Source organism: Tenrec ecaudatus, chromosome 17, assembly GCF_050624435.1.
Source record: "Tenrec ecaudatus isolate mTenEca1 chromosome 17, mTenEca1.hap1, whole genome shotgun sequence".
NCBI lineage: Eukaryota > Metazoa > Chordata > Mammalia > Afrosoricida > Tenrecidae > Tenrec > Tenrec ecaudatus.
Window position 1 is genome coordinate 81485942 of NC_134546.1, and position 68080 is coordinate 81554021.

The 68080-nt window shown below is 40.9% G+C and overlaps 4 pseudogenes; all 4 read left to right on the plus strand.

The window, feature by feature from the left end:
• The first annotated feature begins 28374 nt into the window (after positions 1 to 28374).
• Positions 28375 to 29406, plus strand: LOC142430789 (3-hydroxyisobutyrate dehydrogenase, mitochondrial-like; annotated as a pseudogene).
• Positions 29407 to 40389: 10983 nt separating this feature from the next.
• Positions 40390 to 41421, plus strand: LOC142430783 (3-hydroxyisobutyrate dehydrogenase, mitochondrial-like; annotated as a pseudogene).
• A 10983-nt stretch (positions 41422 to 52404) lies between these two features.
• Positions 52405 to 53436, plus strand: LOC142430784 (3-hydroxyisobutyrate dehydrogenase, mitochondrial-like; annotated as a pseudogene).
• A 10983-nt stretch (positions 53437 to 64419) lies between these two features.
• Positions 64420 to 65451, plus strand: LOC142430780 (3-hydroxyisobutyrate dehydrogenase, mitochondrial-like; annotated as a pseudogene).
• The last annotated feature ends 2629 nt before the right edge of the window (positions 65452 to 68080 follow it).

The window sequence follows — 68080 nt, forward strand, 5'->3', positions numbered from 1 at the left end:
AGGGAGAATGTAACTTCAGAAATCTCATTTGAAGCATGTTTTGCTCTTTAAAATGACCTGTGTTGATAACGATTTTGTATATTTAACCACACGTTTTAGGTCTTCATTAAACAGTTTAAATAACTGAAGAATTGATCCCTGATTTTCCCAAAAGTCTCATTCAAGAAAGTATGTTATTCCCTGAAGCCAGCATTATTAGAATTCCATCACAATATGTATTCAGTATTTATATTAAATGTGCCCACCCCTCCCTTATTTTTGTTATAAAACTTTGTCTTTGAAATACTTTGCCATTTACTAGGACCTATCTATATATTTTTCATATTAATTATTTCTAATATAATGATTGCAGAGGCAGCTTTTGTTAGAAATAATTTATCTTGCCTCATCAAAAGTGAACATTAGCTTATAGTCTGATGTAAGTAGACTACTTATTATACAGGATTATTTAGTAATTATTTTTAAATTCTTGTACTTGGCATTTTTCAGAAATGTTGGAATGACATTAGCTGTCATTCAATGAGACCTATACCTGCCAGGAATGATGGTGGCTTATTATTATTATTAAATTGATATCCTTCAGAGAACATTTTCAGTAGTAACGTGTAATTTTCCAGAATTAAGCCAATCTACTTTTTTTGAGCTAATAAATTCATATACTATTATCTCTGTATATTCCTTGGATTTAAATTATGATGAGGAAAATGTGTATTAACTTGCAGCTGAAAAGTGATAGAAAAGAAGATCTCAATCTTTTTTCTGAATATTGCCAGGAAATGGCCTCTTGGCTCGCTATTTTAAAGGTAAATCATACCATTCTGAGGAGGCCAGAGAAGAGAGAAGAACTTTTAATCTATTAAAAGAGGATAATTGAGTTTCAAATAGTTCACTGAGAAATGTATTTTAAAAGTAACATGTTTTCTTTTTTTCTCACAACTTTTGGAAGACTATGATCCTGAGGGAAGGAGAGGGGGAGGTGTATGTTGGGCAGAAATTATATTAACCATTGTGCATTTCAAGGAAGGTCAGCATTGCCATTGGGTGTTCTAATTGGAAAATTCTCCTCTAGAGATGACAGACTATTTCTTATGCTCCTCATTTTAAGTGGAGCTCCTCTTTGGGCTTGATATCTCTGCATAACATAGGCGATGCGTTCCGGGATCCTTTGTGTCCACTGTAGTTTGACAAAATGGCAAGCCATTCTTAGGCCTGGCACACTCTTGATAAATTTTTATGTAGAAAAATTATTTTTTATTTTATTTTCCCTCTTACCATACGTATAGATGTTTCAGATATAGCTCTAATATTGATTATATGGAGTTGGGTATTTCTCAACCTACTGACATTCACATGTGAAACAACTTCCAATTCTGTTTAAGACCATTGCCTCTATCCTTTTCTGGGGATTTTATTACATACCCGGTAGTCATTCAAGACTCTTGTCTACATTTTCTATTATATATTTTATAATGAATGTTGGATTTTGAGTGTGAACATGGCAAAAGTAATTTCTTTTTTGTATTCAAACTAGGACCAACAACTCCGTTTTTTCAATAGATTTTGACTACATGTTCTCTTAATAAACACTTTCATAATTAATAGTATGATAGAAAAAACATTTTCATCTGTTGAAATCTATGTGGTTCATTATGCATAAGCACAAATATAAATGTAAGACAGGTATAACAGTACTAAAAAAAGAAATGAAAATAATGCAGTCATCTTTATGAATGTCACAGAAAGCAGGTTCTTCCTTTATTTCCGGCTCGTAGTTCAGAAACTGTTGACAGAGGTTACTGCTTCTCAGCCCAGATTAGGTGGAGGATAGGATTGAGATGGAAAAACCCTTGCTTACAGTTAAACATTATACATGTCAATTAATAGTTTTTGTAAACTGTATTTCTCTATATATTTGTAAGTGATGAGGTAGCAAGCCCTGGTGACCCAAAGTTCAAGATCGTGGATGCTGTTTGAAAGGTGAGCAGGTACCACCCACCAGCTGGTCCCTTGCACAATTAAACTGATGATCTGTGTCCAAAAAGATTACAGTTTAGAGATCCCTATGGGGCAGTTCCAGTCTCTATAAAGGGTGATCTTTAGTCAAAATGGATGATACATTTACAAAACAACATGTCATTCTCAAATATGATGCAGTCTGGATTCTCCCTAAAAGATATTAAATAAATGTTTCTTCCTGGGGCTCCTAATATGAATTCTAGTTCTAGTCAACTGTTTTGGATAATGGCAATTTTCTCTTTATGCTACTACTTAGTGGTATCATAAATAATTTTCATTTTGTCTTTTAAACTTGGAAGATTTTCCTGAAGCCTCTGGCTTCACGTATTACTTTCATTATATTTTGAAATTAATTAATTACTATTTAGGTTTTATTTATTCACAGCTACACCTGATTTACTCTCTATTCGAATAGATCATCTCTCAAGTCTCCTCACTATTTTTTTAAAAACATTTTATTGTGGCACTTACAGTTCTTGTACCAACACATCAATTCTATCAAGAACATTTTTACATGTCACCATAATTATTTCGTAGACATTTATGTTCTTCTTTTTAAAAAATCAATTTGAGTTAGACCATAGCCATATTTGCTATATGTAATTTGTTTTGTTTTGATTTTTTTCTCCTCAGCGGAGCAGATTCTTCCCATTCTAAATTTTAATGCAGGATTGTGATGCTGGGAATCTAAATGGTGATGAAGTGGGAGAAGAGGTAGTTTTCTGTGAGTTCTTCTGATTGATGGTGAACCTCTTATAACACCTGGGCAGTAAGCCTCTGAACTTCATGCCTTTTGTGTAGTTTATAGTTTGGCCTGTCCATATTCCTTTCCTTCATTTCAGTATATCCTTTCTTTTTGTTTGAATATATTTAATACCTGTTCACTATACCCTCCCACTTAGATCTCATGGATAGGATATGGGGTGTGTGGTTGATAGGGGAAATATTTCACCTCCAGCTATAAAAAGTCAATGCAATTGACCCTTCTCTGGTGCTAAATATGTTGAGATGATAAAAAATCCCCCCCTCCAGTGTCTGAAACACAGGGCTTATTTTGAATGTTCACGTGAAAATCTGGAGGGGTTTTATAGGCAAAACCCACAGAATGCGGGGCTCCACTAATGACTGGCCCAACAGTTACTCACTGTCACAGTAAACAATATTCAGTCTCTAGAAATTTATAAATTTTTAATTTATGTTTTTGTTTTATTTTGTTTTTTTCAAATACATGTGTTTGGTAGCTTCTGATTCAGGTAAGCAGAACACAGCTGTTCCCATCTGAGTAGACCACCTCTAGCTTTCGGGTGGCATTTGATATGTCAATTCACTTCAGTTCTCTGATGGTGCATGCAAGGACTCCCAGCATCAGTGCACCCACAGCTCATGTTGCAGGATAAGGAGCAGGTGCCTGACTCAGAGAGGAGGAGACAGTCCAAGAGAGACAGAGCAGGGGTCCAGAGTGGAAATGGAGTGGCGGGTGTCCAGAGAGGGCCTAGAGCTTGTCTATGGGCAGAGAGTTGTGGTCATCTCCACATGACAAGACATTATAGAGGGATGAGTGGACAGATAGTATAGGGTGTTTCATCGCCCAGCATCGGGAAACTGATCTACATTTGATCAGCCCTTATGCTTTGTCTCTAGGTTCTTCGAGCTGAAACCTGAGAAACCAATTCCCTGGCCTTTAAATGAAGAACATCCAATGGTTACTGAGTTTCTTTGAGCCCTAAGCACTTGAATTGTTTTAGGAGCATTCAGGCAAGGAAGGATTTTTTTTTCTTCAGAAAAATATCTGAGTTTGTAGAGATATGCCCTAATCTTATGGGCTTTTGTTAATCTTTTTCACAACACTGATATCATGTTTTAAATTAAAGTTTACAACTTATGTTAATCTTGATAATATATCTTGAGTACATCTTGCAAAATTATTAAATTTATTTGGGGAATTCTATCAGACTTATGGTGATAAAGCAATAGTTCCTTCTATTTCAAAGATTGTATTGCTTGGTTTTGTATGTTTTCTGAATACTTTACATACTTTTATATTATTCAATTGGTTGCCTTTCAATTTTTCTTATGTTAAGTTTTGTGTGCTGGTTATTATGTGAGAAGAGGAAATAAGCAAACTTTATGCCTATTAAAATAATATTATGGTATACATTATTTTTAAATGAGTAAGAAAATAGAAGTTCATGGAAGATATAGCTGGCTATTTATGAAAACACACTCATTCCATAAGTACTAATAGTGAGGTTGATATAGTAAAATTAGTAAGACTCCCCCCACACCCACCCCAGTGAGTCAGTGAAAAATCACTATACCTCACCACAGACACAGATTGGTCAGTATTAGTCCATGAGAAGCTGGTTTAGTCAGATCTCATCTATGAAGTCAGTGAAATTATAGGGGTCTCGTATAAGTGGATACATCTTTATCAGTCATGACCAGCTGTCAAACCACATCATGATATCATGAGATACACCCCCCACTAGCCATCAGGATTCCAGATCACATTTGAGATGAGCAGTGGAGCTATCCTGGTGTGTGGCTCTGTCAAGTTCTCCAGGTTTCCTCTCATTTATACCTGATGTAGACCAGAAATGCATTCATGAATGTGAATTATATGTACGCACAAGTGCCCTATAGAGTTGAAAGCTGAAACCATCACCCTTGATACAGCAATAAACAAGGGCATTTCCACTGACACCAAAGTGCATACATCAGGAGTGACTATGGAGCTTTTCCTATTGGCCGTCGCCCTGGGAAAGATAAGACATGGATGAGGCTGGAAAGAAGACTGTGGCAGCTCCAGAGCCCTCACCCTCTGGTTTACCTTCTCACAGGTGTGCATGCCCAGGTGCAGTTAGTAAAGTCTGGGGCCGAGGTGCAGAAGCCAGGAGACTAGGTGAATGTGTCCTGCAGGACTTCCGGACACACCTTCACCAGCTATGATATGAATCAGGTGTGACAAGCACCAGGAAAAGGCCTTCAGTGGATGGGCTGGATCAACACCCACACTGGAAAGTTAATATATGTCTAGGGCTTCACACAGGGTTATGTCTTCTCCTTGGAAGGCCCAGTCAGCACAGCTTATCTACAGATTAGCAGCCTGAAGTCCAAGGACACTGCCTCCTGTGACTGTATGAGACACACGCTGTGAAAACTCACATCCTGAGAGTGTCAGGAAGCCTGAAGGGATGGCAGCTGTGCTTCAACCCTCTCTTTATTTACAGAGTATGCACCTAGAGATGAGAAACAAAGAAAATGACTTCCTGTGAAATTAGCCCCTCAAGGGAGGAGGATACAAAATCCCTCAGTGTGTAGACTTTCCTCATCTCTCTGTGTCAGTACTTCATCGCAGTTCTACAAACTATTCAGATTCCACAAAGTGTCATTTCACCATCTGCAGAGACAATGGCAAGAACACAGTTTGTCTGCAAATGGACATTATAAAGTGGAAGACAAGGTTGTCTATTAATCCATGAGAAAGACAGAGAGAGGAGGTCAGTGTGATCCCAGAAACAAACTCCCTGCAGGGAGAGATTTGGGCCACACGGGGCGCTTGGAACCCACAGACCACAGGCTACAACCCAAGAGCAGGTGCAGATGGGCAGTTTCAGGACTGGTTCCTGTTGTAGTCTGGGGATGCTTCTCCATCTCACTGTTTCACCCAAGGGATTTCCCCCATTTTTATGACTCCTGGTCTACCTTTGATATCTATGAAGCAAAAAGTTATAACAGGAGAAACTAGTGTCCCATGCAGAGAGGGTAGTCTGTCTTACATGGTAGAGAAATGACTCCACCTGAAATTCCAAACACTAGTGTTTGATGAACCCCAGGAAACTTCGGAAACGTTCCCAAACTCATTGAGTGCAGCTGGAGGTGCTGTGTGGTGCAAACAGTTAAGCACTGGAACACTAGCTGAATATTAGAGAACTGTTCTGTTGACCTGCTTCTGAAATACCACACTTACTGTAGAGATCTCAGTGCCTTACTGCATGTGAAACCCTGTTAGGGTTTCAGGTCGAAGTCAGTAGGGTCTGGTTTAGCATGAGGAACATGTCAGAGCAGAATGACATTCACCTGTGACTCTCTTTCCTCTCACACAGAAGTGTCCCGGCTGGAGCCAACTATGACCTGGCATCGCCTTTTCCCCCAGTGTGTGTTCTTTTCTAGTTCAGCACTGGTTCACAGTTCATGTGCTGAATGTAAACATGTTCATATATGAAGATCTGTATTTTTAAGTGTATGCTATTTTGAGTTCTCCCTGACACAAACAGCAAGATGAATTAAGTTTCTTTGTTTGTTTGCATTGTTGTAATTAGGTGCCATCGAGTGGGCTCTGTGCATCTGAACAAAGCACTGCCTGTCCCTGGGCCATCATCACCATCTGTGTTTGAGCCTGCTGCGGCAGCTACTGAGGGCCTTACATTTATCATGACCCATTTATCATCACCAATCATAATGCCATTCCCCAAGGACTGGCTCTCTTGATCTTAGGTCCAAAGTGCACTAGATGAAGTCCTGCCATGCTCACTTCTACAGAGAACTCTGGCAGCACTAGTTCCCACACAGGAATCTACTACATATTAAATGTCCATCCCCAATGCCATCATCCAAAAGTATCAAGGGTTCTTTCCTTTTTCTAATCTATGGTCACACATTTTCAGGTGTATGCCAGTTAAATTACTGTGGCTTCTGTCAGGTGTGCCTCATTCCTCAAGGTGACATCTTTATAATTAGCACTTTAAAGAGACCTTCCACAGTAGATTCCCCAAATGCAATATGCTATTTAATTGTGGGTACAAGTAAAATGAGGTCTTGAAAGACGTCACTCTTTAGACTATGTGTGTGCATTGATATGTGTGTGTGTGACTGTATGCATCACTTGAAATTCTTTTGTAGGAGATGTTTCTGTCCCTATTTACTTTATTCATTCAACCTTTTATTAATATGGAAAGAACTCAGGGATATTGTTTTTAAAGTTTACATCATAACCCAAATTTTTATTGTTTTGTTACTATTCAAAATTGTCCAACTTTTTTCTATCATATTGAGAACATTTTCATTTCATTTCTCATTATGTGTTTCCCTTTATGTATTTTCAATTGCACTGTACATGTATACCAATTTCAAATTCTTGAGCCATCTAGCCAAGGGAGTGGAATCTATGGAGTGAAAACTAGGTGCTGTGCGCACTTTATTTTGCTATTAGGTTTACAGTCTTTGTTCAACTTAGAGTTACTCATGTTAGCATGTTTTCCTCACCTTCAGAGAATTGTTTCAGACATTTTTAATAACCACTTTTATAGTCTAACCTCTCAAGATCCCTGACATTTAAAAAAATTTGCATACCAAAGGCTGTTTGCTTTGAGGAGTTTTAAATGCTTTTATATGTCAAAATGCCATATTTCCAGGGCACTAAAAATGAGAAAAAATTTTGATGTCAAATAGTTCCTCTGCCACAACTGTTGAACGCCGTCTTTTGGGAGATCAGAGGCGGTCATCTATCAGCGTCTTTCAGGGAAGATGAGCGATGTCTCACAAGGAAGGGCAGAGCAGATTGATCCTCTACCAGCGTCTTGCAAGGACGATCCTCTCATTTGTCGGTTCTGGAGTGGAGGGGGGAACTTTCCCCAGCAAGGGTACCCTGCTCAGTAGCTTGGCCTGTCTTCTCACTCAGCTGCTGCTTATAAGTCGGTATTATCAGCATGTTGACCCTAACCTAGGATTTGGCTGTGTTTTTTACACCACCTTAGTGAGTGTGTCCGTTCTTGGGTTAGGCATGCCGGGGTTCGACTCATCTCTCTTTCTGGCGCGCGCATGCGCGCACACACATACACATACACACACACCATCACCCTCTGTGCATGCCAGACACGCACACACGCCAGGTCTTTAAATAAAATTATTAAATATGAACTGCCTGATTTTAAACGTAAAATTTTTAAATTATATATTTGAGAAATGAAATCATTATCCAGAACTATTCAAAGGAGGAGGGGACGCTGTTTGCCAGAGAGGAGCCAGAGCGGCCCACCTGCGTGCGGTGCTCCCACGAGCAGGGTCAGGAGGAAGGTGCACACATTCGCCAGGAGGTCGCACCTCATTGTTTGACCTACACGGACTACTGGCCGGCTCACCTCCCGAGTGATTGGTAAACACGACACTGCACAAATAGGTGTGTATTTTGGATACACAAACACCCACACACACACAGAGCATGCCCTAACACGCATGCATCTTGAACAAAACAGATGGGAGATTAGGGCAGTGTTTTGAAGTAAAATTATGAAAGACAGATAAAGGTTGATCTGTTTCTTGAAACATTTTGAAACAATAAGATTAGAAAAAAGAAATGTACAAATGTATTTGACAGAATTGATGTATTATGGATTGTGATAAGAGTTGTATAAGCCCACAATAAATGATTTTTAAAAAAGAAAATGGAACCCAACCCATTACTACCCAAAAGTTTGCTGAAGAGGAGGAGGGAGAATTGTTGGACCCATCTGTGGGCTAGCTGATGGCAGACCTGGGTTCAGATCCCTGGGGAACCAAAGAGCATGAGCACATCAGAACATTTCCCACAGGTTGCCAGCATGAGACTGCTCATCAACCTCCCACTGGCGGTGAGGAAAACGATAAAGTCCCCACTCACTGCTGGTCTACCCAACTTGGCAGCCGCCAGTGGCCCTGTGTCTGGGTCGAGGCCAGCAGTGAGGGTGAGGGCTAAGAATCAAGCAAATGAACAGTCCGCACAAAAGTCGATATCAGTGGTCCAGGGTTGTAGACATTGTTTATCAGCATCTCGCAAGGAAGATCAGAGCAGGTCGTCTATCAGCATTTTGAAAGGAGATCAGAGTTGATCTTCTATCAGCATCTTGCAGGGAAGATCAGTGGCATCTTGCAAAGAAGATCAGAGCAGGTCAGACCAGGTCCTCTATCAGCGTCTTGCCTGGAAGATCAGTGGCATCTTGCAGGGAAGTCAGAGCAGGTGGTCTATCTGTATTCAAACGATCATCAATCTAAGTGAGGTGTCAACTAAGTCCACATGGAAGAAGCACATGTGTGATGCACAGATCATAACAAAATCAAAATATGATGAAGAGAAAAACAGCAAAGCTTAAATTGTGAAAAACACAAAAAAATTTATAGAAAAGTATGTAGGACAGTGGGGACCCCAAATCCATCTGCAAACCATCTAGTGAGAGTAATCCTCTGGCATATCCCCTTTAAACACAGGAAAGGGTCTAGAACAGCTTTACTATCAGCCAGAGATCATTGTAATCTTGATTATGGTAAATCAAACCATAGTACAATATGTTACTTGTTCAGGTGGCATCTCTTGACTCAACATGAATTTGCTCTAGGTTCAAATATTTCTCATTTTTTCCACTACAGTAATTTCTTCTCTGGCTTTTAAGGTTTTTTTTGCTTTTAAGATATTGTTGGTGGTATTTTCTTTCTTAATCTTTATCTTTATATTCGTATTATTTTCTTCTTGCCAGTTTGTTTTGGTTTCTGTTGGGTTTCCCAGATTGTGAAGCACAGGAGTAGATGCATAGATACAATGCAATGGTTTACTGGGGATGTGTGAAGGGGAGGCAGGGACAGTGAGGGAATTGGGGGAGCATACAGTAAGTGCAGGAGGGGGGAAGAAGCACTAGCAATGATTGTGATGATGTCTATGCAACTCATTTTAAAAGCAATTTAACTATACATAGAAGTGTGTGATATTTGAATACTGTATGAAGAATATTGCTACTAAAACAAACAAGCAGAAGGAAACCGAACCTGACCAATGATTACCGTGGTTGAAGGGGAAAGCACTGTTGCTTAGGAATCATTGAGTTTATGTTAATGGTTGTGGATTAATTTGGAAAAGGATATCAGTAATCTTTGTACAACATGAAATGTTTTAATTAATGGCACTGAATTTTACATGTAGAAATTGTGTAATTGGAGAGTGTTTTCCTGTGTATATTTTTGCTACAATTACAAAACTTAATTTCATGAATAATAATGAGCACAGGGAAGAAGAAAATGTTCTAAAATTGAAAGTGGTGATAAGTTCACAACTCTTCTTGACATGATTGAATTATTGAATTGTATGACGTACTAATAAAACTGTTAAAATACTTATCCCTGTAAATATCTGTCATATCTATCTATCTATCATCATCTATCATCTATCTATCACTATCAGTATGGAAGATACATAATTTCATGTCAGATTGAAAATATATAATGTGGTGAAATCTAGCCAGTCACTGAGGTCACAGACTGATGGTACCTCCTTGTGGGCATGGTTTTCTCATAAGGAGGAACATTGGAACCCCACGTCACCCCCAAATTTTGTATCTTCATCTTTATGCTGTAGAGACATTGGATCCACAAGAGTTTGCACCTAATATCATGTGATATTCCTGCATTCTGCATCATTGCATGTGGCTGCAAGAGTCTAAAGAGGAACGCATGGACTAGTATCGGACTCATGGACTTGAGTTGGATTGGGCTGGTATATTTTTTGTTAATATGTAATTACTTCTTCATATAAAGCTATTTCTTACATATAAGTGAGTGACTGGTTTGACTTCTCTGGACAACCATGCCAAACACAAGCAATCTGTGTCTGTTAATCTGTCAATCTACCGTCTATCTACCTATCACTTATGCCTTAACAGAAAAACAAATGTGCACCGTAATGTTAGAGATTAGGGGAATCAAGAACATTACAAAGATTATAAATGATAGGGAATTTTTACACTGCAACCAAATAGCTTCAACATTAAAAATAGTATCTAAAAACAATTAGTCTCCTGTCACTTTATTTATTGACTTTTAAGGACTTGGTTCATATTTTGTATATAAGGCCATTATCTCAGTTGTTTTCTACAAACGTACCCTTTCCATGATTTTTACTTTATATTTCTTAGAAGTGTCTTTCATAGAGCGCATAACCCAATGTCATTGAGTCTATTCTAACTCGCAGCCATGCTGTACTAGGTTTTGTGACTGTTAATCTTTATGAGAAGAGAACAGAAAGACTAGGTTAACTCAAACTGACTTTTTCAGTTAGCCGTACAATGACTATGACACACATATGACACCAATATGCTGACTGAAAGTGAAGAGATATTGAGCACTCACTGATGGATATCAATGATTACAGCCTTCAGTGTGGTTTATATTTCATTATAAAGAAACCTGAAAATGATTAGGGCAAAGAATGTACAGTTGTGCTTTATACGATTGATGTATATATATGTATGGATTGTGATAAGAGTTGTATGATCCCCTAATAAAATGTTTTAAAAAAAAAAGAAACCTGAAGTCCTCTCAAGTGGTTCAATTAAAAAATATCATGATAAAATGAAAAATTAGTGCAGTCAAGGAATTTATTTCACTTAAATCTATAATCAATATCAATGCAAGAAACATAACAAGGTATAATGAATTTGTAAAAAAAAATCTTTGAATTTTTAAGTGCAATTTTTGGGACTATGGTATGACTAACCCCAGCCATGGCATTCTCTATCACCTGATATAGATAAGAAATGTTGACAATGAATTTTAAAGACCAATGAAAACTTAACATATTTGAATTATGGTTTTGGCAAAGATTACTGAATATACCACAGATTTCAAGAACTAGCAAATCTGATTTGTACTCCTTAGAATTTCCATAGAAATAAAGATGAAGCAAATTTGCCTGGTTTACTTTTGTTTTAGAGAAAAAGGGTCTCTAATTTTTTTATAGAATTCATAGATCTGTGTATATAAAACTATCTGCATATCACTCTCTTACTCACAGCCCAGGAAGGTGAATTTAGGTCACATAGTTCAACAACTAATCTATTCCCTTATGTCATTGTTCCATCATTTTAAGTAGATTATAAATGTATATAGAGTTTATACACACAGGTACACACACTTAGTCTAATTTTTTGAAATCTTCTGGTACTTGGCATTTCTCAATAGTTTGGTACTTGGCATTCTCTCAATCAGCTTCTATTTCAGGTTGGTACTTCAGAGGACAGAAAAGCCAATTTGATAAACTATTTAGACACCAATTTGATAAACTATTTAGACACTGAAATTTGTGCATGTCATATAGTTTAAATGAAACATATATCATGTAAACAATATATATAATTTAAATTAACTGTCATTTTGTTCTTTGGCTTTCTTGAGGTGCACAGCAACTACATTGGGAGGACCCTCAGGAGAAACAGTGGTGCTCCAGGTGTGCTGAAACGAGATTTGGGCTTTAGTTATGGCTTAGCTCTCATCTTACAGCCTTGGGTAACAAGAGAGGTGACTGTATGAGAGTATCATCTTCACGCACTCATTAGATTCTCAAGGAAAAACTGCATGTGATCAGGGATCAGACCTTCTCCTCCACATAATGCCTTAATCACAGAGTCATTAAATAACAAAGTAGTTGTAATTTTAAGATGTAAAGAATTATGCATTTCTCTACAACAGTAGAAAAAGTGGAATAAATATGAGTGTCCTTTCATTGGGCCCACATTACTTTATAAATTCCAAAATGGAGAGTACTAAGGGCAACTGGATTGAATGACTGACCAAATATCACCCTGTAGCTTGGGGCAGTGGAAAAGAAACCCATGCTATTGAGTGTAAAGTCCAAGTTGTTGACTTCCACAGTTTAAGGAGAATTTTCCAGCTTATTAAGAATATTTGTTGCATGCTAAATAAGAGCATTCCATTCAGAGAGATACTATCAATAGATTTACACCTCAGATTTCATGTTCTCTGTTATGAACTTATCTGAGACAATCATGACCATCACATTTAGAGATGAAGGTGACCTGGACTAGTCAGCATATACACACAGTCTGGAATTTAATTTGGTCAGACATTTCCCAGCAGCAGGTGGCATGAGGTGGTACTTTGTTGAAAAGACCAGTATCAAGTGATGCCATTCCAGCCTATGTGTGAAAAAAGAACCAATCCCGCAATTTCTAAATGACACACACAAGCATGACTGTGTTTAAATATCTGGATATTGATCAAAGATATGGCTCTTTCTGACAAAGCAGTTACTTATGCCCCTTAACAGCAACTGGCTCAAAGAAGGCCAGGTGAATTTGGCTAAAATTTGGATAGTTGTGATATAATACAGACACTATAACCAAGCAGAAAACAAGTGAGGGAGGCCAACTCTAACTCTGGGACACTTTTGAGACCTAGGATAGGAAGGAGAGAAATGAAAAAGTGAACCACAGTGTGAAATTGGCTTTAAAATGCGGTGTTTTGAGTTGCTACTTCTTAATTGTCAAACTGAAAAATTTTCCACAATGCTCAATCTGTGAGTTTGGGTAAACAGAAATTAGAGTCCTGTGCCCAGAGCATAAATGAAGATACTGAATTTGAGGATGCTGACATTTCACCTGTACTAGGGTCACTTGGGTAAAGGGCATTAACAAAAGTGTTCATGGTCATTCTCCAAATGTTGCGGACCTGTTTCCTGTAGGAAGCACAGGCCTACATTTGAATCCAGAGTATCTGTTCAGTCTTCAGCAGGCGTCTTCCCATTGAAGATGTGACTCACTGGTTTTGGCTTTTATCTGCCCCTTCTGGTAAGTGTTGATTTCTCATTCACTGCTCTGGCAGACCTTTCCACTTTAAGTATCAACTAGACTGGCATAGTGTAATATTGGGTGTTCTCTAGTAAACAAGTAGAGTCTCTTCTCAGAGATATCTGAGAGGTTATTGAGTTAAGACCTTGCTTTGTCTTGTGAGTTACATCTGTAGTTCATTTTTATTTATCTATGAAAACTGAGACTGGATGTAGATCAGTGAGATAGTAAAAGTATATCGCACCAACCTGGCCCATAAACACCTGTGAAATTAATTGAAAGACGGAGAGATAAATGGCTCGGTGAGCCTCGACTTTCTTGTTCTTAGTCACTTGCTCTCTGATGGTCAGACCAGGGTGCAGCAGCCTTAGCCAGTTCCCTGATTCAGCTGTCAAGACTCACTTCCTGCAAGACATCCTTGAGGAGAAGCCACATAGACCTGCCCTGGTGCAGCCCTGGGTGCTGGAACAGCCATGTGGAAACCCCCACCAGCGCTGAGCTGCTTACACTCTCACTGATTCGGCTTTCCTCCTGCAGTAGGCATCATTGCATGTGTTTTCTGAGATCGAGGACTTCATACGTAGATCGTTGTCGGACATTTGGACTAATGTTGGACTTATAGGCTTAAACAGCACTGGGTTGGGATACTTTCTAAATGAACATGTACCCTTTATATAAAACTCTCTCATATATATCAGCTTCTGTGGATTTGCTTCTCTAGTCTATGCAGAGTAACACAGTCAGGAAGTGGTGTCAGATTTATGTTGCTTGTTGGAATGGTGGTGGTTTGTGATGACCACAAGCCAAAGAAAACCCCCAAGAACTTGGAGTAAGTATATTTAGAGATCGCTGAGTGTCAAGAAAGAAAATGGGTTTGGGAAAGTGTGAGGTAATGAAGATTCCCGGATCCTTTCAAGAACTAGATCCTGTTCACTCCAAAATGCACAAGATGTATTGGAGTCCAAGGCAAGAGAAGAGCGATGGGGGCCAGGATGGTAAGAACCTTGGACTTAGGAATAGTTGGCTTTCCTTTGATATTTACCATACACATCTTAAGAAAAGTTCTTAAAAGTCCACTCTTATTGCAGACTGAAAGGCTAATTACCTTATGGTTGTCGTAGAACAAAGAGTGGAGCCTGAACTCAATCCTTCTCTATTGATAAGTCCAGGGCTCCACCACACTGCACATTATTCTCCAGGCCCTAGGGTGGAATTCTCCTATCCAGCTGTGAAGGCATTCAGTTCTCTTGAAATAAAGTTGTCTAAATATGATGTTGCTGGATGTTCTGTGCCTGTTGACAGTTCCCGCAAAGTGAGGGTCTCAGTATCAGGTCCGGGTCTATAGTGGATGATAGTGACAGAAAGGCCAACTCTCTCTTTGTCAAGGTGTCTTGTCTGAGGTGCAGCTACAGGAATCAGTTCCAGGACCAGGGCAACCCTCCCAAAGCTCTCACTAATGGCACTCTCTCTTGTTACTCCACCACCAGTGGTTACTGCTGGCCCCAAATCCTCCATACATTGGTAATGGGAATGTGGTGGATGGGATTCAAACGATGTGATGATAATGCAAAAGATAACCCATCCTTCCAAAGTCAATTCCACATCACTAGAGACACATCTAAGAATCAGTTCTCCCTGCAGCTGAGCTCCATGACTGCTGAGGATACAGCCGCGTATTACTGTACAAGGAACACAGGGAGGGGAAGTCAGTGTGAACCCAGACACACACCTCCCTGCAGGGGAGACATTGGGCACCAGGGGGCACTAAGGCCCCACAGAGCACAGGATTCACATCAGGAGCAGGGGCAGATGGCTTCAGGGCTGTCTTCCTTTTGTAATCAGTGATTCTTCTACAGCCACAGCTTCCCTAGGGAATCTTTTCTCTATTTAAAAAAAGAATTCTGTGCCTACTGATATCTGTAAATTCAAAAGTTGTATATTAAAGAGAGAAAACATTCTATCTCACAGCAATACAAGGAAGGCTATCTGAAATGTAGGTTTTCCCCCTTCAGCCATGGTGTAGTCAATTTACCCTCCTCATTCTTTTTTTTTTTTTACCCTCCTCATTCTAAAGAAGAAATTAAAGTTTTTACTTAGTAGTGTTCTGGTAAGAAAACCACGTCAGTGCAAGTGAGAATCATGAAGTAATCATGAAAGTTAATTATTTATAAGGTATGGTTCAAGCAGTGTTAAGAGTGGGGGGGAAATGCCTAAATTTGTGTTAAGGAGATTCCCAAAGCAGTAAATTCTACTGTGCAAATTACAAAATTCCTAATGATATAAGCATTCATCCTCCCTGCAGATCAATAAAATTTGAGCCGTTCCATAATTATTCTATAACAATTCAATGCACAACAGAAGGAAGCATGCCTAGTCCCACACCCTCCTTAAAAGGAAAACAAAAACTACAGGAAGGAAGACTCTCAAAGAGATGAATTGACACATGACTGGAACAATGGGCTCAGATATAATTATTGTGAGGAGGCCAAGGGACCAGGCAGTACTTTCTTTTACTCTATGCAGATTCACAGTGAGTTAGAACTAACTCCATAGCACCTAACAATAACAAACATCACATGATCCTATCAAAATTTGCTAAATTTGAGCCCACTGTTGTAGCCAGAGTTTCAATCTGTCTCCTTGAGGACTTCAAAGAAGGATATGCTTTCTCCATGGACATTTCAGTCAGCCTGCAGTCTGTGGACACAGTCACTTATGACTATGTAGGAGACAGTTAAAATCCACCTCATGGGAATGTCAGAACCCCAGCAGGGTAAGGCAGCTGTGCTGGGAATGGACAGGGACAGGGCAAATTGTTTGCAGATTTTAATTTACTTACTGGTTATATTTTTGTGAAAAAGGAAACTTGCACTTCATGTGACATATTTCAGTTATGGGCTGTTAAACTAAGTCCACAAAAATGGAAGGGGATATGCTTCATGACTCAAGTCATACTATGAGGTCATAAATCTTCTATCATCGAATCACTCCCAACTCCTAGGAATCTGATATACTCTTTTCTGGAATGTAAACCTCCATGGGATAAATGACTTAAGTTTTCCCCAGTTGCTGGATTATAGACATCCTAACCACAATTACCTCCAGGGTTTCTATATGCTCATAGTAATTTAAAAAACAAACAAACAAACAAAAACAACCAGGTGTAGATTTAGTTTCCATGGAGATGATCCTGACTCAGGGTGACCCATTGTGTGCATAGTAGAACTGCTTTTTTATGTTTTAAAGGCTGAGAGCATTGGGGTTTAATTCACTAAGCCTGACTTCCATGACTTCCAAGTCACTGCTGGGAGAGTTTGAATCAATAACTATTGGGTTAGCAGTGCAGTGCTTATTCATTTGCTTCACTTGGAGATTCCATAGCGACCAATGTAATAAAATTAAAGGTACAAAAATACACCTATATATCTAATGTAAGTTGATTTTCTAAAAGAGTGATAATTCATCCAGAGAACGGTTTCTTCAACAAATGGTTGTGGAAGCATTTGACATTCACATGCAAAACAATGTGTCAGCATCCATGTTTTGGACTATGCAACAGCAAGAAGAAGAACAATTCAAAATGGGCTAAGAATGTAAATGAGAACAATGAAACCACACTGTTTGTAAAAGGAATATAGAGGTGTGGTCTCAAGACCCAGTTTTTAACCAGAAATGATCGTATATGGCAATGGAAGTATACAACATAAAGGTAATTGTGATCAAAGTTTACACTACCCCAAACCTCGATATGAACAAGGGTCATAAGCACAAATGTGGATAAAACAGATTTATAAAATATATTTTTCAATAATTTGACTTTTAGTAGATGTAATCTGAAACAATACCAGAAGCATAGTAATAAGCTGCCTTTGTGGTGGTTGTTTTTTGTTAGGGGAATTTGGGTCAGACTAAGAATATCTCTATAAAAGAGAAGAAAGCATAACTCAATAGTTTGCCATCCTCAAAAGTGCTGTGATGTATGAGCCCACGTTTGCAATGACTGTGTCAACCCATCTTTAACGGTCTTCTGCCTTCTACTGTCCTACTTTACCAAACATGCTTGTTACAGGGTTGGCACACAGAGGGCTCATATTACCCAAAGGCTGTTGCCAGATTGTGCATAAATCAGGTACATTCTAGGTTTTATTTCTCATGCCTGGGAAAAGCGGGGGGCATGGGCGGGGGGTGGGGACCCTTCCTCCAAAATGTCTGTCTGTCTGTCTCCCCTTTGTTCTCACAGTTTATATATACAGTTGAGTGAAATGGTTTTATAGACAGATTCAAATCTTCAAATGACAAAAAAAAATGGGTAAACGAAGTTTTGTTTTACAAAAGATCCTATGTCATAGAGGTTCAATAACTTAGGGGACTCGAAATCTCCTGGAGATAGTTGAGGTATGCGGGTTCTAACTCTTAATATGTGGGTAGAGAAAGGTTGATAGTACTCAGATAAGAATTGAGTCTTTTTGGTATCTATGTGAATCTGTGCTTGGACACCATTACCGGATGCTCTGTGAGACAAGACAGAAGGGTTCATCTTAGGATCACAGCTATGGAAGATTTCTACTTAACTTGTGTCTTGACAAACTATACCATTCTACTAATTAGGATGCTTCCAAAATATGTTATATTTCCATCATAAAATAATAGGTGTAGACTCCCAAGAGTCCCTCGTTGAGCTTAGGTTCACAGCGATGGAATATTTCTGGTCACGTTATAGCTCAACAAACTATACAATTGTCTTAACTAAGATTCTTCTGAACTGGTTCAGTTCCTTCATAAAATAATAGGGGTTGACTCTTCACATCCCTCCTATCATGATGCCCATCTCCAGGGAATAGTCCCTAATGGTAGCTTGTTCAAAGTAGAGGGAAAATGTTGCTTTTAAGTATGAGTGTGGTCCTTCTAAAACATATGTTTGTTCTTCTAGCAATCCATGCCGTGTTCAATACTCTTCACCAGTAACGTGCTACTTATACCTGATGGAGAACAGGAACCGGGCATTCCAGAATTCGGCTTGTATGCAAATACAAACATGCTATAGGGTAAAAAGCTGAAATCATGTCCCCATAGACATCATTCATTGAGGAAAGTGCCATATAGGTTACACATAAACCCCTGAGACAAAACTCCACTCGTCATGGAGTGGCTATGGAGTTTTCTTTTCCCACTGGCAGTTGCCCTAGGTAACTAGGCAAGATCCTGGGGTGGGGAGGATGCTACGGTAGCTCCAGAGCACTCATCTTCTGTTCCACTTCTTCACAAGTGCAAGTGCCCAGATCCAGCTGGTGCAGTCTGGGGCCGAGGTGAAGAAACCAGGAGAGTCTGTCAAGGTGTCCTGCAGGACTTCTGGATAGCCCTTCACTAGCTTTAGGATTCATTGGGTGCGGCAGGTGCAAGGAAAAGGCCTTCAGTGGATGGGCAGGATCGACAATAACTCTGGGAAACCAACATATACCCAGGGCTTCACACAAGGCTATGTCTTCTCCTTGGATGCCTCAGTCAGCACAGCGTATCTACAGATGAGCAGCCTGAAGTCTGAGGACACTGCCACCTATTACTGTGCAAGAGACACAGTGTGAAACCCACATCCTGAGAGTGTCACAAAACCTGGGGAGAAGGGGGCTGTGCTGCGCTGTGCAGTGACCCAGAATAGCAACTGAATCCTTTCTTTATTACTGGTTATGCACTTAGACATGAGAAAGAAAGGAAAATACTTTTATTTCCTGTGGAATGAAACCAGTGACCCAAAAAGGGAGGAGGAAAACACATCAGTATGTAACTTGTTCTCAGCTCTCTTGTGTAAATACATCTATCATGGTATACGAACTATGCAGACTCCATGGAGGGCAGAGTCTTCATTTCCAGAGACAATGCCAAGAACACGCTGTAACTGCAAATGGACAGCCTGGAACTCCAAGAAAAAGCCATCTATTACTCTGTGAGAATGACCCTGAGAGGAAGTCAGTGTGTCTCCGACATTAATTTCCCCTGCTGGGACGGAGCTGGACTGCAGGGGCGCCCAGTACCCACCAATCATAGGGTACAGACCCGGAGCAGGTGCAGATGAACAGTTTCAGGACTGGTTTTATGTTCTGGTCTAGTGATTCTTCTCCTTCTCACAGTTTCCCTCAGGGAATCGCCTATTGTGGTGACAGTTTGTCTGCGGCTGATATCTCTGAAGCCAAAAGGTCGTAACAGGAGAAAGTACTGTTGCCTGCAGAGAAAGAAGCCTGTCTCACATCTTGGGAGTGTTGCCGGAGATTCCCTGGATCATTGCTTGATGAATCTCAGGGAAACCAGGGGAGAATTTTCCAATCTCCTTCAGGGCATCTCAAGTTCCTGGGTTAAGAAAACAGTTACACACTCGACTAGTAGCTTAAAAATAGAAAATAATTCTGTTGAGTTTATCCCAAGATATCAGACCCGATGCAGAGATTGCATTAGTTTTCCTCAATTAGCACGTCATTAGGGTTTCTGGTGGGAGTCCACAGCATCTGGTTCAGTGTCAGTAACATGTCAGAGCAAAATGATGTTCACTTCTGACTCTTTTATCTCCTAAAAAGGTATACTTGTCCGTCAGAGTCAACTATGCCCTGGTATCCCCTTTTCTCCTACACTTTTAGATTTTTTTCTTCATCTTCCTGGTTCAGCAATGTCACCTAATTCATGGTTGCTACATGGTTCATAATTGCGGACGCAAAATATTCATATTAATAAGACAATTGTAAAAATAAAGGTGTATGGTAGTCTGAATGCTTCAAGATGCAAACACCAAGATAAAGGAAGTTTGTTTTAGTTTAAACTCTTGGTTTAATGTTACTAAGTGCTATCAAGTGGCCCTCCATAGATCAAAACAACACACTGCCTGGTCCTGGGCCACCTTCACTTTCTGATTGCATCTGTTGTTACAGCCACTGTGTCAATCCATCTCAGTGAGGGCCTTCCTCTCGTTGATGCCCTTCAACTTTTCCAAACATGATGTCCTTCTCAGGGATTGATTTCTCCTCACAATGTGTCCAAATTATCTATGACAAAGTCTTGTCATCCATGTCTCTAAGGAACATTTTCACTGCATTTCTTCCAACATAGAATGGTTTGTCCCTTTAACACTCCATGGTACACTATTTTTCTTAGTAGTCCATGGTACTTTGAGTATTCTTCTCCAGTACCACAATTCAAATGCACTGACTCTTCCTTGCTCTTCCTCAGTCAGTGTCCAACTGTCATATGCAGATGAGATGAGGGAGAAAACCATGGCTTTGTTCAGGCACATTTTAGACCTCACAGCATCACCCTTGCTCTTCAGTACGCCAAAGAAATCTGTGCTGAAGATTTACCTAATGTAATACGTGTTTTGATTTATTCATTGCTGCTCCCGTGAACATTGATTATGGATCCAAGCAAGACAAAATATATGACATCAACTTTTTCTTCATTTATCATGATGTAAGCTTTTGCTCCAGTTATGAAGATTGTTTTCTCCTTCATATTGAGTTGTAATCCATACTGAAGACTACAATCCAAGACCCAGGTGTCTCAATTCCTCACTTTCAGCAAGGAAGGTTGTGTCATCTGCATATCAGAAGTTGTTAAGGTTTTCTCCAGTCTTGGTGCCACATGCCTCCTCATCTTCTCTAGCTTCTGTGGTCACTTTCTCAGCACACACATTGAACATTTACAGTGAAGAGATACAATCTTGACATACACTCTTCCTGAATTTAAGCCACATAATATTACCTGGTTGATCCATGAGCACAATTAGATGTTCTGGAATTCTCCTCATTCTCAAGGTTATCCATGGTTTATTATGATCCACACTCTCTTTGCATTGTCAATGAAACACATGTAAACCTCTTGCTTTTATTCTCTGCTCTGAGCCATGATCCATTTGACAACAGGAATGCTATGCCTTGTTCCACATCTTCTTGGCTCTGGTCTGAACTACTGGCAGTTCCCTGTCAATATGCTCCTGGAAACATTGTTGGATGGTCTTAAAGAAAATATTACTTGCTTGAAATATCAGTAATGGCATTCTATATTTTGAGCATTTTATGGGATCACGTCTCTTACAATGGACACAAATATTGTCCAATCAGTTGGCCAAATAACTGTCTTCCAAAAATCCTTGCACATGAGAGTTAGTGCTTCCAGTGCTTTTACAATTTGCTGAAACAAATAATAGAAGTAGGAAAGCTCAAATAGAATTTAGACCAAAGATTACCTTGTCTTCTACCTGAATAGTGCCCCAGGTTCACAGGGAAGATGTGAATAAAATACATTCCAGATATCTTGTTGTAAATTACTTAATTTTCAGTAGATACAATCTATATGGGAGTGTAAAAATATCAGCAATGGTTCACTAAGTATTTGGGGGAGGAACTTCTGTAACCCACAGTTCTTGATGCCATCTACAAGGAAACACTGAATTATTCTAACCAAGGCACGTGAAAGGTGACCCAGAGAAGTAGAAGAATCCCTTATACTTCTTCCCCGTTTTCCCTCAGGAGCAGCCCCACATGGATGTTCCCCCTTCTCATCACCAGAGGAAACTGAAAGGTGCACTAGATTGGGAAGGCACTATTCTGCATTTTCTATTGCTGCAGTGCTTACACCAGTGTGTGTGTGTGTGTGTGTGTGTGTTAATTGAGACATTATTTTGCCATTCTCAATAAGCTAAAAAACCAGCCGTGCCTTATATCTGGGTCATGAGCCCTGAAGAGTTTCTCCTGGATGTCAGGCTGTACTATGTAAAATCAGAGACTTGTCATCTACAACCACAGTCCCTTCCTTAGAGGAGTCTCCTACAGTGCCCTTCTGGCATCCTGAGTGCTGCCTTTTCTGTTCCCTTGAAGGAGGGTCTCTGTTTCAGTCTCTCTCTCCTAGTCTCTGGGTTCCCAGGTCAGGGGTAGCTCTTTGTCTGGGACACAGAAGAGCTGGAGTGGAGGGAGCCTCTAAGATCTCAATCATGTCTCTCATGTCTCTCTCATGTCTCTCATGTCTCTCATGTCTCTCTCATGTCTCCACTATCTGGTGCAGCCTGAGCTACAGGTGAGGTGGTCTGGGGTAGGAGGGCACATTGAATATCCCGTGCAAAGAATCTGGATAAGAATTTTCCAGTAGCTATTGGATCATCTGGATTGACCACAAGTCAGAAACAGGCCTGTAGTGGGTGGGGATGATTGATCCTGAAGATTCAAGAACACACTATAGATCCTCATTCTAAGGCCACATCTTGTCCATGGACAACACCTCAGCACTGCCTTCCTGCAGTGGAACAGCATGAAGGTACCAGACACGGCCATGGATTAGTGTGTGAGAGACAGAGCAATGGAAACCACATCTTGAGGTGCCCAAAACCCTTGACAGCCATAGCTGCAGAGCAGAGCTCTCAAAGCCATTTCAGCAGGTGCCTCTCAAATGCACCAGGAGAGGAACCACTCTATTCCACGTCCTCAGGAGTGAGAACTAGAGAAGCCCAGCACTGGAGTGACCACTGTTCCACAATGCTATGGGGCTAATATTTCCAACTATTTAATCACTGAAGCTTTTCAGAACCTGGGTACTTTGATGGGTCACCCTGAGTCCAATAAAAATGCTACCCATGATTGAAACAATAAGATGCCTGATTATAAGTATACCCAAAACTGTAATGAGTGAAAATGCCATGACACCCCCTCACCATCTTCCTCCAGTGCTTCCTTTCATGCCAGCACTATAGTGTTCAGTTGTTGTTTGACCACTATGAGAGGAGGATGCACCTTCACAGGCAAAACATCTAGCAAAATTGTAAAGAGTTAGTGTGGGCTGAAATCAAGTACTAGAGCTCCAAAGAATCTAGACTCTAGATTCTAGAGCTCTCCATATTCAGAGGCTAGACAGCCCAGAAGAAGATTTCACTGCAAGAATTCACAGAAGAAGAATGTGGGATGGGGAGAAATGGAGGAGCATGGGAACACCACTAAATGACCAACTTGCTTGAGAAGTAAGGCAATTTATTATTTGCCTGGAGCAGATTACTGTCACCAGACTACTCTCAGAACTCAATAATATATAGCTGTGAGCAGGTATTTGCATCAGGAGAATACAAAACAGGCCACAAGATAAAGACAGACCAATATTTGGGTGTAATGTAGGTGTGAACAAATACGTATATAGGACACTTCCTCACGCTTCCACTTCAGCATGCTTCATTCCTATCATGTTATCACCAGCCTGCATAACCCACATCCCGTTTCTTCTGGGGAAATCTGAGAGATCAGAACCTCTCACTATATATGGAGAAGACATTCAAACAGTAGTGGATACACATGATCCTGTAAGTACTAGGATAATTCTAGAACCATGTTGGAAGAAAAGGGCAATATTTCTCTAAGAATGTATGGTTTCTACTTTAATGCAGAGATACCCTGCCCCCTTCCCATGCTTCTCTTTCTGTCTTTTGTGTTGCTTTCCGTGACCTTGATAATCTGGGATCTGTAATTCTTACCCCTTGAAGAGTGCTTACCAAAAGTTGAACTGAGAGCAGATTGTCTTTGGTTTCTTGAGAAGATGATAGGACAGAAATTAGAATCAAAGGGACCTAGGTATGCACATCATTAACTTTCTATGGCATAATGGGCAATGGGTTGTATCTCGGGCATGAGAAATATAGTGCGTCCAGAGTGAAGGGTCGAGGACATCTAGAGAAAAATGCACATATGTTCTGAAGAACTCTGTGGACTAAGAGTTCAGGGGAATATAGAGGCATTTTGTAAATATGTAATGAATTAATTTAGTATTGTATGAGTGTTGGCATAGGGCAGGGGTTCTACCAAAGAATTAAAACTGGGACAAAGGTCAAAAGAAACAGAGCTCCTTTCTTCAGTCTCAAAGTTATCCATGGAACTTAGTACACTACCCACCTTGCACTTCCTCATGTTAAATTTAGAACAGAGAGCCTTGGTGGCAGAATAGGTAAGTACCCAAATACTAACTATGCTAGCTACATAATCTGGTGTCAATTTGAGGATTAAGAGTGTTGGGGTGGAGTGTAGGTTGCCAATCAGGATATAACAAAGAAGGCCTCTGTGTGGACAAGGCCTTCCCCTGAGGATTCTGGAGATTCCACTGAGATGCTTACAACACCATTATATCCACAAGACTTCTAAACTACTGGCCTGTGATCTTCCTGCATTTGGCATCATAGAATGTGTTTTGTGAGTCTGAAGAGGACTTTATAGATTGGTTTTGTACATATGGGCTAATATCGGGCTTATGAATTTGATCTCGACTGGGCAGGGATGTTTCCTTAATGTAGAATTATATTTTGATATAACACTCTCTCTTATACACATGTGAGTGTCCGTGAATTTGTTTCTCTAGTCTACCAAGACTAATACACTAACCAAAAGTTGGGAAATGCAAAGCCAGTTGGTATCTCAGTTGGGAAAAGATCTCATGGCCTGCTCCCATCAGGATCACAGACTAGAAAACCATACGGGGCAGCTCTCTTTCATGAACAGTCACTCAAAGTGTCTCCTTACACAGTGCAGGCTCTTGGTTAAGATGTTTATAGTTTCAGCAGCACAAAACATCCTTCAATGTTGTAAACTGGATTCTATCCAGGAAAAGATTCCATCTTATTTTTATTCTTGTTTCATGGAATATATATATATATATATATATATATATATATATATATATATATATATATATATATATATATATATATAATTGTGAACATTTATTTTACCACTTTGTGAAATAGGAAATAAGTTTCATAACTACTTTAATCATGAAATCTCATAAAGTATAATATTGAAAAGAACTAAGTTGGCATTTTGATAATTATGAATAAGCCACTGACATCACGGTTGTTGGTAGGTGTACTTGAGTTGATATTACACTCATCACAACACCATCTGGTAGAGTACAACAGTCTGCCTCAGTTGAACAGAATGCCAGTTTTTCTAAGAAAAGTAGCTTGGTAGATTAGAAAGATGAACATTTTTCCAACAGGCAAGTGCTAAACTTCACATCAATGAGACTACTTGAAATAATATTGAATTTCAGTACAATGTAATTGGAAAATAAAAAGGCTTGAAGTAAATATGAGTTTTTTAAAATTTTGTGTTTGAAAATAATGGCATTTACTTCTAGCTGAACAATTAGTTGAATTTAAATCCTTGTCAATTACTTTGGGGATATATAGATATTCACATAGGATATAATTCCACTAAATTATTTTAGACATAGTTGATAGACAATGAAAACCAAAATACAAAAAAGATATACGTTTTATTTGGTGATATTTAAATGCAGTGAAATAGTCTAGAAGTCACTGTTAGATTAGCTGAATTGAAAATGTTCTCAATAACACACACATACTTATCTGTGTTACCCAGAGGAATGAACCTGGTGAAGTAGATGTATATATGTACGGAGATTGATATCAAGAATTAGCTCACATGATAAATGAGGGCTCACAAGGGCTCTTTAAATACAATTCAATTCTGATCCAAATGCCAACTTAATCCTTTAAAAAAATGGGGGTGTAAAACCAATTACTGACTTCATACCGAGAGTCCAGGATAACAAGAAACCCAAAAAGAAGAAGAACAAAGTAGGGGCCTCACACAAACCAACCTTAAAACCATTACAGCCACAGCAGTCAAAACAGGCTGGCACTCATACAATGACAGGCATGTTGACCAATGGAACAGAATAGAAAATGAATAAACAATCCATCCACATGCAGTGAACTGAACTTCAATAAAGGTCCAAGGGAATTTATAAGGGAGAGCGGCATTCTCTTCAACACTGGTGCTGACACAATTGGATCACCACCCTCAGAAGATGAAAGACAACCAAAATCTCAGCTCCTGTACAGAAACGAACACAAGACAATCAAGGGCCTAATGTCAATCCCAGAGCTATAGAGCCCATCTATAAGGAAATGGGGACACACATAAGTGCCCCATTGCAGGGCGTTCATACACTATCAAGCACAGCAAAGGAAGTACACACAAAGAAGACAATATAGATGAGAGTGACTTTTTAAGAATCAGACATTTGTGCACCAAAAGAAAAAAAGTGAAAGCCAAGCAACAAATAAAACAACAACAAAAACATTTACGTAATGTTAAGCAGCAGCTTTGCATGTCTATTCCGTGTACAACAGTAGATAACTGGAGCAAATATGATTGCATTTGCCTTGAAGCCATAGTTTCTATCATTTCCACCTTTCAGGATTTTGAGAGACGCAGTGCACCTTGATTAAGTGACCGACCAAGCTCAACCCCAGGAGATGGGGGACTACGAAACCCACCCAGAACATCTGCGTCTAGAGCTCTATGTGTTGCTGCTTCAAGTGCAGGAAGAACTCGGGAGCTCAGTGAGAACATGTACCAACCCTGTTAGGAAAGTGATGTGCAGATGGGTCAAGTCATGAGGGTGACATTTAAGGAGACCCCTATGAACCACTGCTATGAAATTATCTGAGACAATCATTGCAGTCAAACTCAGAGATGGAGGTGAGCTGAACTCGTGTGCAGCTACATCACGGTCTCAAGCTTAAATCGGTCAGACAAGCTCCAAGAGCAGATGGTGAGATGGGGGGTTGGTGAAATGAACAAGATCAGGTGATGCTATGCGTGTGTGCATATGAAAAGGGAGCTGACTCAATGATCTCCTAACGAAAAATGCTAGATTGTCCTGTGCTTGAACCCCTGGATTGTAGCGAGTACAATGTGTCTTCATTTCAAAGCAATTGCTTATTCCCTTCAGCAAATTTGGGCCCAAAGCCGTCCAGGTGACCAACACCTTGCGCTTGGATTTCCCCATTGTAAAAATTTATGTTAATTTGGAGATATACAGATTCCAATTCACCTAATTCAACCCAAAGTCTGGAGGAAATGTTTTAAATTCTGTTAGGAGCAAGGAAACTGAATGGGGATTGAGTTTTAAAACTGCATGTTCAGAGATAGTGTCCCAGCTTCTATAGTCAATAATATGAACAGTTTTTCCAAAATTAGACACTCCTTGAGTTTAGGGAATACATTTAAGTGAGATCCATGAAGAATTGTGATGGGACTGAGCCCAGAGCACAAAGAGAGAAGCTGTCTTTGGTTCGAAATGCTCATATTTCAATTGAACCAGAGTCCCCTGAGTAAGGGACATTTAAAGGATGCCTATGCTTATTCTTTAAATTTTGAGGATCAGTTGCATGAATGGACCTGATTTTAATGAAGAGTGCCTGTTGGGTCTAAAGAAAATGTCTTTTGGTTCAAGATCTAAAACACTGTTCTTGGCTCTCGTTCTCACTCTGGTTCTTTTCTTAAATGATTATTTTTCCATTCACTGCTCTACTGAATCTTTATACTTGAAAGCATGACACAGCTGAATTTGTATCATTTTGGATATTCCAGCAAACAAAGGGTATGTGTGTGTCTCTATTCAGGATCTTGCCTTTTTTAGAGACTACAGAATTAAAATATTGTCTTGTCTTGGGCCCAACTTTTCTAGGTGGCACGTTCTTCCCAGAGAAACTATGGCACTTGAATTTCATTACTTACAATGACATTGACCTCAGTCATTAGGCTCTGGGATGTAGTGTGTAAATTACTTGTAAGAGTGGTGGGGGGCAGGCGGGGCGCGTGTAGGAGGGGCCGGGCGCATGTGCGTGGGCTCCCTGCCAGGCGGCGCACACTCCCAGTCGGCAAGGCCGGGAAAGGTGGTGGAGGTCACCACCAGAAGGCGGGGCGGGGGCAGCATGGCAGCCTCCTTTTGGCTCTGGGGAGCTGCCTCCAGTCTCCACTACTGGAGCCTCTGGCAGCAGCCTGCTGCGGCTGGCCTTGCAGCAGTGTGTTCTAGGTCAATGGCCTCTAAGACTACAGTTGGACTCATAGAAATGGGCAACATGGGGAATCCAATGGCAAAAAACCTGATGAAGCACGGCTATCCACTCATCCTTTGCGATGTCTTCCCAGATGCCTGCAGAGAGTTTCAAGATAAAGGTGAACAGGTGGTGTCTTCCCCAGCTGATGTAGCCGAAAAAGCTGACAGAACCATTACAATGCTTCCTACCAGTATGAATGCAATAGAAGTTTATTCTGGAGCAAATGGAATTCTAAAGAACGTGAAGAAAGACTCCTTACTAATAGATTCCAGTACTATTGATCCATCAGTTTCAATAGAATTGGTTAAAGAAGTTGAGAAAATGGGAGCATTTTTCATGGACGCCCCTGTGTCTGGTGGTGTGGGAGCTGCCCGATCCGGGAACCTCACATTTATGGTGGGAGTTGTGGAAGAGGAATTTGCTGCTGCCAAGGAGCTGCTGGGGTGCATGGGCTCCAATGTGTTGTACTTTGGAGCCGTTGGCACTGGGCAGGCTGCCAAGATCTGCAACAACATACTACTAGCTATTAGTATGATTGGAACTGCCTGAAGCTATGAATCTTGGAATCAGGCTGGGGCTTGACCCAAAACGATTGGCTAAAATCCTAAATATGAGCTCCAGACGGTGTTGGTCAAGTGACACTTAAAATCCTGTGCCTGGAGTGATAGATGGCGTGCCTGCGGCTAATAACTACCAGGGTGGATTTGGAATGAGACGCATGGCTATGGATCTGGGGCTAGCACAAGACTCTGCTACCAACACCAAGAGCCCGATTCTTCTGGGCAGTCTGGCCCATCAGCTGTACCAGATGATGTGCGCAAAGGGCTACTCAAAGAAAGACTTCTCATCTGTGTTCCAGTTCCTTCGGGAGGAGGAGACCCTCTGAGTTTGTCCTTTGGTTGTGGACACTGTTGGAAACCAGACTGTATCTTGGCACGTCTCCTTATAGGTCACAGCAGAAGTAAATGGGTCTGATCAGAGGTCAGATGCTTACTCTAATTATCTAGTAAATCCTAGGACCCTCCCATCCATTTTTAACTTCGGCTTCTCTTAGGATATTCAGCACACATATTTATCTGTATTTCTTTTTCACTCAAGTCACGGATGGATTCTATTGTAACTAATTTACCTAAAAAAAGAAAATCGATGTCTCTTTATATTCAGCTAAATCGTTGAGTACTTCAATCAGGATATTACCTACTTTATAAATAAAATAATTTTTCAATCCAGTGGGAAAAAAGTGGTGGGGTTGGGGATGACTGTGAGCCTAGGTAGGAAAAATCCTAGCTGCTGACTGGAAACATCTTCCAGAGGTGTCAGGTCATATGTGTATACATACAATGTAAAGCTTGAAGTGAGATATGTCCTTTGGAACCAGCATCTGATTTACCCTTTCCTGGTCTTCTGAATTCGGACTAACTAGAATACACCACCACTTGATTCATTTCCTCAAACTTCCATGATTTTCTGTTGGACTTTGCAGTGCTATGCAGAACCAAGAAACATGAGGGGATATCCTCACGGGTGGAGTGGGTGGAAATTGGAAATGAATGTCTTCGTAGAAGAGTTGGACGTTTAGGGCATTACCAACCCCAACTCCTTGTGACTAATCTGGTATTAATGCTTCTCAAAGATGTTATTTCCACACAAGGGAAACTACTAAGGACTATGAGAAGGTTGATTCAGAGATGTCAAGGTGTACAGAAAAAAAATGGGTCTTGGAGAGTGTGAAGTTTGAAGATACCATGGGGTGCAATTGATAGTTTCAACAAACGATATCCTGTTCACTCTCTGGGGCACAGAACATAGGGGAGCCCAAGGCAAGACATGGGCAATGAGGGGCTGGAAGGCGAGAACACTGCGCCCAGAAATTCTGGGCATTCTTTGAACTTTACCACATACCTTTTGAGAGAAACATGCATATGAGTTCAAACAGTTACACTACAGCGGACTCAGAAGGAAGAAGGGGTCTGAGCTCTGTCACTTTCTGTTTATAAGGACAGGACTCCATCTAATGCAAATTATTCTTCAGGCACTAGGGTACAACTTCACCTTGGACTGGGTTATCCATCAGTTCTCTTAAGACAGGGCTGTAGGTTCCTTGGGAAAGCACAGCTGTAGTCCAAAGATGCTATTGCTGTGTGTTCTCCTGTGCCTGGTGACAGTTCCCCAAGGTGGAGATTCAGATATCTGACGTGGGTCTTTGGGGATGGTTGTGACTTTGAGTGACTGATGGGGACCGTCTCTTTTAGTTTACAGGTGTCCTGTCCCAGGTGCAGTTTCAGGAGTCAGGTTCAGGACTCGTGAAGCCCTACAAGAAGCTGTCCCTCACCTGCACTGTCTCTGGTTTCTCTATCACAAGCAGTGGTTACTGCTGACAATGGCTCCGCCAACCCTCGGGGAAAGGGCTGCAGTGGATGGGATGCATATACCATGGGGGTAGTACATATTATAACCCATCCTTCCAAAGCTGACTATCACCAGAGACACATCGAATTATCAGTACTCCCTACAGCTGAGCTCCATGACTGCTGAGAACACGGCCATGTATTACTGTGCAAGGGAAACACCTTGAAGGGAATTCAGTGTGATCTCAGACACAAACCTCCCCTGCAGGGGAGACACTGGACAGCAGGGGGCACGCAGGACCCACTGAACACACATACCCAGCCTTAAACAGGCAGAGATGGATGACAGGGAGGATTTCCTGTTGGAATTGGGCATCCTCTCTTAACTCTCAGTAACCCTAAGGGCAGTTTTTGTTTGTTTTTTCTTTAAATTTTCTCCTCTCTTCAGTCTTGAAAGTAAGAACTAGCATTCTGTATTTGCATCACAAATATTAAAAGTGACTCTGATCCCTCATTATCATCATACATGGCCCATTTTTCTTCTGCAGAAACAGATTTTTACGGGCACTCTCACCCTGTCCATTTTTCAAAACTGTTGACAATGAAATACAGGCAAGTACAGATTCATGAGTGCAATTCATGATTTTAAATATCCGGAGCTCGTTGCTCTATTACAGTCCAAGTTCTGGTCTCTCACAAGGTGTCTATCTGCTTTATTCCCTGAGCACTGTGGGTCGTGATTGATTAATATACTCTATGTCTCAGAAAATAATTGTGGTCTTCTGGGCCTAAAATGGTGGTGACCTGTCATTAGTGATACTTGATACCTAATGTCTCCCTTGATACAAACACAAGTGCTCCGAGCATGGAGCATAGACCCCTGACACTGGGAACAGGTGAACTGGAATGACTTGCCTGGTGGGTGGAGTCATTAGTAAGATCATTCATTGGCATCACAATGAAGGGAGCGCTCATTGGAAGGACAATTTTGATTAAAAAATAGCAAGTATGTCACCAGAAGAGGAAATTGCAGACTACTATCACAGAATGCTCTTTAGAATTGAGAACCGTGTGATTTCTCACATATTTTGAACCTGTGCTAAGGGGATCCAGGTCCTAAAGAACACCCTGTTTGGCAGAGTGTCAGCAAAACAGAGGAAAACGCTCAGGTAGATGTACAGACAGAGTGGCTGCAAAAGTGTTCTCACACTTAGGAGGAAGTGAGGCTGGTTCAAGATGTGGCAGTTGTATTTTTCCGGGTAGACTAGGGAAGCAAAGTCATAAACAGGCATATTTGTATAAGAGAGAGTTTTATATAATTGTACATTAAGAAAGTATCCCAACCCAGTCCAATCCAAGGCCATAAGTCCCATATTCACCCATATGTCTGATACCAATCTATAAAGTCCTCTTTAGACTCAAGAAACACTTGCAGTGACACTGAGTGCAGGAGATTACAGGCCAGTGGGTAGAAAGTCTTTGGATCCAGTGGCACTGTAATCATCTCATCTCTGGCAGGGTCTTAATGTGGCTTCTTAAACTTCCAGGGCTGTATGCGGGTAGGTCCCTGTGGCTTCATCTCAGGGATATCTCGCAGGAAGTGAGCAGAGAGAGAGAAGTGTCTCTCACCTTTAAGGAGGAAAATACCGATTTCCCAGAATTATCAGGAGAAGGCCATGCCTACCTAGAGGCCCCATCTGATTGACAGGCTAGACTCCACCCATACACTCTTAATCTTCACACTGATAAAGGATTATATAACTACCACAGCAGTTTGTGTATTTGTTCTGTTGTACACACAGCCATTATGAGTAAAACTGACTCAAATTCTCTAAACAACATCTCTGATATAGTGAGGTTCAGAAAATTGAGATTAATTCTGGCTAGCCAAAAGTAATTACCTAAAATAATAATAATAATAATATATTACACCCTTTTATATTCAGAAAGTATTAAATTATTTAATATTTAAAATTCAATACATATACTATTCCTTATTAATGTTAACTATGTATCTATCAAACAATCAGGAATAGGTAATAAATCCTATATACAAAGAGTATAAACAACTCTACCCTCCCTGGTGCCATAGTGGATTTCACATTGGGATGTATGTACAAGGTAAGCAGTTCAAGACCCCCAGACACACCAAGGGAGTCATATGAGGCTCTACAAAGATTGACAAGGATTGTAAATTATACAATCCAAATCCAAAGGAGGGAATAGTGTCCGAGCTTACATTATGAGATTCCGGTGTGCAAAAGGGTGTGGGTGACAGTGGATGCTCAAACGACATTTTCAGGATCTACACAGGGACGAAGCCTTCAGTGATTTCCTTCTCATCATAACGGAGGAATGGGAATAACCTCGTGATCAGGCAGAGTACTGGAGAGATGACTATTGTAGATTAAAATGATAAATCTGCAGAGACAATAACTAGAATAAGGAGTCCTGGGGGAAATAGCAAGGGAGGTGGGAAGCAAACCAGAGTTGATATAAAGGAGTTCAAGAAGGAAGAAAATGTTCTGATTGTGGGAGAGATTGTACAACACTGGTTAAGGTGTTTAACTACTGATTGGTATGATGTCTGGATTAGGTCCTAATAAAATGGTTTAAAAGAAAAACTTAAAGGATTTTAATTGCTGAACAAATATTTTTAAACATTTTTCTTTTGAATATGTTTAACAATTACTTTTATAGGAGTGGTTGATACCAAGCGGCTCAAGTAGACAGAAAATATTTTGAAAATGATGATGGCACCATATGTACAAATGAGCTCAATGAAATTGATGTATGCCCCCAATAAGCTGATGATGCCCGGCTATCAAAAATATAGCATCTGTGGTTTTAAAGGCTTGAAGATAAACAAGCAGCCACCGCGCTCAGAAGCAACAAAAGCCACATGGAAGAAGCACATCAGTCTGTGTGACCACGAGTTGTTGAAAGGATCAGATACCAAACATCAAAGAAGAAAATATCATACCATTGTAAATGAGGGTGAATGAAGAGTGGAGATCCAAAACCCACCTGTAGGCAGCTGGACAACCCCTCACAGAAGGGTCGCAGGAAGGAGAAGAGCCAGTCAGGTTGCAGGGTAGCAAAGATGAAACACAACGTTCCTGTAGTTCCCTCCTCCCCCCGACCCCGCTGCACTATCATGATGCCAATTCTACCTTACAAATCTGGCTAGACCAGAGGATGTACACTGGTACAGATAGGAACTGAAACACAGGGAATCCAGGACAGATCTCTTCAGGACCAGTGGTGAGAGTGGCAAATCCTGGAGGGTGGAAGGAAGGTGGGGTAGAGAAGGGGAACTGATTACGAGGATCTACATATAACTTCCTCCCTGGAGCATGGACAACAGGAAAGTGGGTGAAGAGAGATGTCGAACAATGCAAGATATGAAAAATAATAATCATTTATAAATTATCAAGGGTTCATGAGGGAGGGGGAAATGGGGAGGGAGAGAGGAAAATGAGGAGCTAATATCAAGGACTCCAGCAGAAAGCAAATGTTTTGAGAATAATGATGGCAACAAATATACAAATGTGCTTGACACAATGGGTATGTGTATGAATGGTGATAAGTGTTGTATGAGCCCGCAATAAAATGATTTTTAAAATTACTTTTATAAAATAATGTTGCACATTAAAAAAGAAATCTAACATCGATTTAAAACTATCTATACATATTTCATAATAAAATTGGCAAGTTTTTTCCATGGTAAGAACCTATTCACAGTGTCTGAAACACTCAGTTTAGTGTCCTATCTTCTTAGCAGATGCCTTGGAAAGCAGTGAGGTGTGGGATTCTTCTCAGAATCTGTGGTTTCCACACCTTGTCACCACCTCTCTAGAGATTCCCAAGCACAGTAACTCTAGGGAAATTTTATGACAGGGACCACTCCTCTTTCATGGGGATGGACTTTGTCTTCCACTGATCATCCCAGAAATTATTTCAAAGCAATATTTCTTTGTGAGACTTTGGTGTTGCAGTTCAGGGAACTAAAAAGCATCAATAATGGCTAAGTTTAGAAACAATGCAGAATTGGTTCTAACATTTATCATGTTAAAACTAAATCTGGGGAGAAGGAGTAATGGAGGGGAAAAAGAGGAGCTGATAGTAAGGGCTCAATAAAAAGTAAATGAATAGAAAAGAACAATGGCAACATATGTACAAATATGCCTGGTATAACTGATGTATGGATTGTAATAAGAGTTGTAAAAAACCCCAATAAAATGATCTTTTAACAATAAAAGACTAAATCTTTCCCCTACCTTCACATATCATCAATCTTCTGATTTCTATGAATACTCATTAATTATGTTACAGCAATATCTTCTTTAGAATAACCTGGGTAATGTTATATACATTGATAGTAACAATCTCACATTGCAGAGGAAATTTTTTTCTCCCAGAGACACCTTTCAATTCTTGAAATTTATCTCAGTTTGCCAAACCTAGGGATATTCTGCTGGAAGTAGTAGGTAGAATCCAGGGATTCTTATTTTTAAAATCACAAATAATTATACAACCCAAAATATCAATTATGCTAAGATTAAAAAACTTTATTACAAAGTCTTAAAACTTACCACATAAGTACAAATGTGCATCTGCAGAGTAAATGACAATTTATGAAAATTATACTCATGACAATCTTCACCAAATCAAACTAGAATCCTTAGCATTTTATAAATATGTAGATATGTTATTAATATATTCACACTTGTATTTATTCACACATTCATACAAAATTTAACCTAGCCAAGAAGAGCTATAATTTATATGAGTTAGTAAAATAAATTCTGCATTCATGTCTTTGCCAAATAAAACATGCTTAAACATGCCTCTGCTATCAGTGGATGTCTGTGGCCACATTTTTTCAGTAATACACTTAACTTGGTTTCATTAGGGTGGCTTAAAATACATCTGTTTGTGTGGAAGTCATGAAAGAAAGAGAAAGAAAGAAAGTTGGCCAACAGGAATTCTGTCTTCTGCACACAATACAGTTTTAAAATGGATCAAGTATAAAGAATATAGTGGAAACTTTACAGATGAGCCAAGAGGGAGAAAAAGCCAACTAAAACAAATGAAGAAACTGGATGACATGAAGTACTAGTGGAAGAAGACTGTTGTGGAACCATTGAGGAGGTGACTAATGAAGTTGGAATCCCACATAGTTCAGCATTATAAATTGTTAAGTGATAATTTTGGTTTATTGATTGGTGCCAGAAACCAGTACACACAGATCAGTGAGCTCAAAAATTGATATTATACAACTGTTTTTTTTTAAATTGAAGTAATGAAACCCCTTTTATGTAATGAAACTTAATTATTGATCAATTCTTGGATGCATAACTATGATCCAGAGAGAAAGATACAATGAAAACAGTTACTTCTGAGGGAATCATCTGTGTGATATTCAAGGCATAAAGGTCAATTCAGAATATGAGAGCAGTTTTTTGGATTCTAACAACAGGTAGGTCTGGAGTGAAATTCTCATATGACAGAGAAAATTAAACAATATTATGAGTAAGTTTAAAGAAAATGAAACGTGACATTGTGAGAAAACATCCTAGGATTTTGCACAAATGTTTTTTTTCCCCCTCATCTATCTATCGTGACAATACACCAGCTCATTCTTCAAGAGTAGGAAAGGTTGTCCATAGAGGATTTTGTTGAGAAACCTTACACCATGGACACTCAAGAGCTGACCTTCCCCTGCATGTTTCTGGGTGTCCCCATAAGTCAGAGAGCATCCTTGAGGCTTGTGGAACTTTCATTCTGATGTGCTGTCAATCAAGGAGGATGGAATTCTTTGGGGAAAAGTTTAGAAGAATATCTTTACATTTTAATTTTTTTGTTTAGTAAAAATGTCTAAGATTGTGGAGAAATATATTTTGTCCAAATTCGTGTGGGTATTTGTGTGTGTGTGTGTATGTATATATTTCTATAGGCCAAAGTTGGAGCAATATGGTGACCAAGTAGCACACATGGGAGGGACTCCACAAGGACCAGTGGAAAAGAACCTCGAGAGGAATATCCTCTACTTCCAGAATGCAGGATTATCAGCATAAATTTAAGTAGACACAAATTTAGAAAAAGATCAGCAACATTTTCAGATAAACTCCCCGTTGATATCAATCCTCAACACTAGCCAGCTGTGTGAAGATCCCCAAATCTCTAGACCTGTATTTTCCAGTCCAGGAGCTAGATCGATGGTGGAGCTGCTGCGATTTAGGGACATAGGTCTACAAGACCAGCATGAGGCTAACATAAGCACAAATAGACTTGACTTTCAGAACAAGTAAAGAGAGCTCTAGTCAGATGCCCGAGAAGCCTTAACTCCCCAATAACAGAGACAGTACAACATACCTGTGGTAGTTACATAACATGGGGTCAATTTGACACTAAGGGTGAAGGGGTGGAGTGTAACCTGTCAATCAGGTCGCAGCTTGATGATCTCATTTGGAGATGCCATGGAGAAAAATAGCTCACTGGAGGCCAGACACGTACTCTCTGATTCATCTTCCTCCTGACAAGACATACAGAGCTATGCTGATGGAGCCAGAGACCTGGAACTGGAGGAGCCAAGTGGAGACCCATGCCAGCACTGAGAGGCTTCCACCACCACTGGATCCACAAACATTTACACACACTGGCTTGTGATCTTCCTGCATTCAGCATTATTGCATGGCTGTGTGGGTCAAAAGAGGAATTTATGGGCTAGTATACACATGTGGGGTAATATCAGACTTAAGGACTTGATCTAGACTTGGATATCATGTTTTTGTAATGTACAATTGCTCTTTGATATGATATTATCTATTACACTGTTTCTGGATTTTTTCTCTAGTCAACCCGGACTAACACACTACCCAAGAAGTGTGGCAATCACCCTACAAAACAGCCTGCAGTGGTCATAAATAGTGATTAGACTAACTCTCCACAGAACCTGGGGGAGGTGAGTTTCAGGTTAGAGACATGCAGGCAGTTAGTTAGGGAATGAACCACATCAAAGTAGAATGTGGCTCCCATATGACTCTCATCTTCAGTAGGAAGTGTGCAGGTCAGACTCAGCACTGGTCTGAAATCTCTTTGTGTCTTTATTGATCTGTTTTCTGTCTCTCTTGTTTAGCAAAATGACACGACTCAGGAATGTTTATGCTTCCCAATGCAAATCTGTTCACATTCTCAATATGCCACGTTCTTGGATAAGGATGCTCAATACCAAGGAAATGTTGCTACTACCCAATGTTATCTTTAAATACAATTCAATTCTGATCCAAATGCCAACTTAATCCTTTAAAAAAATGGGGGTGTAAAACCAATTACTGACTTCATACCGAGAGTCCAGGATAACAAGAAACCCAAAAAGAAGAAGAACAAAGTAGGGGCCTCACACAAACCAACCTTAAAACCATTACAGCCACAGCAGTCAAAACAGGCTGGCACTCATACAATGACAGGCATGTTGACCAATGGAACAGAATAGAAAATGAATAAACAATCCATCCACATGCAGGGAACTGAACTTCAATAAAGGTCCAAGGGAATTTATAAGGGAGAGCGGCATTCTCTTCAACACTGGTGCTGACACAATTGGATCACCACCCTCAGAAGATGAAAGACAACCAAAATCTCAGCTCCTGTACAGAAACGAACACAAGACAATCAAGGGCCTAATGTCAATCCCAGAGCTATAGAGCCCATCTATAAGGAAATGGGGACACACATAAGTGCCCCATTGCAGGGCGTTCATACACTATCAAGCACAGCAAAGGAAGTACACACAAAGAAGACAATATAGATGAGAGTGACTTTTTAAGAATCAGACATTTGTGCACCAAAAGAAAAAAAGTGAAAGCCAAGCAACAAATAAAACAACAACAAAAACATTTACGTAATGTTAAGCAGCAGCTTTGCATGTCTATTCCGTGTACAACAGTAGATAACTGGAGCAAATATGATTGCATTTGCCTTGAAGCCATAGTTTCTATCATTTCCACCTTTCAGGATTTTGAGAGACGCAGTGCACCTTGATTAAGTGACCGACCAAGCTCAACCCCAGGAGATGGGGGACTACGAAACCCACCCAGAACATCTGCGTCTAGAGCTCTATGTGTTGCTGCTTCAAGTGCAGGAAGAACTCGGGAGCTCAGTGAGAACATGTACCAACCCTGTTAGGAAAGTGATGTGCAGATGGGTCAAGTCATGAGGGTGACATTTAAGGAGACCCCTATGAACCACTGCTATGAAATTATCTGAGACAATCATTGCAGTCAAACTCAGAGATGGAGGTGAGCTGAACTCGTGTGCAGCTACATCACGGTCTCAAGCTTAAATCGGTCAGACAAGCTCCAAGAGCAGATGGTGAGATGGGGGGTTGGTGAAATGAACAAGATCAGGTGATGCTATGCGTGTGTGCATATGAAAAGGGAGCTGACTCAATGATCTCCTAACGAAAAATGCTAGATTGTCCTGTGCTTGAACCCCTGGATTGTAGCGAGTACAATGTGTCTTCATTTCAAAGCAATTGCTTATTCCCTTCAGCAAATTTGGGCCCAAAGCCGTCCAGGTGACCAACACCTTGCGCTTGGATTTCCCCATTGTAAAAATTTATGTTAATTTGGAGATATACAGATTCCAATTCACCTAATTCAACCCAAAGTCTGGAGGAAATGTTTTAAATTCTGTTAGGAGCAAGGAAACTGAATGGGGATTGAGTTTTAAAACTGCATGTTCAGAGATAGTGTCCCAGCTTCTATAGTCAATAATATGAACAGTTTTTCCAAAATTAGACACTCCTTGAGTTTAGGGAATACATTTAAGTGAGATCCATGAAGAATTGTGATGGGACTGAGCCCAGAGCACAAAGAGAGAAGCTGTCTTTGGTTCGAAATGCTCATATTTCAATTGAACCAGAGTCCCCTGAGTAAGGGACATTTAAAGGATGCCTATGCTTATTCTTTAAATTTTGAGGATCAGTTGCATGAATGGACCTGATTTTAATGAAGAGTGCCTGTTGGGTCTAAAGAAAATGTCTTTTGGTTCAAGATCTAAAACACTGTTCTTGGCTCTCGTTCTCACTCTGGTTCTTTTCTTAAATGATTATTTTTCCATTCACTGCTCTACTGAATCTTTATACTTGAAAGCATGACACAGCTGAATTTGTATCATTTTGGATATTCCAGCAAACAAAGGGTATGTGTGTGTCTCTATTCAGGATCTTGCCTTTTTTAGAGACTACAGAATTAAAATATTGTCTTGTCTTGGGCCCAACTTTTCTAGGTGGCACGTTCTTCCCAGAGAAACTATGGCACTTGAATTTCATTACTTACAATGACATTGACCTCAGTCATTAGGCTCTGGGATGTAGTGTGTAAATTACTTGTAAGAGTGGTGGGGGGCAGGCGGGGCGCGTGTAGGAGGGGCCGGGCGCATGTGCGTGGGCTCCCTGCCAGGCGGCGCACACTCCCAGTCGGCAAGGCCGGGAAAGGTGGTGGAGGTCACCACCAGAAGGCGGGGCGGGGGCAGCATGGCAGCCTCCTTTTGGCTCTGGGGAGCTGCCTCCAGTCTCCACTACTGGAGCCTCTGGCAGCAGCCTGCTGCGGCTGGCCTTGCAGCAGTGTGTTCTAGGTCAATGGCCTCTAAGACTACAGTTGGACTCATAGAAATGGGCAACATGGGGAATCCAATGGCAAAAAACCTGATGAAGCACGGCTATCCACTCATCCTTTGCGATGTCTTCCCAGATGCCTGCAGAGAGTTTCAAGATAAAGGTGAACAGGTGGTGTCTTCCCCAGCTGATGTAGCCGAAAAAGCTGACAGAACCATTACAATGCTTCCTACCAGTATGAATGCAATAGAAGTTTATTCTGGAGCAAATGGAATTCTAAAGAACGTGAAGAAAGACTCCTTACTAATAGATTCCAGTACTATTGATCCATCAGTTTCAATAGAATTGGTTAAAGAAGTTGAGAAAATGGGAGCATTTTTCATGGACGCCCCTGTGTCTGGTGGTGTGGGAGCTGCCCGATCCGGGAACCTCACATTTATGGTGGGAGTTGTGGAAGAGGAATTTGCTGCTGCCAAGGAGCTGCTGGGGTGCATGGGCTCCAATGTGTTGTACTTTGGAGCCGTTGGCACTGGGCAGGCTGCCAAGATCTGCAACAACATACTACTAGCTATTAGTATGATTGGAACTGCCTGAAGCTATGAATCTTGGAATCAGGCTGGGGCTTGACCCAAAACGATTGGCTAAAATCCTAAATATGAGCTCCAGACGGTGTTGGTCAAGTGACACTTAAAATCCTGTGCCTGGAGTGATAGATGGCGTGCCTGCGGCTAATAACTACCAGGGTGGATTTGGAATGAGACGCATGGCTATGGATCTGGGGCTAGCACAAGACTCTGCTACCAACACCAAGAGCCCGATTCTTCTGGGCAGTCTGGCCCATCAGCTGTACCAGATGATGTGCGCAAAGGGCTACTCAAAGAAAGACTTCTCATCTGTGTTCCAGTTCCTTCGGGAGGAGGAGACCCTCTGAGTTTGTCCTTTGGTTGTGGACACTGTTGGAAACCAGACTGTATCTTGGCACGTCTCCTTATAGGTCACAGCAGAAGTAAATGGGTCTGATCAGAGGTCAGATGCTTACTCTAATTATCTAGTAAATCCTAGGACCCTCCCATCCATTTTTAACTTCGGCTTCTCTTAGGATATTCAGCACACATATTTATCTGTATTTCTTTTTCACTCAAGTCACGGATGGATTCTATTGTAACTAATTTACCTAAAAAAAGAAAATCGATGTCTCTTTATATTCAGCTAAATCGTTGAGTACTTCAATCAGGATATTACCTACTTTATAAATAAAATAATTTTTCAATCCAGTGGGAAAAAAGTGGTGGGGTTGGTGATGACTGTGAGCCTAGGTAGGAAAAATCCTAGCTGCTGACTGGAAACATCTTCCAGAGGTGTCAGGTCATATGTGTATACATACAATGTAAAGCTTGAAGTGAGATATGTCCTTTGGAACCAGCATCTGATTTACCCTTTCCTGGTCTTCTGAATTCGGACTAACTAGAATACACCACCACTTGATTCATTTCCTCAAACTTCCATGATTTTCTGTTGGACTTTGCAGTGCTATGCAGAACCAAGAAACATGAGGGGATATCCTCACGGGTGGAGTGGGTGGAAATTGGAAATGAATGTCTTCGTAGAAGAGTTGGACGTTTAGGGCATTACCAACCCCAACTCCTTGTGACTAATCTGGTATTAATGCTTCTCAAAGATGTTATTTCCACACAAGGGAAACTACTAAGGACTATGAGAAGGTTGATTCAGAGATGTCAAGGTGTACAGAAAAAAAATGGGTCTTGGAGAGTGTGAAGTTTGAAGATACCATGGGGTGCAATTGATAGTTTCAACAAACGATATCCTGTTCACTCTCTGGGGCACAGAACATAGGGGAGCCCAAGGCAAGACATGGGCAATGAGGGGCTGGAAGGCGAGAACACTGCGCCCAGAAATTCTGGGCATTCTTTGAACTTTACCACATACCTTTTGAGAGAAACATGCATATGAGTTCAAACAGTTACACTACAGCGGACTCAGAAGGAAGAAGGGGTCTGAGCTCTGTCACTTTCTGTTTATAAGGACAGGACTCCATCTAATGCAAATTATTCTTCAGGCACTAGGGTACAACTTCACCTTGGACTGGGTTATCCATCAGTTCTCTTAAGACAGGGCTGTAGGTTCCTTGGGAAAGCACAGCTGTAGTCCAAAGATGCTATTGCTGTGTGTTCTCCTGTGCCTGGTGACAGTTCCCCAAGGTGGAGATTCAGATATCTGACGTGGGTCTTTGGGGATGGTTGTGACTTTGAGTGACTGATGGGGACCGTCTCTTTTAGTTTACAGGTGTCCTGTCCCAGGTGCAGTTTCAGGAGTCAGGTTCAGGACTCGTGAAGCCCTACAAGAAGCTGTCCCTCACCTGCACTGTCTCTGGTTTCTCTATCACAAGCAGTGGTTACTGCTGACAATGGCTCCGCCAACCCTCGGGGAAAGGGCTGCAGTGGATGGGATGCATATACCATGGGGGTAGTACATATTATAACCCATCCTTCCAAAGCTGACTATCACCAGAGACACATCGAATTTTCAGTACTCCCTACAGCTGAGCTCCATGACTGCTGAGAACACGGCCATGTATTACTGTGCAAGGGAAACACCTTGAAGGGAATTCAGTGTGATCTCAGACACCAACCTCCCCTGCAGGGGAGACACTGGACAGCAGGGGGCACGCAGGACCCACTGAACACACATACCCAGCCTTAAACAGGCAGAGATGGATGACAGGGAGGATTTCCTGTTGGAATTGGGCATCCTCTCTTAACTCTCAGTAACCCTAAGGGCAGTTTTTGTTTGTTTTTTCTTTAAATTTTCTCCTCTCTTCAGTCTTGAAAGTAAGAACTAGCATTCTGTATTTGCATCACAAATATTAAAAGTGACTCTGATCCCTCATTATCATCATACATGGCCCATTTTTCTTCTGCAGAAACAGATTTTTACGGGCACTCTCACCCTGTCCATTTTTCAAAACTGTTGACAATGAAATACAGGCAAGTACAGATTCATGAGTGCAATTCATGATTTTAAATATCCGGAGCTCGTTGCTCTATTACAGTCCAAGTTCTGGTCTCTCACAAGGTGTCTATCTGCTTTATTCCCTGAGCACTGTGGGTCGTGATTGATTAATATACTCTATGTCTCAGAAAATAATTGTGGTCTTCTGGGCCTAAAATGGTGGTGACCTGTCATTAGTGATACTTGATACCTAATGTCTCCCTTGATACAAACACAAGTGCTCCGAGCATGGAGCATAGACCCCTGACACTGGGAACAGGTGAACTGGAATGACTTGCCTGGTGGGTGGAGTCATTAGTAAGATCATTCATTGGCATCACAATGAAGGGAGCGCTCATTGGAAGGACAATTTTGATTAAAAAATAGCAAGTATGTCACCAGAAGAGGAAATTGCAGACTACTATCACAGAATGCTCTTTAGAATTGAGAACCGTGTGATTTCTCACATATTTTGAACCTGTGCTAAGGGGATCCAGGTCCTAAAGAACACCCTGTTTGGCAGAGTGTCAGCAAAACAGAGGAAAACGCTCAGGTAGATGTACAGACAGAGTGGCTGCAAAAGTGTTCTCACACTTAGGAGGAAGTGAGGCTGGTTCAAGATGTGGCAGTTGTATTTTTCCGGGTAGACTAGGGAAGCAAAGTCATAAACAGGCATATTTGTATAAGAGAGAGTTTTATATAATTGTACATTAAGAAAGTATCCCAACCCAGTCCAATCCAAGGCCATAAGTCCCATATTCACCCATATGTCTGATACCAATCTATAAAGTCCTCTTTAGACTCAAGAAACACTTGCAGTGACACTGAGTGCAGGAGATTACAGGCCAGTGGGTAGAAAGTCTTTGGATCCAGTGGCACTGTAATCATCTCATCTCTGGCAGGGTCTTAATGTGGCTTCTTAAACTTCCAGGGCTGTATGCGGGTAGGTCCCTGTGGCTTCATCTCAGGGATATCTCGCAGGAAGTGAGCAGAGAGAGAGAAGTGTCTCTCACCTTTAAGGAGGAAAATACCGATTTCCCAGAATTATCAGGAGAAGGCCATGCCTACCTAGAGGCCCCATCTGATTGACAGGCTAGACTCCACCCATACACTCTTAATCTTCACACTGATAAAGGATTATATAACTACCACAGCAGTTTGTGTATTTGTTCTGTTGTACACACAGCCATTATGAGTAAAACTGACTCAAATTCTCTAAACAACATCTCTGATATAGTGAGGTTCAGAAAATTGAGATTAATTCTGGCTAGCCAAAAGTAATTACCTAAAATAATAATAATAATAATATATTACACCCTTTTATATTCAGAAAGTATTAAATTATTTAATATTTAAAATTCAATACATATACTATTCCTTATTAATGTTAACTATGTATCTATCAAACAATCAGGAATAGGTAATAAATCCTATATACAAAGAGTATAAACAACTCTACCCTCCCTGGTGCCATAGTGGATTTCACATTGGGATGTATGTACAAGGTAAGCAGTTCAAGACCCCCAGACACACCAAGGGAGTCATATGAGGCTCTACAAAGATTGACAAGGATTGTAAATTATACAATCCAAATCCAAAGGAGGGAATAGTGTCCGAGCTTACATTATGAGATTCCGGTGTGCAAAAGGGTGTGGGTGACAGTGGATGCTCAAACGACATTTTCAGGATCTACACAGGGACGAAGCCTTCAGTGATTTCCTTCTCATCATAACGGAGGAATGGGAATAACCTCGTGATCAGGCAGAGTACTGGAGAGATGACTATTGTAGATTAAAATGATAAATCTGCAGAGACAATAACTAGAATAAGGAGTCCTGGGGGAAATAGCAAGGGAGGTGGGAAGCAAACCAGAGTTGATATAAAGGAGTTCAAGAAGGAAGAAAATGTTCTGATTGTGGGAGAGATTGTACAACACTGGTTAAGGTGTTTAACTACTGATTGGTATGATGTCTGGATTAGGTCCTAATAAAATGGTTTAAAAGAAAAACTTAAAGGATTTTAATTGCTGAACAAATATTTTTAAACATTTTTCTTTTGAATATGTTTAACAATTACTTTTATAGGAGTGGTTGATACCAAGCGGCTCAAGTAGACAGAAAATATTTTGAAAATGATGATGGCACCATATGTACAAATGAGCTCAATGAAATTGATGTATGCCCCCAATAAGCTGATGATGCCCGGCTATCAAAAATATAGCATCTGTGGTTTTAAAGGCTTGAAGATAAACAAGCAGCCACCGCGCTCAGAAGCAACAAAAGCCACATGGAAGAAGCACATCAGTCTGTGTGACCACGAGTTGTTGAAAGGATCAGATACCAAACATCAAAGAAGAAAATATCATACCATTGTAAATGAGGGTGAATGAAGAGTGGAGATCCAAAACCCACCTGTAGGCAGCTGGACAACCCCTCACAGAAGGGTCGCAGGAAGGAGAAGAGCCAGTCAGGTTGCAGGGTAGCAAAGATGAAACACAACGTTCCTGTAGTTCCCTCCTCCCCCCGACCCCGCTGCACTATCATGATGCCAATTCTACCTTACAAATCTGGCTAGACCAGAGGATGTACACTGGTACAGATAGGAACTGAAACACAGGGAATCCAGGACAGATCTCTTCAGGACCAGTGGTGAGAGTGGCAAATCCTGGAGGGTGGAAGGAAGGTGGGGTAGAGAAGGGGAACTGATTACGAGGATCTACATATAACTTCCTCCCTGGAGCATGGACAACAGGAAAGTGGGTGAAGAGAGATGTCGAACAATGCAAGATATGAAAAATAATAATCATTTATAAATTATCAAGGGTTCATGAGGGAGGGGGAAATGGGGAGGGAGAGAGGAAAATGAGGAGCTAATATCAAGGACTCCAGCAGAAAGCAAATGTTTTGAGAATAATGATGGCAACAAATATACAAATGTGCTTGACACAATGGGTATGTGTATGAATGGTGATAAGTGTTGTATGAGCCCGCAATAAAATGATTTTTAAAATTACTTTTATAAAATAATGTTGCACATTAAAAAAGAAATCTAACATCGATTTAAAACTATCTATACATATTTCATAATAAAATTGGCAAGTTTTTTCCATGGTAAGAACCTATTCACAGTGTCTGAAACACTCAGTTTAGTGTCCTATCTTCTTAGCAGATGCCTTGGAAAGCAGTGAGGTGTGGGATTCTTCTCAGAATCTGTGGTTTCCACACCTTGTCACCACCTCTCTAGAGATTCCCAAGCACAGTAACTCTAGGGAAATTTTATGACAGGGACCACTCCTCTTTCATGGGGATGGACTTTGTCTTCCACTGATCATCCCAGAAATTATTTCAAAGCAATATTTCTTTGTGAGACTTTGGTGTTGCAGTTCAGGGAACTAAAAAGCATCAATAATGGCTAAGTTTAGAAACAATGCAGAATTGGTTCTAACATTTATCATGTTAAAACTAAATCTGGGGAGAAGGAGTAATGGAGGGGAAAAAGAGGAGCTGATAGTAAGGGCTCAATAAAAAGTAAATGAATAGAAAAGAACAATGGCAACATATGTACAAATATGCCTGGTATAACTGATGTATGGATTGTAATAAGAGTTGTAAAAAACCCCAATAAAATGATCTTTTAACAATAAAAGACTAAATCTTTCCCCTACCTTCACATATCATCAATCTTCTGATTTCTATGAATACTCATTAATTATGTTACAGCAATATCTTCTTTAGAATAACCTGGGTAATGTTATATACATTGATAGTAACAATCTCACATTGCAGAGGAAATTTTTTTCTCCCAGAGACACCTTTCAATTCTTGAAATTTATCTCAGTTTGCCAAACCTAGGGATATTCTGCTGGAAGTAGTAGGTAGAATCCAGGGATTCTTATTTTTAAAATCACAAATAATTATACAACCCAAAATATCAATTATGCTAAGATTAAAAAACTTTATTACAAAGTCTTAAAACTTACCACATAAGTACAAATGTGCATCTGCAGAGTAAATGACAATTTATGAAAATTATACTCATGACAATCTTCACCAAATCAAACTAGAATCCTTAGCATTTTATAAATATGTAGATATGTTATTAATATATTCACACTTGTATTTATTCACACATTCATACAAAATTTAACCTAGCCAAGAAGAGCTATAATTTATATGAGTTAGTAAAATAAATTCTGCATTCATGTCTTTGCCAAATAAAACATGCTTAAACATGCCTCTGCTATCAGTGGATGTCTGTGGCCACATTTTTTCAGTAATACACTTAACTTGGTTTCATTAGGGTGGCTTAAAATACATCTGTTTGTGTGGAAGTCATGAAAGAAAGAGAAAGAAAGAAAGTTGGCCAACAGGAATTCTGTCTTCTGCACACAATACAGTTTTAAAATGGATCAAGTATAAAGAATATAGTGGAAACTTTACAGATGAGCCAAGAGGGAGAAAAAGCCAACTAAAACAAATGAAGAAACTGGATGACATGAAGTACTAGTGGAAGAAGACTGTTGTGGAACCATTGAGGAGGTGACTAATGAAGTTGGAATCCCACATAGTTCAGCATTATAAATTGTTAAGTGATAATTTTGGTTTATTGATTGGTGCCAGAAACCAGTACACACAGATCAGTGAGCTCAAAAATTGATATTATACAACTGTTTTTTTTTAAATTGAAGTAATGAAACCCCTTTTATGTAATGAAACTTAATTATTGATCAATTCTTGGATGCATAACTATGATCCAGAGAGAAAGATACAATGAAAACAGTTACTTCTGAGGGAATCATCTGTGTGATATTCAAGGCATAAAGGTCAATTCAGAATATGAGAGCAGTTTTTTGGATTCTAACAACAGGTAGGTCTGGAGTGAAATTCTCATATGACAGAGAAAATTAAACAATATTATGAGTAAGTTTAAAGAAAATGAAACGTGACATTGTGAGAAAACATCCTAGGATTTTGCACAAATGTTTTTTTTCCCCCTCATCTATCTATCGTGACAATACACCAGCTCATTCTTCAAGAGTAGGAAAGGTTGTCCATAGAGGATTTTGTTGAGAAACCTTACACCATGGACACTCAAGAGCTGACCTTCCCCTGCATGTTTCTGGGTGTCCCCATAAGTCAGAGAGCATCCTTGAGGCTTGTGGAACTTTCATTCTGATGTGCTGTCAATCAAGGAGGATGGAATTCTTTGGGGAAAAGTTTAGAAGAATATCTTTACATTTTAATTTTTTTGTTTAGTAAAAATGTCTAAGATTGTGGAGAAATATATTTTGTCCAAATTCGTGTGGGTATTTGTGTGTGTGTGTGTATGTATATATTTCTATAGGCCAAAGTTGGAGCAATATGGTGACCAAGTAGCACACATGGGAGGGACTCCACAAGGACCAGTGGAAAAGAACCTCGAGAGGAATATCCTCTACTTCCAGAATGCAGGATTATCAGCATAAATTTAAGTAGACACAAATTTAGAAAAAGATCAGCAACATTTTCAGATAAACTCCCCGTTGATATCAATCCTCAACACTAGCCAGCTGTGTGAAGATCCCCAAATCTCTAGACCTGTATTTTCCAGTCCAGGAGCTAGATCGATGGTGGAGCTGCTGCGATTTAGGGACATAGGTCTACAAGACCAGCATGAGGCTAACATAAGCACAAATAGACTTGACTTTCAGAACAAGTAAAGAGAGCTCTAGTCAGATGCCCGAGAAGCCTTAACTCCCCAATAACAGAGACAGTACAACATACCTGTGGTAGTTACATAACATGGGGTCAATTTGACACTAAGGGTGAAGGGGTGGAGTGTAACCTGTCAATCAGGTCGCAGCTTGATGATCTCATTTGGAGATGCCATGGAGAAAAATAGCTCACTGGAGGCCAGACACGTACTCTCTGATTCATCTTCCTCCTGACAAGACATACAGAGCTATGCTGATGGAGCCAGAGACCTGGAACTGGAGGAGCCAAGTGGAGACCCATGCCAGCACTGAGAGGCTTCCACCACCACTGGATCCACAAACATTTACACACACTGGCTTGTGATCTTCCTGCATTCAGCATTATTGCATGGCTGTGTGGGTCAAAAGAGGAATTTATGGGCTAGTATACACATGTGGGGTAATATCAGACTTAAGGACTTGATCTAGACTTGGATATCATGTTTTTGTAATGTACAATTGCTCTTTGATATGATATTATCTATTACACTGTTTCTGGATTTTTTCTCTAGTCAACCCGGACTAACACACTACCCAAGAAGTGTGGCAATCACCCTACAAAACAGCCTGCAGTGGTCATAAATAGTGATTAGACTAACTCTCCACAGAACCTGGGGGAGGTGAGTTTCAGGTTAGAGACATGCAGGCAGTTAGTTAGGGAATGAACCACATCAAAGTAGAATGTGGCTCCCATATGACTCTCATCTTCAGTAGGAAGTGTGCAGGTCAGACTCAGCACTGGTCTGAAATCTCTTTGTGTCTTTATTGATCTGTTTTCTGTCTCTCTTGTTTAGCAAAATGACACGACTCAGGAATGTTTATGCTTCCCAATGCAAATCTGTTCACATTCTCAATATGCCACGTTCTTGGATAAGGATGCTCAATACCAAGGAAATGTTGCTACTACCCAATGTTATCTTTAAATACAATTCAATTCTGATCCAAATGCCAACTTAATCCTTTAAAAAAATGGGGGTGTAAAACCAATTACTGACTTCATACCGAGAGTCCAGGATAACAAGAAACCCAAAAAGAAGAAGAACAAAGTAGGGGCCTCACACAAACCAACCTTAAAACCATTACAGCCACAGCAGTCAAAACAGGCTGGCACTCATACAATGACAGGCATGTTGACCAATGGAACAGAATAGAAAATGAATAAACAATCCATCCACATGCAGGGAACTGAACTTCAATAAAGGTCCAAGGGAATTTATAAGGGAGAGCGGCATTCTCTTCAACACTGGTGCTGACACAATTGGATCACCACCCTCAGAAGATGAAAGACAACCAAAATCTCAGCTCCTGTACAGAAACGAACACAAGACAATCAAGGGCCTAATGTCAATCCCAGAGCTATAGAGCCCATCTATAAGGAAATGGGGACACACATAAGTGCCCCATTGCAGGGCGTTCATACACTATCAAGCACAGCAAAGGAAGTACACACAAAGAAGACAATATAGATGAGAGTGACTTTTTAAGAATCAGACATTTGTGCACCAAAAGAAAAAAAGTGAAAGCCAAGCAACAAATAAAACAACAACAAAAACATTTACGTAATGTTAAGCAGCAGCTTTGCATGTCTATTCCGTGTACAACAGTAGATAACTGGAGCAAATATGATTGCATTTGCCTTGAAGCCATAGTTTCTATCATTTCCACCTTTCAGGATTTTGAGAGACGCAGTGCACCTTGATTAAGTGACCGACCAAGCTCAACCCCAGGAGATGGGGGACTACGAAACCCACCCAGAACATCTGCGTCTAGAGCTCTATGTGTTGCTGCTTCAAGTGCAGGAAGAACTCGGGAGCTCAGTGAGAACATGTACCAACCCTGTTAGGAAAGTGATGTGCAGATGGGTCAAGTCATGAGGGTGACATTTAAGGAGACCCCTATGAACCACTGCTATGAAATTATCTGAGACAATCATTGCAGTCAAACTCAGAGATGGAGGTGAGCTGAACTCGTGTGCAGCTACATCACGGTCTCAAGCTTAAATCGGTCAGACAAGCTCCAAGAGCAGATGGTGAGATGGGGGGTTGGTGAAATGAACAAGATCAGGTGATGCTATGCGTGTGTGCATATGAAAAGGGAGCTGACTCAATGATCTCCTAACGAAAAATGCTAGATTGTCCTGTGCTTGAACCCCTGGATTGTAGCGAGTACAATGTGTCTTCATTTCAAAGCAATTGCTTATTCCCTTCAGCAAATTTGGGCCCAAAGCCGTCCAGGTGACCAACACCTTGCGCTTGGATTTCCCCATTGTAAAAATTTATGTTAATTTGGAGATATACAGATTCCAATTCACCTAATTCAACCCAAAGTCTGGAGGAAATGTTTTAAATTCTGTTAGGAGCAAGGAAACTGAATGGGGATTGAGTTTTAAAACTGCATGTTCAGAGATAGTGTCCCAGCTTCTATAGTCAATAATATGAACAGTTTTTCCAAAATTAGACACTCCTTGAGTTTAGGGAATACATTTAAGTGAGATCCATGAAGAATTGTGATGGGACTGAGCCCAGAGCACAAAGAGAGAAGCTGTCTTTGGTTCGAAATGCTCATATTTCAATTGAACCAGAGTCCCCTGAGTAAGGGACATTTAAAGGATGCCTATGCTTATTCTTTAAATTTTGAGGATCAGTTGCATGAATGGACCTGATTTTAATGAAGAGTGCCTGTTGGGTCTAAAGAAAATGTCTTTTGGTTCAAGATCTAAAACACTGTTCTTGGCTCTCGTTCTCACTCTGGTTCTTTTCTTAAATGATTATTTTTCCATTCACTGCTCTACTGAATCTTTATACTTGAAAGCATGACACAGCTGAATTTGTATCATTTTGGATATTCCAGCAAACAAAGGGTATGTGTGTGTCTCTATTCAGGATCTTGCCTTTTTTAGAGACTACAGAATTAAAATATTGTCTTGTCTTGGGCCCAACTTTTCTAGGTGGCACGTTCTTCCCAGAGAAACTATGGCACTTGAATTTCATTACTTACAATGACATTGACCTCAGTCATTAGGCTCTGGGATGTAGTGTGTAAATTACTTGTAAGAGTGGTGGGGGGCAGGCGGGGCGCGTGTAGGAGGGGCCGGGCGCATGTGCGTGGGCTCCCTGCCAGGCGGCGCACACTCCCAGTCGGCAAGGCCGGGAAAGGTGGTGGAGGTCACCACCAGAAGGCGGGGCGGGGGCAGCATGGCAGCCTCCTTTTGGCTCTGGGGAGCTGCCTCCAGTCTCCACTACTGGAGCCTCTGGCAGCAGCCTGCTGCGGCTGGCCTTGCAGCAGTGTGTTCTAGGTCAATGGCCTCTAAGACTACAGTTGGACTCATAGAAATGGGCAACATGGGGAATCCAATGGCAAAAAACCTGATGAAGCACGGCTATCCACTCATCCTTTGCGATGTCTTCCCAGATGCCTGCAGAGAGTTTCAAGATAAAGGTGAACAGGTGGTGTCTTCCCCAGCTGATGTAGCCGAAAAAGCTGACAGAACCATTACAATGCTTCCTACCAGTATGAATGCAATAGAAGTTTATTCTGGAGCAAATGGAATTCTAAAGAACGTGAAGAAAGACTCCTTACTAATAGATTCCAGTACTATTGATCCATCAGTTTCAATAGAATTGGTTAAAGAAGTTGAGAAAATGGGAGCATTTTTCATGGACGCCCCTGTGTCTGGTGGTGTGGGAGCTGCCCGATCCGGGAACCTCACATTTATGGTGGGAGTTGTGGAAGAGGAATTTGCTGCTGCCAAGGAGCTGCTGGGGTGCATGGGCTCCAATGTGTTGTACTTTGGAGCCGTTGGCACTGGGCAGGCTGCCAAGATCTGCAACAACATACTACTAGCTATTAGTATGATTGGAACTGCCTGAAGCTATGAATCTTGGAATCAGGCTGGGGCTTGACCCAAAACGATTGGCTAAAATCCTAAATATGAGCTCCAGACGGTGTTGGTCAAGTGACACTTAAAATCCTGTGCCTGGAGTGATAGATGGCGTGCCTGCGGCTAATAACTACCAGGGTGGATTTGGAATGAGACGCATGGCTATGGATCTGGGGCTAGCACAAGACTCTGCTACCAACACCAAGAGCCCGATTCTTCTGGGCAGTCTGGCCCATCAGCTGTACCAGATGATGTGCGCAAAGGGCTACTCAAAGAAAGACTTCTCATCTGTGTTCCAGTTCCTTCGGGAGGAGGAGACCCTCTGAGTTTGTCCTTTGGTTGTGGACACTGTTGGAAACCAGACTGTATCTTGGCACGTCTCCTTATAGGTCACAGCAGAAGTAAATGGGTCTGATCAGAGGTCAGATGCTTACTCTAATTATCTAGTAAATCCTAGGACCCTCCCATCCATTTTTAACTTCGGCTTCTCTTAGGATATTCAGCACACATATTTATCTGTATTTCTTTTTCACTCAAGTCACGGATGGATTCTATTGTAACTAATTTACCTAAAAAAAGAAAATCGATGTCTCTTTATATTCAGCTAAATCGTTGAGTACTTCAATCAGGATATTACCTACTTTATAAATAAAATAATTTTTCAATCCAGTGGGAAAAAAGTGGTGGGGTTGGTGATGACTGTGAGCCTAGGTAGGAAAAATCCGAGCTGCTGACTGGAAACATCTTCCAGAGGTGTCAGGTCATATGTGTATACATACAATGTAAAGCTTGAAGTGAGATATGTCCTTTGGAACCAGCATCTGATTTACCCTTTCCTGGTCTTCTGAATTCGGACTAACTAGAATACACCACCACTTGATTCATTTCCTCAAACTTCCATGATTTTCTGTTGGACTTTGCAGTGCTATGCAGAACCAAGAAACATGAGGGGATATCCTCACGGGTGGAGTGGGTGGAAATTGGAAATGAATGTCTTCGTAGAAGAGTTGGACGTTTAGGGCATTACCAACCCCAACTCCTTGTGACTAATCTGGTATTAATGCTTCTCAAAGATGTTATTTCCACACAAGGGAAACTACTAAGGACTATGAGAAGGTTGATTCAGAGATGTCAAGGTGTACAGAAAAAAAATGGGTCTTGGAGAGTGTGAAGTTTGAAGATACCATGGGGTGCAATTGATAGTTTCAACAAACGATATCCTGTTCACTCTCTGGGGCACAGAACATAGGGGAGCCCAAGGCAAGACATGGGCAATGAGGGGCTGGAAGGCGAGAACACTGCGCCCAGAAATTCTGGGCATTCTTTGAACTTTACCACATACCTTTTGAGAGAAACATGCATATGAGTTCAAACAGTTACACTACAGCGGACTCAGAAGGAAGAAGGGGTCTGAGCTCTGTCACTTTCTGTTTATAAGGACAGGACTCCATCTAATGCAAATTATTCTTCAGGCACTAGGGTACAACTTCACCTTGGACTGGGTTATCCATCAGTTCTCTTAAGACAGGGCTGTAGGTTCCTTGGGAAAGCACAGCTGTAGTCCAAAGATGCTATTGCTGTGTGTTCTCCTGTGCCTGGTGACAGTTCCCCAAGGTGGAGATTCAGATATCTGACGTAGGTCTTTGGGGATGGTTGTGACTTTGAGTGACTGATGGGGACCGTCTCTTTTAGTTTACAGGTGTCCTGTCCCAGGTGCAGTTTCAGGAGTCAGGTTCAGGACTCGTGAAGCCCTACAAGAAGCTGTCCCTCACCTGCACTGTCTCTGGTTTCTCTATCACAAGCAGTGGTTACTGCTGACAATGGCTCCGCCAACCCTCGGGGAAAGGGCTGCAGTGGATGGGATGCATATACCATGGGGGTAGTACATATTATAACCCATCCTTCCAAAGCTGACTATCACCAGAGACACATCGAATTATCAGTACTCCCTACAGCTGAGCTCCATGACTGCTGAGAACACGGCCATGTATTACTGTGCAAGGGAAACACCTTGAAGGGAATTCAGTGTGATCTCAGACACAAACCTCCCCTGCAGGGGAGACACTGGACAGCAGGGGGCACGCAGGACCCACTGAACACACATACCCAGCCTTAAACAGGCAGAGATGGATGACAGGGAGGATTTCCTGTTGGAATTGGGCATCCTCTCTTAACTCTCAGTAACCCTAAGGGCAGTTTTTGTTTGTTTTTTCTTTAAATTTTCTCCTCTCTTCAGTCTTGAAAGTAAGAACTAGCATTCTGTATTTGCATCACAAATATTAAAAGTGACTCTGATCCCTCATTATCATCATACATGGCCCATTTTTCTTCTGCAGAAACAGATTTTTACGGGCACTCTCACCCTGTCCATTTTTCAAAACTGTTGACAATGAAATACAGGCAAGTACAGATTCATGAGTGCAATTCATGATTTTAAATATCCGGAGCTCGTTGCTCTATTACAGTCCAAGTTCTGGTCTCTCACAAGGTGTCTATCTGCTTTATTCCCTGAGCACTGTGGGTCGTGATTGATTAATATACTCTATGTCTCAGAAAATAATTGTGGTCTTCTGGGCCTAAAATGGTGGTGACCTGTCATTAGTGATACTTGATACCTAATGTCTCCCTTGATACAAACACAAGTGCTCCGAGCATGGAGCATAGACCCCTGACACTGGGAACAGGTGAACTGGAATGACTTGCCTGGTGGGTGGAGTCATTAGTAAGATCATTCATTGGCATCACAATGAAGGGAGCGCTCATTGGAAGGACAATTTTGATTAAAAAATAGCAAGTATGTCACCAGAAGAGGAAATTGCAGACTACTATCACAGAATGCTCTTTAGAATTGAGAACCGTGTGATTTCTCACATATTTTGAACCTGTGCTAAGGGGATCCAGGTCCTAAAGAACACCCTGTTTGGCAGAGTGTCAGCAAAACAGAGGAAAACGCTCAGGTAGATGTACAGACAGAGTGGCTGCAAAAGTGTTCTCACACTTAGGAGGAAGTGAGGCTGGTTCAAGATGTGGCAGTTGTATTTTTCCGGGTAGACTAGGGAAGCAAAGTCATAAACAGGCATATTTGTATAAGAGAGAGTTTTATATAATTGTACATTAAGAAAGTATCCCAACCCAGTCCAATCCAAGGCCATAAGTCCCATATTCACCCATATGTCTGATACCAATCTATAAAGTCCTCTTTAGACTCAAGAAACACTTGCAGTGACACTGAGTGCAGGAGATTACAGGCCAGTGGGTAGAAAGTCTTTGGATCCAGTGGCACTGTAATCATCTCATCTCTGGCAGGGTCTTAATGTGGCTTCTTAAACTTCCAGGGCTGTATGCGGGTAGGTCCCTGTGGCTTCATCTCAGGGATATCTCGCAGGAAGTGAGCAGAGAGAGAGAAGTGTCTCTCACCTTTAAGGAGGAAAATACCGATTTCCCAGAATTATCAGGAGAAGGCCATGCCTACCTAGAGGCCCCATCTGATTGACAGGCTAGACTCCACCCATACACTCTTAATCTTCACACTGATAAAGGATTATATAACTACCACAGCAGTTTGTGTATTTGTTCTGTTGTACACACAGCCATTATGAGTAAAACTGACTCAAATTCTCTAAACAACATCTCTGATATAGTGAGGTTCAGAAAATTGAGATTAATTCTGGCTAGCCAAAAGTAATTACCTAAAATAATAATAATAATAATATATTACACCCTTTTATATTCAGAAAGTATTAAATTATTTAATATTTAAAATTCAATACATATACTATTCCTTATTAATGTTAACTATGTATCTATCAAACAATCAGGAATAGGTAATAAATCCTATATACAAAGAGTATAAACAACTCTACCCTCCCTGGTGCCATAGTGGATTTCACATTGGGATGTATGTACAAGGTAAGCAGTTCAAGACCCCCAGACACACCAAGGGAGTCATATGAGGCTCTACAAAGATTGACAAGGATTGTAAATTATACAATCCAAATCCAAAGGAGGGAATAGTGTCCGAGCTTACATTATGAGATTCCGGTGTGCAAAAGGGTGTGGGTGACAGTGGATGCTCAAACGACATTTTCAGGATCTACACAGGGACGAAGCCTTCAGTGATTTCCTTCTCATCATAACGGAGGAATGGGAATAACCTCGTGATCAGGCAGAGTACTGGAGAGATGACTATTGTAGATTAAAATGATAAATCTGCAGAGACAATAACTAGAATAAGGAGTCCTGGGGGAAATAGCAAGGGAGGTGGGAAGCAAACCAGAGTTGATATAAAGGAGTTCAAGAAGGAAGAAAATGTTCTGATTGTGGGAGAGATTGTACAACACTGGTTAAGGTGTTTAACTACTGATTGGTATGATGTCTGGATTAGGTCCTAATAAAATGGTTTAAAAGAAAAACTTAAAGGATTTTAATTGCTGAACAAATATTTTTAAACATTTTTCTTTTGAATATGTTTAACAATTACTTTTATAGGAGTGGTTGATACCAAGCGGCTCAAGTAGACAGAAAATATTTTGAAAATGATGATGGCACCATATGTACAAATGAGCTCAATGAAATTGATGTATGCCCCCAATAAGCTGATGATGCCCGGCTATCAAAAATATAGCATCTGTGGTTTTAAAGGCTTGAAGATAAACAAGCAGCCACCGCGCTCAGAAGCAACAAAAGCCACATGGAAGAAGCACATCAGTCTGTGTGACCACGAGTTGTTGAAAGGATCAGATACCAAACATCAAAGAAGAAAATATCATACCATTGTAAATGAGGGTGAATGAAGAGTGGAGATCCAAAACCCACCTGTAGGCAGCTGGACAACCCCTCACAGAAGGGTCGCAGGAAGGAGAAGAGCCAGTCAGGTTGCAGGGTAGCAAAGATGAAACACAACGTTCCTGTAGTTCCCTCCTCCCCCCGACCCCGCTGCACTATCATGATGCCAATTCTACCTTACAAATCTGGCTAGACCAGAGGATGTACACTGGTACAGATAGGAACTGAAACACAGGGAATCCAGGACAGATCTCTTCAGGACCAGTGGTGAGAGTGGCAAATCCTGGAGGGTGGAAGGAAGGTGGGGTAGAGAAGGGGAACTGATTACGAGGATCTACATATAACTTCCTCCCTGGAGCATGGACAACAGGAAAGTGGGTGAAGAGAGATGTCGAACAATGCAAGATATGAAAAATAATAATCATTTATAAATTATCAAGGGTTCATGAGGGAGGGGGAAATGGGGAGGGAGAGAGGAAAATGAGGAGCTAATATCAAGGACTCCAGCAGAAAGCAAATGTTTTGAGAATAATGATGGCAACAAATATACAAATGTGCTTGACACAATGGGTATGTGTATGAATGGTGATAAGTGTTGTATGAGCCCGCAATAAAATGATTTTTAAAATTACTTTTATAAAATAATGTTGCACATTAAAAAAGAAATCTAACATCGATTTAAAACTATCTATACATATTTCATAATAAAATTGGCAAGTTTTTTCCATGGTAAGAACCTATTCACAGTGTCTGAAACACTCAGTTTAGTGTCCTATCTTCTTAGCAGATGCCTTGGAAAGCAGTGAGGTGTGGGATTCTTCTCAGAATCTGTGGTTTCCACACCTTGTCACCACCTCTCTAGAGATTCCCAAGCACAGTAACTCTAGGGAAATTTTATGACAGGGACCACTCCTCTTTCATGGGGATGGACTTTGTCTTCCACTGATCATCCCAGAAATTATTTCAAAGCAATATTTCTTTGTGAGACTTTGGTGTTGCAGTTCAGGGAACTAAAAAGCATCAATAATGGCTAAGTTTAGAAACAATGCAGAATTGGTTCTAACATTTATCATGTTAAAACTAAATCTGGGGAGAAGGAGTAATGGAGGGGAAAAAGAGGAGCTGATAGTAAGGGCTCAATAAAAAGTAAATGAATAGAAAAGAACAATGGCAACATATGTACAAATATGCCTGGTATAACTGATGTATGGATTGTAATAAGAGTTGTAAAAAACCCCAATAAAATGATCTTTTAACAATAAAAGACTAAATCTTTCCCCTACCTTCACATATCATCAATCTTCTGATTTCTATGAATACTCATTAATTATGTTACAGCAATATCTTCTTTAGAATAACCTGGGTAATGTTATATACATTGATAGTAACAATCTCACATTGCAGAGGAAATTTTTTTCTCCCAGAGACACCTTTCAATTCTTTAAATTTATCTCAGTTTGCCAAACCTAGGGATATTCTGCTGGAAGTAGTAGGTAGAATCCAGGGATTCTTATTTTTAAAATCACAAATAATTATACAACCCAAAATATCAATTATGCTAAGATTAAAAAACTTTATTACAAAGTCTTAAAACTTACCACATAAGTACAAATGTGCATCTGCAGAGTAAATGACAATTTATGAAAATTATACTCATGACAATCTTCACCAAATCAAACTAGAATCCTTAGCATTTTATAAATATGTAGATATGTTATTAATATATTCACACTTGTATTTATTCACACATTCATACAAAATTTAACCTAGCCAAGAAGAGCTATAATTTATATGAGTTAGTAAAATAAATTCTGCATTCATGTCTTTGCCAAATAAAACATGCTTAAACATGCCTCTGCTATCAGTGGATGTCTGTGGCCACATTTTTTCAGTAATACACTTAACTTGGTTTCATTAGGGTGGCTTAAAATACATCTGTTTGTGTGGAAGTCATGAAAGAAAGAGAAAGAAAGAAAGTTGGCCAACAGGAATTCTGTCTTCTGCACACAATACAGTTTTAAAATGGATCAAGTATAAAGAATATAGTGGAAACTTTACAGATGAGCCAAGAGGGAGAAAAAGCCAACTAAAACAAATGAAGAAACTGGATGACATGAAGTACTAGTGGAAGAAGACTGTTGTGGAACCATTGAGGAGGTGACTAATGAAGTTGGAATCCCACATAGTTCAGCATTATAAATTGTTAAGTGATAATTTTGGTTTATTGATTGGTGCCAGAAACCAGTACACACAGATCAGTGAGCTCAAAAATTGATATTATACAACTGTTTTTTTTTAAATTGAAGTAATGAAACCCCTTTTATGTAATGAAACTTAATTATTGATCAATTCTTGGATGCATAACTATGATCCAGAGAGAAAGATACAATGAAAACAGTTACTTCTGAGGGAATCATCTGTGTGATATTCAAGGCATAAAGGTCAATTCAGAATATGAGAGCAGTTTTTTGGATTCTAACAACAGGTAGGTCTGGAGTGAAATTCTCATATGACAGAGAAAATTAAACAATATTATGAGTAAGTTTAAAGAAAATGAAACGTGACATTGTGAGAAAACATCCTAGGATTTTGCACAAATGTTTTTTTTCCCCCTCATCTATCTATCGTGACAATACACCAGCTCATTCTTCAAGAGTAGGAAAGGTTGTCCATAGAGGATTTTGTTGAGAAACCTTACACCATGGACACTCAAGAGCTGACCTTCCCCTGCATGTTTCTGGGTGTCCCCATAAGTCAGAGAGCATCCTTGAGGCTTGTGGAACTTTCATTCTGATGTGCTGTCAATCAAGGAGGATGGAATTCTTTGGGGAAAAGTTTAGAAGAATATCTTTACATTTTAATTTTTTTGTTTAGTAAAAATGTCTAAGATTGTGGAGAAATATATTTTGTCCAAATTCGTGTGGGTATTTGTGTGTGTGTGTGTATGTATATATTTCTATAGGCCAAAGTTGGAGCAATATGGTGACCAAGTAGCACACATGGGAGGGACTCCACAAGGACCAGTGGAAAAGAACCTCGAGAGGAATATCCTCTACTTCCAGAATGCAGGATTATCAGCATAAATTTAAGTAGACACAAATTTAGAAAAAGATCAGCAACATTTTCAGATAAACTCCCCGTTGATATCAATCCTCAACACTAGCCAGCTGTGTGAAGATCCCCAAATCTCTAGACCTGTATTTTCCAGTCCAGGAGCTAGATCGATGGTGGAGCTGCTGCGATTTAGGGACATAGGTCTACAAGACCAGCATGAGGCTAACATAAGCACAAATAGACTTGACTTTCAGAACAAGTAAAGAGAGCTCTAGTCAGATGCCCGAGAAGCCTTAACTCCCCAATAACAGAGACAGTACAACATACCTGTGGTAGTTACATAACATGGGGTCAATTTGACACTAAGGGTGAAGGGGTGGAGTGTAACCTGTCAATCAGGTCGCAGCTTGATGATCTCATTTGGAGATGCCATGGAGAAAAATAGCTCACTGGAGGCCAGACACGTACTCTCTGATTCATCTTCCTCCTGACAAGACATACAGAGCTATGCTGATGGAGCCAGAGACCTGGAACTGGAGGAGCCAAGTGGAGACCCATGCCAGCACTGAGAGGCTTCCACCACCACTGGATCCACAAACATTTACACACACTGGCTTGTGATCTTCCTGCATTCAGCATTATTGCATGGCTGTGTGGGTCAAAAGAGGAATTTATGGGCTAGTATACACATGTGGGGTAATATCAGACTTAAGGACTTGATCTAGACTTGGATATCATGTTTTTGTAATGTACAATTGCTCTTTGATATGATATTATCTATTACACTGTTTCTGGATTTTTTCTCTAGTCAACCCGGACTAACACACTACCCAAGAAGTGTGGCAATCACCCTACAAAACAGCCTGCAGTGGTCATAAATAGTGATTAGACTAACTCTCCACAGAACCTGGGGGAGGTGAGTTTCAGGTTAGAGACATGCAGGCAGTTAGTTAGGGAATGAACCACATCAAAGTAGAATGTGGCTCCCATATGACTCTCATCTTCAGTAGGAAGTGTGCAGGTCAGACTCAGCACTGGTCTGAAATCTCTTTGTGTCTTTATTGATCTGTTTTCTGTCTCTCTTGTTTAGCAAAATGACACGACTCAGGAATGTTTATGCTTCCCAATGCAAATCTGTTCACATTCTCAATATGCCACGTTCTTGGATAAGGATGCTCAATACCAAGGAAATGTTGCTACTACCCAATGTTATCTTTAAATACAATTCAATTCTGATCCAAATGCCAACTTAATCCTTTAAAAAAATGGGGGTGTAAAACCAATTACTGACTTCATACCGAGAGTCCAGGATAACAAGAAACCCAAAAAGAAGAAGAACAAAGTAGGGGCCTCACACAAACCAACCTTAAAACCATTACAGCCACAGCAGTCAAAACAGGCTGGCACTCATACAATGACAGGCATGTTGACCAATGGAACAGAATAGAAAATGAATAAACAATCCATCCACATGCAGGGAACTGAACTTCAATAAAGGTCCAAGGGAATTTATAAGGGAGAGCGGCATTCTCTTCAACACTGGTGCTGACACAATTGGATCACCACCCTCAGAAGATGAAAGACAACCAAAATCTCAGCTCCTGTACAGAAACGAACACAAGACAATCAAGGGCCTAATGTCAATCCCAGAGCTATAGAGCCCATCTATAAGGAAATGGGGACACACATAAGTGCCCCATTGCAGGGCGTTCATACACTATCAAGCACAGCAAAGGAAGTACACACAAAGAAGACAATATAGATGAGAGTGACTTTTTAAGAATCAGACATTTGTGCACCAAAAGAAAAAAAGTGAAAGCCAAGCAACAAATAAAACAACAACAAAAACATTTACGTAATGTTAAGCAGCAGCTTTGCATGTCTATTCCGTGTACAACAGTAGATAACTGGAGCAAATATGATTGCATTTGCCTTGAAGCCATAGTTTCTATCATTTCCACCTTTCAGGATTTTGAGAGACGCAGTGCACCTTGATTAAGTGACCGACCAAGCTCAACCCCAGGAGATGGGGGACTACGAAACCCACCCAGAACATCTGCGTCTAGAGCTCTATGTGTTGCTGCTTCAAGTGCAGGAAGAACTCGGGAGCTCAGTGAGAACATGTACCAACCCTGTTAGGAAAGTGATGTGCAGATGGGTCAAGTCATGAGGGTGACATTTAAGGAGACCCCTATGAACCACTGCTATGAAATTATCTGAGACAATCATTGCAGTCAAACTCAGAGATGGAGGTGAGCTGAACTCGTGTGCAGCTACATCACGGTCTCAAGCTTAAATCGGTCAGACAAGCTCCAAGAGCAGATGGTGAGATGGGGGGTTGGTGAAATGAACAAGATCAGGTGATGCTATGCGTGTGTGCATATGAAAAGGGAGCTGACTCAATGATCTCCTAACGAAAAATGCTAGATTGTCCTGTGCTTGAACCCCTGGATTGTAGCGAGTACAATGTGTCTTCATTTCAAAGCAATTGCTTATTCCCTTCAGCAAATTTGGGCCCAAAGCCGTCCAGGTGACCAACACCTTGCGCTTGGATTTCCCCATTGTAAAAATTTATGTTAATTTGGAGATATACAGATTCCAATTCACCTAATTCAACCCAAAGTCTGGAGGAAATGTTTTAAATTCTGTTAGGAGCAAGGAAACTGAATGGGGATTGAGTTTTAAAACTGCATGTTCAGAGATAGTGTCCCAGCTTCTATAGTCAATAATATGAACAGTTTTTCCAAAATTAGACACTCCTTGAGTTTAGGGAATACATTTAAGTGAGATCCATGAAGAATTGTGATGGGACTGAGCCCAGAGCACAAAGAGAGAAGCTGTCTTTGGTTCGAAATGCTCATATTTCAATTGAACCAGAGTCCCCTGAGTAAGGGACATTTAAAGGATGCCTATGCTTATTCTTTAAATTTTGAGGATCAGTTGCATGAATGGACCTGATTTTAATGAAGAGTGCCTGTTGGGTCTAAAGAAAATGTCTTTTGGTTCAAGATCTAAAACACTGTTCTTGGCTCTCGTTCTCACTCTGGTTCTTTTCTTAAATGATTATTTTTCCATTCACTGCTCTACTGAATCTTTATACTTGAAAGCATGACACAGCTGAATTTGTATCATTTTGGATATTCCAGCAAACAAAGGGTATGTGTGTGTCTCTATTCAGGATCTTGCCTTTTTTAGAGACTACAGAATTAAAATATTGTCTTGTCTTGGGCCCAACTTTTCTAGGTGGCACGTTCTTCCCAGAGAAACTATGGCACTTGAATTTCATTACTTACAATGACATTGACCTCAGTCATTAGGCTCTGGGATGTAGTGTGTAAATTACTTGTAAGAGTGGTGGGGGGCAGGCGGGGCGCGTGTAGGAGGGGCCGGGCGCATGTGCGTGGGCTCCCTGCCAGGCGGCGCACACTCCCAGTCGGCAAGGCCGGGAAAGGTGGTGGAGGTCACCACCAGAAGGCGGGGCGGGGGCAGCATGGCAGCCTCCTTTTGGCTCTGGGGAGCTGCCTCCAGTCTCCACTACTGGAGCCTCTGGCAGCAGCCTGCTGCGGCTGGCCTTGCAGCAGTGTGTTCTAGGTCAATGGCCTCTAAGACTACAGTTGGACTCATAGAAATGGGCAACATGGGGAATCCAATGGCAAAAAACCTGATGAAGCACGGCTATCCACTCATCCTTTGCGATGTCTTCCCAGATGCCTGCAGAGAGTTTCAAGATAAAGGTGAACAGGTGGTGTCTTCCCCAGCTGATGTAGCCGAAAAAGCTGACAGAACCATTACAATGCTTCCTACCAGTATGAATGCAATAGAAGTTTATTCTGGAGCAAATGGAATTCTAAAGAACGTGAAGAAAGACTCCTTACTAATAGATTCCAGTACTATTGATCCATCAGTTTCAATAGAATTGGTTAAAGAAGTTGAGAAAATGGGAGCATTTTTCATGGACGCCCCTGTGTCTGGTGGTGTGGGAGCTGCCCGATCCGGGAACCTCACATTTATGGTGGGAGTTGTGGAAGAGGAATTTGCTGCTGCCAAGGAGCTGCTGGGGTGCATGGGCTCCAATGTGTTGTACTTTGGAGCCGTTGGCACTGGGCAGGCTGCCAAGATCTGCAACAACATACTACTAGCTATTAGTATGATTGGAACTGCCTGAAGCTATGAATCTTGGAATCAGGCTGGGGCTTGACCCAAAACGATTGGCTAAAATCCTAAATATGAGCTCCAGACGGTGTTGGTCAAGTGACACTTAAAATCCTGTGCCTGGAGTGATAGATGGCGTGCCTGCGGCTAATAACTACCAGGGTGGATTTGGAATGAGACGCATGGCTATGGATCTGGGGCTAGCACAAGACTCTGCTACCAACACCAAGAGCCCGATTCTTCTGGGCAGTCTGGCCCATCAGCTGTACCAGATGATGTGCGCAAAGGGCTACTCAAAGAAAGACTTCTCATCTGTGTTCCAGTTCCTTCGGGAGGAGGAGACCCTCTGAGTTTGTCCTTTGGTTGTGGACACTGTTGGAAACCAGACTGTATCTTGGCACGTCTCCTTATAGGTCACAGCAGAAGTAAATGGGTCTGATCAGAGGTCAGATGCTTACTCTAATTATCTAGTAAATCCTAGGACCCTCCCATCCATTTTTAACTTCGGCTTCTCTTAGGATATTCAGCACACATATTTATCTGTATTTCTTTTTCACTCAAGTCACGGATGGATTCTATTGTAACTAATTTACCTAAAAAAAGAAAATCGATGTCTCTTTATATTCAGCTAAATCGTTGAGTACTTCAATCAGGATATTACCTACTTTATAAATAAAATAATTTTTCAATCCAGTGGGAAAAAAGTGGTGGGGTTGGTGATGACTGTGAGCCTAGGTAGGAAAAATCCGAGCTGCTGACTGGAAACATCTTCCAGAGGTGTCAGGTCATATGTGTATACATACAATGTAAAGCTTGAAGTGAGATATGTCCTTTGGAACCAGCATCTGATTTACCCTTTCCTGGTCTTCTGAATTCGGACTAACTAGAATACACCACCACTTGATTCATTTCCTCAAACTTCCATGATTTTCTGTTGGACTTTGCAGTGCTATGCAGAACCAAGAAACATGAGGGGATATCCTCACGGGTGGAGTGGGTGGAAATTGGAAATGAATGTCTTCGTAGAAGAGTTGGACGTTTAGGGCATTACCAACCCCAACTCCTTGTGACTAATCTGGTATTAATGCTTCTCAAAGATGTTATTTCCACACAAGGGAAACTACTAAGGACTATGAGAAGGTTGATTCAGAGATGTCAAGGTGTACAGAAAAAAAATGGGTCTTGGAGAGTGTGAAGTTTGAAGATACCATGGGGTGCAATTGATAGTTTCAACAAACGATATCCTGTTCACTCTCTGGGGCACAGAACATAGGGGAGCCCAAGGCAAGACATGGGCAATGAGGGGCTGGAAGGCGAGAACACTGCGCCCAGAAATTCTGGGCATTCTTTGAACTTTACCACATACCTTTTGAGAGAAACATGCATATGAGTTCAAACAGTTACACTACAGCGGACTCAGAAGGAAGAAGGGGTCTGAGCTCTGTCACTTTCTGTTTATAAGGACAGGACTCCATCTAATGCAAATTATTCTTCAGGCACTAGGGTACAACTTCACCTTGGACTGGGTTATCCATCAGTTCTCTTAAGACAGGGCTGTAGGTTCCTTGGGAAAGCACAGCTGTAGTCCAAAGATGCTATTGCTGTGTGTTCTCCTGTGCCTGGTGACAGTTCCCCAAGGTGGAGATTCAGATATCTGACGTGGGTCTTTGGGGATGGTTGTGACTTTGAGTGACTGATGGGGACCGTCTCTTTTAGTTTACAGGTGTCCTGTCCCAGGTGCAGTTTCAGGAGTCAGGTTCAGGACTCGTGAAGCCCTACAAGAAGCTGTCCCTCACCTGCACTGTCTCTGGTTTCTCTATCACAAGCAGTGGTTACTGCTGACAATGGCTCCGCCAACCCTCGGGGAAAGGGCTGCAGTGGATGGGATGCATATACCATGGGGGTAGTACATATTATAACCCATCCTTCCAAAGCTGACTATCACCAGAGACACATCGAATTTTCAGTACTCCCTACAGCTGAGCTCCATGACTGCTGAGAACACGGCCATGTATTACTGTGCAAGGGAAACACCTTGAAGGGAATTCAGTGTGATCTCAGACACAAACCTCCCCTGCAGGGGAGACACTGGACAGCAGGGGGCACGCAGGACCCACTGAACACACATACCCAGCCTTAAACAGGCAGAGATGGATGACAGGGAGGATTTCCTGTTGGAATTGGGCATCCTCTCTTAACTCTCAGTAACCCTAAGGGCAGTTTTTGTTTGTTTTTTCTTTAAATTTTCTCCTCTCTTCAGTCTTGAAAGTAAGAACTAGCATTCTGTATTTGCATCACAAATATTAAAAGTGACTCTGATCCCTCATTATCATCATACATGGCCCATTTTTCTTCTGCAGAAACAGATTTTTACGGGCACTCTCACCCTGTCCATTTTTCAAAACTGTTGACAATGAAATACAGGCAAGTACAGATTCATGAGTGCAATTCATGATTTTAAATATCCGGAGCTCGTTGCTCTATTACAGTCCAAGTTCTGGTCTCTCACAAGGTGTCTATCTGCTTTATTCCCTGAGCACTGTGGGTCGTGATTGATTAATATACTCTATGTCTCAGAAAATAATTGTGGTCTTCTGGGCCTAAAATGGTGGTGACCTGTCATTAGTGATACTTGATACCTAATGTCTCCCTTGATACAAACACAAGTGCTCCGAGCATGGAGCATAGACCCCTGACACTGGGAACAGGTGAACTGGAATGACTTGCCTGGTGGGTGGAGTCATTAGTAAGATCATTCATTGGCATCACAATGAAGGGAGCGCTCATTGGAAGGACAATTTTGATTAAAAAATAGCAAGTATGTCACCAGAAGAGGAAATTGCAGACTACTATCACAGAATGCTCTTTAGAATTGAGAACCGTGTGATTTCTCACATATTTTGAACCTGTGCTAAGGGGATCCAGGTCCTAAAGAACACCCTGTTTGGCAGAGTGTCAGCAAAACAGAGGAAAACGCTCAGGTAGATGTACAGACAGAG